General features: G+C 36.5%; 7 protein-coding genes across 14 annotated transcripts; 2 read left to right on the forward strand and 5 right to left on the reverse strand.

Annotated features, from left to right (window-relative positions):
* The first annotated feature begins 4836 nt into the window (after positions 1–4836).
* LOC145088431 (Ubiquitin-like superfamily protein) lies at positions 4837–10849 on the forward strand. Of its 2 annotated transcripts, none has more exons than XM_079026791.1 (14): positions 4837–4994; positions 5882–6036; positions 6122–6239; positions 6350–6430; positions 8163–8293; positions 8382–8453; positions 8578–8727; positions 8810–8879; positions 8971–9143; positions 9234–9398; positions 9472–9691; positions 9763–10307; positions 10382–10456; positions 10550–10849. In XM_079026791.1, exons 2-14 carry the CDS (start codon positions 5905–5907, stop codon positions 10556–10558), a joined length of 1941 nt encoding a protein of 646 aa, XP_078882917.1. In that variant the 5' UTR covers positions 4837–4994; positions 5882–5904; the 3' UTR covers positions 10559–10849. The 2 variants fall into 2 exon arrangements, with proteins under 2 accessions (XP_078882917.1, XP_078882915.1); XM_079026789.1 differs by having other exon boundaries at positions 4838–4994; positions 9757–10307.
* A 4398-nt stretch (positions 10850–15247) lies between these two features.
* LOC145088442 (uncharacterized) lies at positions 15248–23080 on the forward strand. 4 transcript variants are annotated; one of them, XM_079026802.1, is made up of 16 exons: positions 15248–15539; positions 16488–17028; positions 17123–17211; positions 17299–17397; positions 17628–18249; positions 18338–18863; positions 19009–20489; positions 20577–20676; positions 20775–20895; positions 20979–21371; positions 21445–21540; positions 21633–21785; positions 21864–22040; positions 22120–22233; positions 22311–22493; positions 22614–23080. In XM_079026802.1, exons 1-16 carry the CDS (start codon positions 15420–15422, stop codon positions 22791–22793), a joined length of 4995 nt encoding a protein of 1664 aa, XP_078882928.1. In that variant the 5' UTR covers positions 15248–15419; the 3' UTR covers positions 22794–23080. The 4 variants fall into 4 exon arrangements, with proteins under 4 accessions (XP_078882928.1, XP_078882942.1, XP_078882935.1 ...); XM_079026816.1 differs by having other exon boundaries at positions 20577–20670; XM_079026809.1 differs by having other exon boundaries at positions 18341–18863.
* A 314-nt stretch (positions 23081–23394) lies between these two features.
* LOC145054956 (uncharacterized) lies at positions 23395–24102 on the reverse strand. Its single transcript, XM_079003228.1, has 2 exons — positions 23630–24102; positions 23395–23539 (listed from the first exon to the last, which is right to left on the reverse strand). The coding sequence occupies exons 1-2, from the start codon at positions 24100–24102 to the stop codon at positions 23395–23397; spliced, it is 618 nt and encodes a 205-aa protein (XP_078859354.1).
* A 1373-nt stretch (positions 24103–25475) lies between these two features.
* Positions 25476–25880, reverse strand: LOC145054966 (uncharacterized). Its single transcript, XM_079003241.1, has one exon. The coding sequence runs from the start codon at positions 25878–25880 to the stop codon at positions 25476–25478; it is 405 nt and encodes a 134-aa protein (XP_078859367.1).
* A 988-nt stretch (positions 25881–26868) lies between these two features.
* LOC145088472 (neurochondrin family protein) lies at positions 26869–31052 on the reverse strand. Its single transcript, XM_079026834.1, has 18 exons — positions 30910–31052; positions 30650–30827; positions 30214–30376; positions 29981–30117; positions 29805–29908; positions 29632–29727; positions 29448–29541; positions 29163–29283; positions 28878–29074; positions 28689–28780; positions 28526–28581; positions 28356–28445; positions 28176–28275; positions 27974–28078; positions 27828–27900; positions 27591–27754; positions 27433–27475; positions 26869–27307 (listed from the first exon to the last, which is right to left on the reverse strand). Exons 1-18 carry the CDS (start codon positions 30910–30912, stop codon positions 27249–27251), a joined length of 1875 nt encoding a protein of 624 aa, XP_078882960.1. The 5' UTR covers positions 30913–31052; the 3' UTR covers positions 26869–27248.
* A 7235-nt stretch (positions 31053–38287) lies between these two features.
* Positions 38288–42758, reverse strand: LOC145088480 (trafficking protein particle complex II-specific subunit 120 homolog). 4 transcript variants are annotated; one of them, XM_079026863.1, is made up of 8 exons: positions 42252–42758; positions 41879–42085; positions 41570–41752; positions 41385–41494; positions 40977–41310; positions 40583–40875; positions 38857–40508; positions 38288–38743 (listed from the first exon to the last, which is right to left on the reverse strand). In XM_079026863.1, the coding sequence occupies exons 1-8, from the start codon at positions 42660–42662 to the stop codon at positions 38523–38525; spliced, it is 3411 nt and encodes a 1136-aa protein (XP_078882989.1). In that variant the 5' UTR covers positions 42663–42758; the 3' UTR covers positions 38288–38522. The 4 variants fall into 4 exon arrangements, with proteins under 4 accessions (XP_078882989.1, XP_078882983.1, XP_078882979.1 ...); XM_079026857.1 differs by having other exon boundaries at positions 41570–41764; XM_079026853.1 differs by having other exon boundaries at positions 41385–41752.
* Positions 42759–44751: 1993 nt separating this feature from the next.
* On the reverse strand, positions 44752–46044 carry LOC145088501 (large ribosomal subunit protein uL6-like). Its single transcript, XM_079026872.1, has 3 exons — positions 45594–46044; positions 45143–45265; positions 44752–45030 (listed from the first exon to the last, which is right to left on the reverse strand). Exons 1-3 carry the CDS (start codon positions 45966–45968, stop codon positions 44941–44943), a joined length of 588 nt encoding a protein of 195 aa, XP_078882998.1. The 5' UTR covers positions 45969–46044; the 3' UTR covers positions 44752–44940.
* Positions 46045–70602: the final 24558 nt, after the last annotated feature.

Genomic DNA, 70602 nt, shown 5'->3' on the forward strand with positions numbered 1-70602 from the left:
TATTAGTACGTATGTTGGATAAGAGTCTTATTAGGGATCGCGATGATGTGATTATATTGTATTTTTGATAAATAAGAGAAAGAACCTTGTGATTGGTTTATTTAAGGGTAAATATTTTTTTGTACCCATTCATAGAAGTAGTTGGGCCCTATTAGACGTTGAATTTAAATCTTTGTTTTTCTCGTGGGCCTTACTGGAATGAACTGTGGTTTTAACATTCGTTATGTCCACAGGTGATTATTTTTTATGGATAAATATTTTTGAACTTATTTGTGGAAGCAACTGGCCCTATCTAACGTGGATTTTAATTGTTTGATTTTTCTTGTAAGCCTTATTGAAAGGAAGTGTGGTTTTAATATTCAATATGTATGCATGTCGTTTTTTTTTTACTTTATTTTGGTCTGATCTGCGGTAATTTTTCTGTCAAAGATGAGGCCTGACTTTATGATCGAAGTAACAAATGAACCTTATATAGGTATGAATTATTATCTCAAAATTTTTTTGGGAGGACTAAAAATTCAATGATGAATAGAAATATGTTTTTTACTTACTTTCTGTTATTCTAAAAGGGAACAATTTATGTAATATAAGTTGTATGAAATGTGATCTAAAAGGGAACAATTTATGTAATATAAGTTGTATGAAATGTGAGCATGAACCTACTAAAATGTCATTTTTTTAGTCACGTTAACTTCCATAACATAATGTATAGAGCCGGAGGATTTACTTGTTATAGTTCGGATACATGGATATTTGATATAAAAAAGCTATTAGAGTTTTGAAGTCATAGTAAGTATTAAGAAAGACAAAAGGTGACATAAAGGAGCAACTTATTAATATGTTGCTCTTGTTATGGATGACATTGACATTTTGGTTGCGACATCGACTCTTCTGCATCTATAATTCAAGAAAAAAAGAATTAGTTGTTTTGTGGATGTACGTGTAATGTGAGTAATGTGGTTTACATGTCTCACTAAATGTTAAAGCCCTTCTAACTTTGGAAGGTTCAGGTTTCGATGATGATGTGCTTGTCTTGTCCACTAGGTCCAAGGGTAATGAAATATCTGTGGGGTGTTGTCAGAGTCGGAGGTTGTTGAACCACATCATCTTCGACGTCAGTTATCATGAAGCGAATGTTGTTATGCGTGGATGTTTTCGTCATACACATTGTCATTCTGATTGGTAAACCTTTACTTTTCTCATATAGCAATGACAATGTTTTCTAATGATCAGGATCATCTTCTGTTATCAATTCATCCGATTGTACTCCTAATAGCTTCCGTGCAGCATCGTCGGATAGTATGACATTCATAGAGTCGGTCTGGTAAGCTATTGTTGCCACAAGTTTGAATATATAGATATGAATAATTTTAGGTTGTATAAAATTTATAATCATAATAATTGTGTTATGCAGATACAATAACTTACATTGAACTTGGAGATTTAAGTATTCCATCTGATGGATAAAACCAATTATTTCCTTGTTTGAAAGTTGGTGTTTGCAATCAGGACAGATTACCTGTACCAATTGTCCATAAACGTGAAGTCCATCACATATGTGTTCACAGTGAATGTCTTTTCCTACAACATGTTATTTGTGTTATGTTGGTTGCTTAGACGGTGATTGCATGATGTGTTAAATAAATCCGATAAATGAAGGTTTGAGTAGGTAGTGTTAGAATGGGACCATACCAGAAGTTCAGAATGGGTTTTTCAATTCATGTCGTGCAATGATATAGTTGGTCCAAATATGGTTTTTGAAATTGGATTTGTTCTGTGTCTATAAGCAAGTTATTCATTTGAGCTAATGCAAATAACGTTCTTATGTATTAACTTTTATGTATCAGCTTTCGATAAGTGTGGTTGTCCTTCTGATAGGTGGATTGATGTACACATGACTCGCACTTGTTGTTCCTTGTCTCGATGTACCTTTGTCTCAGTGTACCTGAAAATAAGATTATTGTAATTGTTTTAGATTTTATTTCTCTACTTATAATTGTTTTGAGTGTCTATGCATGAAGGTGTTTTTGTGGGATCGTACCGGGAACATGTGTAACGCATTTGTTAGAGCAAGCACATCTAGACTGGTGCATTTTCAATGGCAGAACGATTGAACCTTTCAGGTACCTGAAAATAAGATTATTGTAATCATCATGTTCCAACCATAGTACTAAACGTTGATATGTGCGTTGAAAATACTACATAAGCGCATATTGTATAGAACAACGTACCGATTGTCAATTTCAATTCCATTTTGAAAGTGTATGCAAAGCTATAAGACTTCTTTTGTAATGTGCACATCCTTTCTTGTCAAACACCGTTGAATCATGGAACGCCTTTGGGTAAAAAATTTGCACCTATCGTCTTTTATGCATGGAGCTTTAACATTAATCAAATCGCACGGTCCATGAATCATGCAAGAAGTAATAGTATGGTACAAAAGTGGTTCAGAAATTGGGTTTGACATCTCTTCGGTGATGAATCTGTCGATGGAAGCAGCATCATGTATTTTGTATGAATCGGCTACCCATAAAAGCGTGTGACAGCGAGACAAACCATGCTTTTGGAATTCGATCGTACATAAATATGAAGAAATACAAAAAGTAATGCTTGACTCGTTGAAAATATATGTAGCAGACACTATAACAGTAAAAATATGATTATAGTCAAAGGTACTTACAGGCTATAACGTCCCCAAAAGTTTTGTCCTCCTTCAGAAATGTAATCAACGCTTTCACCTTAACATGAAAAATGTGAGATATGATTTTCATCCCTACTGTGTGTGTCAGTTTGATTGTGACAGGCCATGTACTGTCTAATTTCAGGTCGGTTGACATTGCATGTGAAAGTTATAAAGTATTGTGGATTCTCATGCTCTCTGCAGATGGATAACACGTCTTGATAATGGCTATACATGAAACAGGGCCCACCAACAAAGAAGGGTGGTAAGAGAACTCGTTTCCCAAAAGAACAACTTTCGTTGTCCCATCTGGAAAGTGCATCATAAATCCCACTGATGTATTATGACCTGAGGTGATCCTGGTTCTTTTGGAAACAATAAAGATGTCCCTATTCAATATAGGTATAAGCATCAACAATATACTGTTGAAATAGCCTACATGAGTTTAATATGAGGGATTGGACACCATTACACACGTGGATCTGATAACTATGATACATATTTACCGTGAGATTTTTGGCCTTGGAGCCAGTTTCATTATAAATGTCCTTGATCAAGGAAATAACAAGGTAAACAAGATCAATACAAATAACAACTATGTTGACATGATGACAAAGTCGGTTTCAATATCTAAATTTGAACTTTGTTTATGTTTGGTTTGCATTCAAGTTTAGTCCAAAGTGACTTTTGAAGCTACTAGTATTTTCAATTTTATGAAGGTTTGAACTCTTTACCATTGAAGACGAAATTCTTCTAAAAAGGGAAAGTTTGTTGCATAGTGTGAGCCAAGATTTACTATTCTTTAGGATAGTTTTTTGTTAGTATGTTAGCATTTAGAGTTTAGGCCCGAAGCGTATAGGATTTAAGTAGGCTAATGCCCCTTATGTATCCATCTTTATATGTGGTTTAACCCTCTCAATCAATAAAGCAACTCATCATGTTTACATGGTATCAGAGTTAAACACTCTCAATCCTCTCTTATTCTGACCAACCCATCGTTGGAACCCTAGACAACACAGATACTACCGGTGCCGAAGCTCTTATATACTATCTTCCATTTTAAACTATCATCCTCCTTCTTTTCTTTCCAATGAGACTATCTTGTTGTCACCATCGCTGCCTCATCTCCTAGCTCTATCTCTCTCCTTCTCTAGCGAGCCACCATTGTCTCTGGTTAGCCCGTGTCACATATTTTTCTATCAGATCTAATCATCGCCACATCCAAAATCTAGTCGTCGTTGCTGACTCATATTCTTGATCTCCATCGAACTTCTTATCTTCATCTATGTGTTTTGTTTTTTTTTTATTTTTTTTTATCTGGTTTAAACGTCCCCGATAAAACTGCACCGGGGGGGGGGGGGTGGAGCGCTTAGGGTTTAAGTAGACCAGGGCCCTTATGTATCCTTTTTTTATGAGTCAATCAAACAACTCATAATATTTTTCAATCCTAAGTGTTTTGGGTTTAAACCATAAATACTAGCATACTAACATTTTTCCTTTTAATCATATGTTTTAGAGGTTATTTGAGTTTTTTGGGATCCATGTTACTGACTTATAAATAAAACCTTCTGACCATTAATTTTTAATTATTCAAAATCATCTCCGATCTTAACATCGAATTTGTCATAACCATGTAATACCTTATTCAGAGTAGATGCTTGTGGTTTTTCCCCGCAAGGGTTTCCACCCAATATCTATGTTCTTGGCGTTGGTGTTTTTATTGCTTAACATCACTTTTATAACAACCAACTATATATCCACACAGACTTCTAGCTTTGTTGAAGCTACAAAACTCAATTTCAAAAATAATAACACGAAAAAAGAGTATCGAATGGAAATCTTTCTTTTGCAACATGATCATCCTTGAGGCATGTTGGCATTGTTGGCATTAGTGGAAGGTGAGTCGCCAGTGGGAGTCCACAAGATGAAGGTGTCGTTGATTGGGGTTAAAAAGGTCATTTTTTAACTCATTTTTATTAAAAATTCAAAAGTAAAATAGTTATTTTATATAATTTTGATGGGCTTTCGCCTTTCACTTAAATCATTTCAAATGACCGATTTTCAGAATGTGTAGCATATGTTTGCATTTTCTTTATACAAATTGAATAAATTAATTTTAATTTTTAAATTCACGTGGTAATTACATGATGAACATACAATTTATACAATGTGAAAGTATTGAAGAGTGGTGATTACTGATTGCATATATAATTTACCGAGCGCCCACTCGGTGTCCAGCCCAGATCGCTAGGAATCTGACAGATAGAAGAAGAGAGGGCGCGGTTGAGCGGTGCTCTCTCCCAGCGAAGATCAGGTAACGAAATTCTGTCTTCCGATTCTTTCTTCATCATCAGTCGATGCTTTCGATGCCTTTAAACGCATGTCTTATTTTGTCTAGCATTTTAGGGTTTTAGAATCGGACGACTTTATTGGCTTTCTTATTTGCATTAACTACGAGTTTGAAAGTTTACTTCCTGCGATTTCCTTCTCTTAGTTTGTCCGTCAATTTAATCATGCAAAAGTTTTTTTTGCGTATCAAGATTCACGACTGGAATTTTGATGTTTTTGTAACGTGTAATTTGAGTTCAGACTTGTTTTTATCGGCTGGTTGATATACAAATTTAATTGATTGAGACATTGAGTGTGTGCCCTCTTCAAGTTTCCATGTTGATGAAAAAACCCTGCAATAATCGGCAGTTATAAATTGTATGACATTTTATTGATTCGTAACAGGGGTAGAGGAATGCTCGACTCTCAACAATATAGTGTTTTATTTTTATTTTTTTCATTTGCATATAGGAGATAGTCGGTGGTATTGTGTATGCAAATTGAACACGAATTAGTCTCCTTTGGCCAATGTAACATAAATATGCAATCTTTTGAAGAGTAGTAGATTATTCTGCATCTGGAATTTATTGTGTGGCTGGTTGCTGATGAACTCGACAGAGAATACTTAAAGAGTATTGATGTACATGTCAATTGATATGTTGGATGAATTGTGCAGATATTTGCCAATTGGTTAGCTGGATGAATTGTACATATATATTTTCCAATTGATTAGTTGCATAATTATGCTCAACTTTAATATTCATGTACTTCTGAATCATTACTGCCTCTTTATGTCAGATTTAGGCTATGTAATCTAAAGTAAAATCTGAAACCATTTGTAATTCTTGAATTCATGCATGTCATGCTTTACAGGCCTTGAGGGGGACATTGAGACTATGGCAAGCAATCATGGTGGCAAGGATGTTATGGATTCTGGGAGCAGTGAGGGCAACACTTCTGAAGCCACTGTTGAAATAAAGATAAAGACTTTGGATTCTCAAACATACACTCTACGAGTAGACAAACGTGTAAACACTATTCTCTTTCTTTGTTTTTGTTCCTTCAAAGTTGCTGCCTTGTTTCTGTTTTCTTACTTTGTATATGTTGTTATAGGTACCTGTTCCTGCACTAAAGGAGCAGATTGCTTCTGTTACTGGTGTATTATCTGAACAGCAACGTTTAATCTGTCGTGGAAAAGTTCTGAAAGATGATCAACTCCTTTCAGCTTATCGTATCCTTTTCCATATCTTACATTTTTTTGTTTGCTTGAAAGGGTTTTCTTCTAGTTTCATTATTGAATATTGATGGATGCTGAAGCTCCTTAATGAGTATGAATCATAGATGTGGAAGATGGTCATACATTGCACCTGGTTGCTAGGCAGCCGATTAACCCATCTTTAGCAAGCTTTTCTGATCATACAGGTTTGCTGAGTTCTATATCTTTCTAATCTTTCTATTGAAGTTCAGTTTGCATGAGAGGATACTCTGTTTTGTTTGCACAAATTTTACCTTAGATCATATCCCTATTCCCTCGTAAACTAGGTGAAGGTCTAATTCCTGAACCATGAATCTAGTATCAGGTACATGCCTTCTATGCTCATATGCTGCTTTCTCTTTCTATAGTGCTATGAAGCCCTAGTGCGTGACTATTGAAATTGGCAAGAGTGCTTTTCCGGGAACGAGTAGTGAGTACTTTTGTAAATAATCTATATTGGTCAAAATTTGGTGATGCCTAGTGGTGATCTATCAGAAAAGCTAAAGAATTTGTGTTCTTTTTGTTATTGTTATTGTTAGAAGATTGGATTATGAATACTTTCAACAAATGAGTCACTATCAACAAAATGGACCACTTCTGCAAAATCTGTTGGAGCGATCTACAATTTCTACCCAACAAGATTGCAATCCAACTATCCAAGTATCCAACTGTGTGTTTTTCTTTCAAACCCAAAGTAATCACAGGATTTATAAAGCTCTTTATACAGCCTTAAATAAATCACCCAACTCTGTTACACTTCCTAGTAGTGTTAAGGGCAGGAAATAAGTAGAAGTACAGTAGCTGTAATAAAGAATTAATGAGGGGTATTTTGGTCATTCTCATAGTTAGGTCGGTTTAAGTAAGTATCAATAGGAGTTTGTTAGTGAGTTGGTATCTTTGAACAATCAGCGAGTATTCACTTTGGGAGAGACCTTGACTCTCAAAATCTTCTGATCTTGCTTTTTGATTCTTTCACAGCAATTAGTCTATCAATTCTTGCAATTCAACCCTAGTCTATACCACATTCTACTTTATGCTTATAAAATGCAATCCCATGATCTCATAACATTTTATTTTGAAACCCTGAATTTGTGTTTTAGGCTTCCGATATTACTTCACCGACATATTTCTGTATATATTTCATACAAATATTTCTCAAAATACGTTATAAAGGTTATTTTTTGCACTTGAGCCAATGTTTATCACCATAAATAATCTGGTTTTAACATCCAAATAACCCAACATAAATTAAATCCTTAAAATAAGTTTCTACACATTTAATATATGGCTACTAGTCATTTGTTGCATCAAAATACCACCGAAACCCCTTAAATATCAATAGTAATAGTTTAACACATAATTGAGATTAATGGGTTGAATTTTACACTAGGGAGTTGAGGCTTGGGAATAGAAGTTGGGAATGAGTTATCAAAGAGAAAATCTCTTCTTACTTATCACCACTTTATTAGCGGAGCACTAAAAAATAAGTAACAATTAACAAATTAGTTATGGATATTTTAATACCTATTTTTCCAACAGTGAACATGTGTTGAAACATGAGAAAATTCTGTATATGATGAAAAGCTGTGAGCTTGATAGTTTGTTGATGATCATTCTTTTTGTGAGGTTACATCTTTTGTGCTTCTACATGCATCATCTGGTTAAATGAAGATCAGCCCTTATCGATTGCTCTAAATATTTCCATATTCAAACACATCTCATTTAGATAGGAAGAAAAAAGTAGTAGTACATTCTAATTGTTCAGCAACTTTTTATGGCAAAAGATGTCATGCTATTGTCAACTAGGTGTCTGACATGGCCATATGTAAAAAAGCTAATTGGTGTTAAGATTGCCTTCCAGATATGATCTTGATCCCAGTGTACTCTCTGTATTTGCAGCTAGTGATCCAGCATCAAATAGCAGGCATTCAATGGGCAACCAACATCAACATGGGCATGGGCCTAGTGTAGTGGTGGGAACATTCAACATATCTGATCAAGGTGATGGTGGAATTCCAGATTTTAGTCGGGTAAGACACTAAAGACTATAACAAAGTATAAATCATTATAATAAACAATGGCTTAGGCTTAACTGCTGAAGTAATTCTTTCATGGTAGATTGTTTCTGCTGTTCTTGGTTCCTTTGGAATAGCCAATGCCGGAAGTGGTGGTGAAGCAGTAGATCTGCAAGTAAGTGTTCACCCACCTTTGTAATTTTTAATCCTATAGTAAGATTATACTTAGTTTTTTTGTTTTTTTATTCAACATTAATGAATAATATTATTTTGTGCAACTCCAACTCCAACTCCAACAGCAACACATCTCTGAAAGGCTTTCACGGATACCTGGTCTTAACGAAATAAGAAGTTCCAACGGACAGCAACCACCTGAAGATGGTTCTGGAAGGGGTGCCGCTACCTTCACACTTCCAAGTGATGTTTCCATGGAATCTCTGCAGCTCCCTGTAAGTAGAAAGAATACTTTTGATTTTATGCTTTTGTGAAATAATTGATTACAACATACATATGTTTACATGAGTGAGACAGGTTATTCCTGATTCTTTGAGTACACTGTCCCAGTATCTAAGGCGTTTGAGGCAAGAATTTAGCGACAATGGTGGGTGTGTTTTGTCTATTGGGATGAAGTGAATCTCTAAGAGGCAATTGATTTGATTTGATTCTGAATTTTGATTATTTGGTGTTGGCAGTTAGACTCCAGGGGAACAATAATAGAGGAGAGTCAAATGGTACAAGGACACCACCACATGTAGGTGTAGGTGTAGGTGTTGGTCAGGGAGGGTTACCAACACCAGCAGCCCTGGGAGAAGTGACACAGTCTGCAAGACAGTTGCTGATTGAAGAAGCTGGAGAATGCTTGATGGTATCTTACTTATTCTTATCTACTAAACTAAACTTTCTAAATTTTTACTCTATCTAGATTCTAGGTTATGTTGATGTTTTGTGGTTGCAGCAATTGACAAGACAATTAGGGGATCAGAACAATGTAAGTGATCCTGTGACAAGGTTAAGGATGCAGTCAAATGCTTTGAGGTCAGGTGCTCTGTTGCAGAATTTGGGTGCTTTTCTGCTGGAGCTTGGGCGAACAACCATGACACTGCGTTTGGGACAGTCACCTGTGTGTTTTTAAACTTTGTTTTTTACATTTTATATTGTTATATAATTTTTTTTTAATAAAATGTTTGTTATAGAGTGATGCAGTGGTGAATGCTGGACCTGCTGTTTTCATATCAACATCTGGACCAAATCCAATAATGGTGCAGCCTCTTCCTTTTCAACCTGGCACCAGTTTTGGAACAACCACACATCCACCTCCACCTCCACCTGTGGTTGTGACAGGGTCAGCCTCTGGCACTAGTAGTTTTGGTTCTGCTTTACGTCCGAGGAATATTGATATCAGAATACGTACAGGTATGTATTACTATTCTCATATTCTGATTTTAATCCATTTACTTCTTATATGCCCTTTTGTTTAGGTTCAGTGATGAGGGAAACAAATGGTGGTGGAGCTGATGGTGGAGTTACAAATCAGGAAAATGGCCTTAGGCAAAGCAGGGGATCGGAGGTGCGGGTAGTCCCCATTAGGATTTCAGTGCCACCTTCTGAATCTTCCCGAAGCTCTATGGGTGTGCTATTACCAGTGCTAGCAAGAGCTCAAAATGTTGTTGATTCTGGAAATGGCAACAATGGTTATGGTGGTGAAAACATAGATTCTACTACTACTACTACTACTACTACTACAGAGGTTCCCAGTGGACTTGATCAACTGTTGAGAAATTTGTTTCCTGGTGAACACCACAACCATGGTGTTGGTAACAGCTTCATCTTTCAGGGTCAGGGTCAGGGTGAGGGCGGTGCCAATGTTGTTGAATCTGTTCAGACAGCCCAGGAAGAAGCAGCATCAGCATCAACAGTGGCCACTGATGAAGGAACTTTTTTGTCCAATTTGTTGCACCAGATTATGCCTATTGTCTCTCAGCATTTAAATAATGCTATGGAAGATACAGCTGCACAACCTTCTTCAACTGTAAGTGCTTTGTTTTGCTTTGCTTTTTGGACTGAATGTGAGTGAGTGAGTAAATGACCATTTTACCCTTTTAGGTTGAGGAGAACCAAGATAGAGGAGGTGCATCTTCACGGCAATCGGATGATCCTCCATCCTCAAAAAGGCAAAAGGTAGGTACTCTCTCATCTTTTTTGACTTAAATAATAGGTATTTACTATTCATGAATCATCATGACATATATGATGTGTTGGAAATTGATGCAGACAGAGTAATAAGGTGAAGCATGAGAGAAGATATAAAAATGGGAGAGAGATATCAAGTGAAGTGATCTGAAGCCGGTTTGGGTTTTAGATAGATGCAGCTCATACGCATGCATGCAGCAGCCATGGATGAGAATCCAAGTACAATGCATATAAATATATATATGTGCTTCTTTTTATTTTCATCATCATTAATCTTTTTGTTTGTCTGCTTTTTCTAAACAAATTGCATAGCAAAACGTTGTTGAGTTTGAATATCGCCTATTCCTTCTTATAGTATATGTTCAAACAAATTTTATTCTACTAGGCTTCCTGGTAACAACATTTTGAAACCAATTCCAAACTTTTATCTTCTTTTTTTTTTTATTAGTAATAGGTGGCATATTTCTGTTAAGCCCCAACTAATCCTAAAGTGCTTTTAATTGATTTGCTTTATTAGAGTTTGTGTCATCTTTTTGGCTTTAGGGGTAGTATGGTCTTTTTAGGAGTTATGGTTGTTATTGGTTGCTTTGTTTGTGGGAGCACTGACCTTGTCCCAGGTCTGTTTTTGGGACCACTCCCCTGAGCCTTGTTTTCTAATATATTTGCTTCTTGAAGTTTTTGTTTAGCAGCTAAGAATATTTGATTTGTAAAGAACTTTGTTCTTTTGGAGAGTCCATTCCTCTCGAATGAATGGGAATTCTATCCTAATTTTCTGGTATTATTGAGTGTTTTGTTGCTTGGAATCTGTTAGCATGCCTGGGGTATATGATAGATTCAACAAGGATCTATCAGTTTCATATAATAATCGAAGAGATAATGGAATTGTGAATTACGGAGGAATGTAGAAAGTATTGTGTGGTTGCCATAAGGAATGGAATAGAGCATTTCTTACAAAATGCAAATTCTGGGTTCATTTTCATTCTATGAAGGAGATTTTTTTTTTCATTACATCCGGGAATGGAATGATATATATTTATAATTATAAATTATTTTAATTCATATAGTTTACGATAGTATTAATCTTTTAAAAAGAAATTAATACTTCAATTATTATTTTTTATATTTTTTTTTAAAATAAAAATAATCTATTTATAGTTAAATTTCAAGATTTCATTACATCTAGGGTTTTATTTTATAAACTTTTTAGATCATATATAATTCTTTATCTTTTAAAAAAAATTAGTACTTCAATTATTATTTTCTATTTTTTTTAAAATAAAAATAATTTATTTGTAATTAAATTTCAAGATTTCATTACATACAAGGTTTTATTTTTGTAAATTGTTTAGATCATATATAAATCTTTTTAAACTACTTGTAAAGCATATAACATGTATTTTGAACCAAATAAAATATGTTTACATACAATTTATTTAACTATGTATCTTATTTTAATTAAAGTTTATTATAATAAAATAATATAATTTTTTCCATTTATTTATCAATTTTACACAACTTAGATTTATATTTATTGATAAAAACAATATATTTGAACCAAATGACTTCTAACCCAACAATATCTAGTGGTACCCTTCCTCTTTGAGGTTAATGTTTCAAGTCTCATTGTAGACATAGATGAAATTAAATGTTAGTTTAAGAGTAGATTATATATCTATATTTGCCGGCTCAAATAAGTGCAAATAAATAAATAACATATTTGAATGACTTATTTTATTCTTTCAAGTCAACCAAACATGACAATGATATGTAATGATCTATTTCATTACATTGATTATTCCATTACGTTGTTCATTCCATTATTTTGTCGTTCCATTCCACTATACTAATCATACCCTTAAAGAATTTACCAAATATATTTATATTTTTAGTTAATGCTTTACTCTAATGATCTAAGTTTAGTATAATTTACTTTACTTAGTCATCTTAGTCTTAGTATTGTAATATATTTATATTTTTAGTCTAGATATGTTTACCTTCACTTTTAAGTTTACATGCACCGAATGAGCTTTTTTAGGGGTGAAGGGGTTGTGTCCCCTTTTCCCCCTTTTATTTTTTTTGGTTAGAAATATAAATAATTATTAAACATTATAAATATTAGGCCTAAGAATATTAATTTGGTCAGTAACCTTTCCTCTCCAAATTAATATTTCAAGCTCTGCCACTGTTTATATGCATTCTCTATTATGTATAATATTTAATTAAAAAAACAAATTAAGTCTAGCACTTGTTATTGTCATGATTAAATGTAAATAAGATATCCTAGTTAATAAACTCCTTCAAAGTTATCATTTGTTATGAATCTATTGTAAAATATTTTAAACTTTTTGGATAATATTTTTAATATTTAATATATTATGTGAAATAATCAAAAACTGACAACCGTATAAATGAAAGTTAAAAGCAATGTTGTTAAGATAGCATTACATGATCTCAAAACCCCAAACATCCAATTTCAATTTTGATCTCAATAAGATCGATCTTGAAGTAAGATCTATTGAAGATCTTAGGACTCAAGATTCTAGGATTTTATTATGATTGGATCCCACCATGTAACTTTGATACATTAGTGTGTTCTATTTAAACCTTAAAACCTAAAAATCATATAAAAAATCAAAGCATAGCACGAAGCCAAGAAAATAATCTTAGTCATGAGAAAAATGACAGGCAAAATGTATTACTCGGAACATGTACATAGAAATCATATTCGAGAATTCAAAATAGAACATCACATGAAGTCATGAAAAAACTCTGAGTAATAAGAAAACATAAAATGAAAATTGTCAAAAAAATCTCAATATTTTTGGAGAAGTTTCACTTTAGTTCCCAAAAAAACTGAACAGAAAAGTCCCGATTATTTGATTTTACACGATAATATGTCATTTCCTGTTAAAAGAAAAAAAAAAAATTTTTGTAAACTTGAGCCAAAATGAAATAATCGGTATTTTTATGTTCAATTTTTTTTGAAACTAAAGTGAAATTTTTTCGAAAATATTGAGACTTTTCTCACAATTTCCTAAAATAAAAAGCAAAATGTATTACTTGTAACATTTCATGTGTCGTATTTAGAGAATGATTGACACGTGTTATTAATTGTAAGAACTTCTTCCATATGTTTTCCTTTGCAACTATAGTATCTAAATGGTTGGTGATTCTTCCGTATGTTTTCCTTTGCAACTATAGTATCTAAATGGTTGGTGATTTGTTATTGTTGGTCTAAGTTCATTATGGCTGTAGAGATGATAGATTTTCTTGAAAAGAGATAAAAGATATCAACTTTATAAGTTATTGTTCCTTCATCATGGTTTTTCGATCATTGACCTCAAAAATTGTTTTATGCGATTTATATTTTACTTTCATTGCATGTAATTTAAAGATTTCAGAAAAAAATACGATTTAATTTTAGAAGATTTAAATGACACAAATGCACAATTTGTTACGCTGGATTAGATTATATATTTACATTTAATTTATGTTTAAGAAAAATATGATTTGAACTTTAGAAACATTCGTTTGTACACGAGTTAGGAATTTCCAAATTTAATTCTAGTATCATGTTTTTCTTTTATTCAAATACAAAGTTCTTTTTAAAGTTCAAATCAAACAAGTTTTGATTTGCTTCTTGTTAATTTTTTTTCTTAATTTTTTTTCAAGCATCTTATTATACTTTTAATATAAGCATCGCCTTTTAAAAATAATCAAATAAGTTTAGGGTGTCACATAATTTGTTGTATTAAAGTTTGATTTTTTTACTTTCTTTTACTACAAAAATAAACTATATTTTTATTTTCTATTTTCATTTGCAGTATCCATTGTTTGGCATATCACTAAGAAATCTATATATTAGTTTGTAATTAATAATTAATGTTATCTCTGTTGTTTTTTAAAATAATTAAATAATAATTATATTGACATTTCCAACAACTCAATTTATAACATAAAGACAAGCAAGTCGACAACCGTGTCATATATTTGTATGGCCTTAACCAGCACATCAAGTTTTATATTATTATTCTTAAACGTAAGAATTTATACTCCGTAATTCTGATTTATTTTTTTAAATATTGATTATGGCATTTACCTTTTCTAGACAAAATATTTTATTTTATACGAACTTTATGTTTTTCAACCATTAAAATAATATCACTTTTTTTTTTCTTAACAACACCTTCCAAGTTAATCATTTTATAATCATGTTTCTTGACTTTAACCAAACTTGTGTCATGCTTAATTTATTGAGACATTATATACAAAAGATCGTTTGTAGTTATGATTGAGTAAGACTCAATCTTTTATTTTTATTTAATCTGATAAGAAGCATATTAGAGACCATAAAATAAATTATGTGATTTTACTTATGATATAAAGAGTCTGAATTTGATTAAATTAGAATCAACGTTTTACCAAACCCAATTAAAATAACCCTAAGATTGCTAATAAATAAAAATGATCTAAGAAGATTCATGTGATCTGTTTTATTTTAATGTATGTTATAACTTTAGTCGTTGCTATAAAAACACGTAACGAAACCATTTTGACATTAAATAGTCAAAATTGCAGAAAGTCAAAAACTTTTGTTATCAATCGACCACTGGAGCCCACCTGTGTCCCGTGCTACAGTTGATCCCACACATTATCAGTCCTAGCTGTTGTTCACAATCAACGGCTAGAAACCATCTGATGATAAATCAACGGTGGATACTGCTCCGTAGTATTATATGGGTCAAGGGACCGGTCTTAGGTCAGCCCCTCTTCTCGAACTCCTACCAACACTTGTCTTCTTCCCCCTTTTTTCATCATTTCACACACACTCGCCATTGCTACTGTGTGTGAACAAAAAAGCGCCTGCTATGAAATTTCTTCATGTTTTAAATGCTGGCTAGTGTACAATTATCGTCTTCGATGATTTGAGCTGGTTTGGAGCTACTACAGAATGGATAATCAGTGGCAGCCGACCAAATGTGGTTCGACGTGCCAATCATCAGCGGACCCCGCTGTGGTGGCTCCGTCTCCGGTCTCTCAAGTTCAGTCACATGATTCTTCTAGGAATTCGGTAATCTAAGTCGCCTTTACTTTTTTTTTTTTTTCTTTTGTGTTTTTAAAGTTGCTGGCGATCATGGTCGCTTGTTTTTATGTGGTACTTCTAACGACTGAAAGTTGCATATGTCGTACAGCTCGTGTGCCACATTTAATTTTCTGTTTGTCAATTCCATTGTTCAAAGTGAAGTTTGTCATAATTCTGCACGATTTCCTTTTCCAATATCTTCCCCATAATTTTCCCCAAAATCTAGTTAACTTATCCTAAAGCGAATGTGTGTAGTGTAAATCAAATGTGTTATTCCTTTGTTATGCACATAAATCAACAAATTTCAGAAATTTACTTAAACACAGCCTTTACAAGGACTATTGACAAAGTGAACTGAGATCTTGTAAACTATTTGCACCATGAAACGACATGGTTCTACTTATTTATACCATTCCTGTTTCTTCATTTAATGGGTTTCGTCAACTGATAAATGTTTTTTTGGACTCATAAGTTAAGTAGCAAGACTTATTGAACTTAAAAGTGCTTTGTTGTTTACAGTTTGATCAGCAGGTTCATTTGTATTGAATTTGAGATGGAGGGTAGAATATTTTCTAGGGCATACAATTGTATCTGAACAGAGTCAACAGACTATTTGATTTATTGAGGCTATATTCTGTACAGTAGACATTGCATCAACATTTACATGAATCTAGTGTACTATAAGACCTGGACATATTTTAAAGCAAGGGTGTTTACATAAAAATGATACAGCTTGTGCGAATGATGTAACATGATCTGTACAAGAAAAGCTACAATCTTTTCCTGTCAAACCTAATACTTTTTATATGTAAATTTATTGAAATATAACATAAACAATTTTAAAACTGTTACTATCTGTTATGAAGTCCAATGTAGTTGGCCAGTAACCAGTTTCATGTTGACATACAAGCTTGAATAACTTCATATTTGTTGTAGATGATGAATCCAAGTCATTACTATTATCCACATATTGTTCAAGAACCATGTTCATCAACCCGTAAAACGATGGCTGATCCCTTGTTCCAAGCTACCAATATCAATTTATACAACTCAAGCCTCTCAGTGATGGGCTCTTCATTTTTTACCCTCCTTTCTGGACCACCTGCATCTTTCTCCAAATATGATTCTCAACATGTATTGAGCTCAAAGCCATCCAATACATCAATTAAAGTTCAAGTCCACAATAACAGCTCTATTGTTGGTCCCACAGAATGTGAACCTTCATTTGATAACCGCTACCTGAAGTCCAAAGTTGATGCCTCTCCAGTTATTCCAGTCAGAGCTTTAGCAAGTGATGGTGGAAACACTGCTTGTTTGCATGATATGGTGCAGGTTAGAAAAGCAAGTGATCCAAACTTAGAGCCTGCAAAGGTAGCTAATTATCACACATCTCATGGCATTGAACAATTGAATGGCTTTTCTTCTCTGAAAGCTCCACCAACTTGTGGTTTACCACGTGTGTTTTGTCTGTATGCAAGTGAGTGTTATGCCATTATTGTTGCTTGAATAGTGGACAGTTGTTGTAGGTTGTGGTGATAAAGCTCTAACCTTGGGTTTTTACATATTGAAAGGTGGTGATCTGTTTCTCAGTAGTAGCGGACTCCTAGGAGTTGTTTGCTCATGCCATGGCATTCGTATGTCAATCTCCAAGTTTTCAGAGGTAATCTATGAGCATTTTTTTTTTTGTGGATTCCATCCTCCTTGAATCATATAAAGATGAAAAATTTATGATTGCTTCTGACTGCAGCATTCAGGTTTGCAAGATGTTAATCCTGGAGATGCTGTCCATACAGACAGTGGTGAGACCATAGCTCAGTGGCGAAAGGTCTACTTCAGTAAATTTGGGGTAAGCTGTCCTCAGAATTCTATCTGTGTTTTGTGATCTGGCTGACTGTTTCCTTTGAAATTTTATACGATCCTTCATTTTTTCATATTTGTAGCATTGAATACTTGATTTGCATGCATGTATTGGTGTAAATTTTTACTTTTATTGCTATCATTAAACATTGTATTTGTTATTGGCATGTTATTGAAGCACCAAGAACTCTGGTTGGTGATGTTTTTATGGTGCTTTAGATTAGGATACCTGAAGACCCCCATGGATGGCACTGGCCTCAAGGATTCTCTGCAGCTCCTGAATTGTTAAAGAAGAGTGAGAGGGCACCCAACATGTCAAGAACTTCTGATCTCTCCAAATCACCTAGACCATTGAACAACATGGTATTCCCAGATAAACATCATTCAACCCAGAATTTGGTTAATGAGATACTATGTCATGAAGTTCAGAGGGACACCCATGATAATCATGATGGCTTCACCAAAACATCTCAGAGCAATGTACAGAGTGGGGCAGCTAACAAGATTATGGAGCAGCTTGTGTCCGGTTGTTTGTCAATGTCAAAGTTTGCAGGTGGCCTAGATAATGCATTTCAATCCAGTCCAACATACATTGATCCAATCTATAAGACCAAAAATTCATTCACCTCCCAAAATAAAAGAAGCCTTGGTAAAGATTCTGATAAATTCAACAGTTTAAGAGATGTGGATAAACCTGTAAAAGCTACAGTTTCTTCAAATATTGAGTTAAGACTAGGACAGCCATCTCAACAATCAAATGCACCTGGTTTTCATGCTTCCCATGTTAGCAGAGTTAGCCATCCCTTGGAGCTAGTTTCCTCTCAGCCAAAACTTTATAATGGTGTGTTTTGTTTAAACTTATTTCCTATTTTGCCCTGCTGTTCTATTTCATGGAGTACTATGAACAATACTTTTTTTATATTGTGTAGCAGGGAGTAACAGAATTACTGAAGAAAGCAAGCAAGTTGTTGATTGTGCTGCTCAAGCAGCTAAATCCAGTTTAACTGAAGGACAAAATCGGATGAAGTTTTCAAATCTCGGGTTTGGAGCCTTTAGCACAAGAATGACTCTTCAACCTGAGCAAGAGGCTACTAGAGTAATGAATCCACATACACCTTTATCGAGGCAAAAAAGTTTGAAATATATGAACCATGGTGATGTTTCATCTTCCTATGGATTTGGGAAGGACCAAATTGTACCAGGTAACTCTTTAAATGGAAATTTAAGGAATTCAATGACTCTTCCATCAAAATTAACTGGAAGAGATGGATACAAACAAGCAAGTAAATATAATCTTCCTGAACATGCAATGAAATCTGTTCATTATGGAACTACTTCATGGACTGCTGATAAATCAGCTGTGATTTCATCATTTCAAATAAGAGACAGAGACACTGGAGTGCATAATAGCAACCACCTTTGCAATCCTGATCAAACTGGGCCTTCAATGCCAAGGTACTTACATGACTGCAGACTTATCTAGAAATAGCAATTCAATATCTATCATTTCCTTTGTCTTTCTTCATTGGTTAGATTTGTACTTCATGATTTCTTTTACCTATCTGCAATCATCATTTTTTATGAAATGAAATGATTTCAGGATTGGTATAAGTGAAAATATCCGTTCATCATCTGGGCATGGAAACTGCTGTCAGGGTACACCATGTGCATATGTTCCAGACAAGTGCAGCTGTTGCATACAAAGAAACACCATGATTGAAAATTCCAATCTTCAACTTCAAGGAAGAAATTCTATCAGTGCTTTTGGAGAACCATCACAAATCGGAACTTCTATACTATCTGCTTCTAACTTAAACCCTTCAGGTAAAATTGGGGAAACGATGAAGCCAAACTTAAAGAAAGTTGAATTTAATGCTTTTCAATGGAAAGATGTTCCAAGTAAAATGTCAGGAAGGTGCCATGTGCCATGTAAAGACCAGAAGGCAAAGTTTTTAGAGGACAGGATCGAGGTAAATGACCAAACTTCTGGTGTAGCTGATCAACCTCTTCAGAAGGGTGATTGCATGAAGGAGCAGGTTATGTCTAATATATCATCCAAATGTTCTACCCCTGCTCTTACACAAGCATCTGTGAAAATCAGCAATGGAGATTCATGTACTGATGATGCACACAACACTGGTTGTGCAAAGAACTTTGCTGTAGATGAAGGTTCAGGGATTCAAAAGAGCTCTGATGATGATGATGATGATGCACTTGACAGTGGTGGCAACACTGGTTTTGATGATTCTGCTTGTAAAATCAGTTTGAAAAATGGAACTCGTAGTCTCATTGATGAGCTTAGGGTCATAGACTCTTTAAGAGTGAAGAAAGTACATAATGGCCTCTCTATGCATGAAAGCACCAGTTCAATGAAGACATTTGAGAAAGATTTTGAAGCTGGAAAGAGAAAAAGAGAAACGAAATTCAAAATTCTTGGCACATCTTTTCCTGCTTCACCTGTTTCTTCACTTTCTACTGGAAGTTCTGGGCAGTCCTCCCAATCTCTGGAAGATGTACATAAAAGTACAGAGGAGCTTCTTCCATGTAAGAAGCCAAAAAGGATTTATGATGATTGCCTTGAAATTCGTGAAGGAAAGAAGACAAGGTTGGATTTTGATTTTGCAAAAAGAAAGCCTTGTAAAAGAATTATCAGGCCAGTAGTATGTGGGAGGTATGGTCTTATCTCAAATGGTGACACATCTAAACCAGCTAAGATTTTTTCTCTTGGAAAGATTCTTAAAACTTCCAAAAGATGCAACCACCCTCCTGGAAACAAAATTATAAAGAAATCACCAGAAAAGGTGTTGAAGAAATCTAGAATTAGAGAAGGCTACAGGCGATCAGGGAGAATTTCTAGTTTCAAGGAGGATAAATACAACATAGGTCAAGGAGCTGCAGTAGTCAGTGATGAAGATTCTATGGAAACCTCAAAAGACACTGATACATCATATGTGTTGAAGAAGGAAAAGGAGAGTATAAATGAAAGAAGCCATGGTATTCCAGACAGTGATTTGAGCACCAAAACAAGGAGGAAAGTTAAGGAGGTTCGCAAACGCAGCATATATGAGTTAATTACAAATGGTATATGTAATTTATTTTTATCTAAAGTCATATTATCTTTACCAAATATAAACTTATTCTTATGCTCTCTATTCCTCTAATCGACAGGAAAGGATGCTACAATCTCAAAGGACATAGCTTCTGTACCTCAAGATAACTTGAAGTGTGACAACAGTAATAATCTCCATGGAGTAGACAATATGTACATGTAATTATATCTTTATATTTCGATGTTGAGTGTTTGATGAATGAGTAATAGTATTGGTGTCTATGGAGTATGTAACAAGATTATGGCTTTTGGTTTAGATCCCATGAGGAGCCAACACACAAGTCAACTCCAGATGTGAATAAATTCTGCAACGTTTGTGGAGGTCTAAACAATGATGAAATCAATAGCTTGTTGGAGTGCAACCGATGCTTGATTAAAGTACTTATATCTTACCTCGATAAGTTAATAAAAAAAATATTACTTTTCAAGATTTTGAGAACTAATTATATGGTATTATGCAGGTGCATCAGGCTTGTTATGGGGTCTCAAAAGTTCCCAAAAGTTATTGGTGTTGCAGACCATGCAGGGAGAATGTCAATAATATGGTTTGTGTTCTATGTGGTTATGAAGGTGGAGTCATGACTCGAGCTATCCATACCACCAACATTGTGAAAACTCTTCTGAATGCATGGAATGTCAATGTGAATGTGATTCCAGAATCTCAGAAAAAAACAATTATGCCCTCCTCAATGCTACTGAATAGTGTAACAGCAGGGGTTTTTGACTCTTCTGTTAAGCAATGGGTACATATGGTTTGTGGGCTTTGGACACCTGGCACACGATGCCCAAATGTTGACACCATGAGCACTTTTGATGTATCTGGTGCTTCCCATCCCCAAGGAAATGACAATGTGGTAATTAAAAAATATATATATTATTTTGATAAAACTATTTTCATATATATCTGAATGTGTATTTTACTTCCAGGTTTGTTCAATGTGTAAACGTGGTGGTGGTTGTTGCATAAGGTGCAGAGTTGTTGACTGTGTGGTTGACTTCCATCCCTGGTGTGCCCATCAAAAGGTGAGATCTAAAATTTGAACCTCATTTATATATATAGTAAATTAGTAATGTTGTGCCAATATAATTGATTTTTTTTTTTTTTTTGGAAATAGGGTTTACTGCAAAGTGAGGTTGAAGGAGTGGACAATGAGAAGGTTGGTTTCTATGGGAGATGTGAAGTTCATGCAGCAAACAAGTACAAGACAAATTCTGAGAGCATAGAGTTTGTGAGAGGTGATGGAAATGAAACATGTGCTCGAACTGAGGTGGGTGAAAGTAGAATGGTATAATGAATGATGATTTGAATTAAATTGAATTGGTTATGGTTTGTTGATCTGGATTAGGGTTATAAAGGACGTAAACGAGAAGGGTTTAGGCATGATAGTAAAGAGAAGGCTAGATGTGTGGTTGGGCAAGAACAGGTAGATGCATGGAATCATATGAATCAACAACTTTCATTAAAAAAACAGATTCAAAGAGCAACACAAGCAGTTCAAGAGGTTGTAGAGTCTGATCCCCGGGTATGTTGCTTTCATTAAATCATTAATAGCCTCTAAAAGTTTATACATATTACATAGTGTGTGTTTATTATTATTGCAGAAAGAATATGGTCGATATAAACAGTCAAAGGGTTGGAAGCATTTGGTCGTATACAAATCTGGTATCCATGCTCTTGGTCTTTACACATCAATGTTCATTTCACAGAGCGAAATGGTATGTATGATTTATATTCATTAAAAGTTACTAATATTACAAAAACTGGTGGATTTATTTTATATCTGAATGAATAGGTTGTTGAGTATGTTGGTGAGATAGTGGGGCTACGTGTGGCTGACAGAAGAGAAAGAGAGTATGAATCTGGAAAACAGCTGCAATATAAAAGTGCTTGCTACTTTTTCAGGATTGATAAAGAACATATAATCGATGCAACCCGTAAAGGGGGGATTGCTCGCTTTGTAAACCATTCCTGCCAGGTATAAATATATAAAATAGATATCATATTACAAAGTAGAATGCTGTAATAGAAAGAAATGAAAGTAGGATGTTATAATAAACAAATAAATATGATGAGGGGTGTGTGTGTGTGTGTGCAGCCAAATTGTGTGGCGAAAGTGATAACGGTGCGGGGTGAAAAGAAGGTAGTGTTCTTTGCAGAGAGGGATATATATCCAGGAGAAGAGATAACATATGATTATCATTTTAACAATGAAGATGAAGCTAAAAAAATTTTGTGCTCTTGCAATTCAAATAACTGCAGGCGTTATCTCAACTGAAAGGAATAGTATATTATTGTTACTGTTGTGCCATTTGTACAAATTTCTCATTCTTGTGCCGGGCCCGCCCCAGTCAAATGTAGTCTGTGTATGTACAGTTTTTGGTGGCTGCTCTTCTGTTGTTACTTTTGTAGTAGGATTGACTACCTTTGAGGATGTTCATGTTGTACTTGTAGGAAAGAGAAAACCAGAATCTCTCTTTTTAATTTTTTATGTATATAACCAATGCCTGCAGTGTACCTTGCTGTTTTTTGGTTTGAATTTCAAATCGTTTCATGTTATTGCAATTTTTATCCTATATTGACTTCGGTTTCAGTCCAATAAATGACAAATTTTAATACAACCTATCATGTGATTTGTTGCAAACCCCCAAGGAAGTGTTTGTTAACTGGAATAGTCTCTTTACATGTTTTTCAATTGCAACTTCATTCCTAGTTTTCAAGGATTTGTTATGGATGTTCAATTATAACTTTACAAATTCCTGCCATTCTGAAAATAGAATGTGTTAGTATCCAACCTCCAGGTATTCGTTTCCTAAGCAGACTTACTTTGTTGTACTCTAGGGCTACAATTATGTACATTCCATGATACAAATAGGGGGTTAGATAGTCAAAGATTTTTCATGATCGCATAAAAGTTGACTCCCCATATTGATATTTCTTCTATATGCTTGAATTTCAAGATATTCAATGTGGGATAATCCATAAGGGAGGAGGGAGTCATTCTCTTCCAATCCACTCAACTTACTGCCACAAATAAAACACGATAATTAAAAAAAAATACACTTAAAAAAAAGACAACATAATTTAAATCTTAAAACGACAATTGAAATTAACTAGTTGTTATCTAAAGTTTGAATGTAGACATGTTCAATGTGATTAGTAAGATTGGATCGAAGTTGGTGGTGGGTTTTAGCATTACGCAATTCATGTATTATTTTTTGGTCATCAACTTCGTTGGTGGGGAGGTCGGGCTGATACACAGGAAATATTGCAGCACCCTCATCTTTCAATATCATATTGTGTAGTATAATACAAGCGTACATTATATTTTTTGTTTTCTTCACCGTTATAGCTCGTGCAGACATTTTTAATATGTCCCAACGTCCTTTAAGGACCCCAAAAGCACGTTCTACGCCCTTTTTTGCTGATTCTTGTGCCGCCTTGAACCGTATCTTTTTGTCGGTTACTAGATATGGATATGTCTTCACAAATACAGCCTGTGATGAAGATATTTCATCCGCAAGATAGTAATCATGTTTGTAGTGTTCATCATTCAGATAAAATGAATATTCGGGGTCCTGTTCCATGATATTTCTCATCAAACAATGGTGATTGGTAGAGGACGTTTAAATCATTGTTAGAACCGGCTACACCATAGAATGCATGTCAAAATCATAAATCTTGTGGCGTCACCGCTTCTAGTATCATTGATGGATACTGATGGTCACCACTCATGTATGGGCCTCTCAATTCCGTTAGAAAATTCCTCTAATTCCGATGTGTGCGGTCAATGCTACCAAACATTCCAGGGAATCTATGTCTAGCTTCATGTGTTTCATACAAAAGTTGAATATCAGTGGATGTCGGACGGCGTAAATATTCAGCCTTATACATTTGGACAACACTGTAGCAAAAATTTTCAAGAGCTTCATGAGAAGTTCTTTCTTACATATTCAGATACTCATCTAACGAGTCTGGGTTATAACCCTTCGCTTATTGATGTATTGCCGATGTGCATTTTTGTAGCGCACTAAAACTTCTTTGATTTGTTGCATCCCATGTTGTTTGAAAATAAGGATAATTCGTCTCCAGGTCACCAACAAGTCACATAAACAAACCTTTGCTCATATGAAACCTTCTGCGGAATTGCACGTAACCATAGGTTGAATCATCTGAAAAATAATGTCGGGTCAGCAGTCGTTTAACCTCTAAACAATCTCTATGGATTGTGTGTCTCCTTTGAATGTTGCTTGAACTAGCATTATTTTGAAGAAGAATTTGTGCAGTACGAGACAATACAAGTAACAAATTATCGTTGATAAGTTCATCCTTAGATGATGAACTATCATCGTTAACTTCCATTACTATTTTTTGAATGTTTGGACTCATTTTAACAAAAGAGAAAAGATAGAGAGAAAATGAAACAAACATATATATATATATATATATATATATATATATATATATATATATATATATAATGAAACAAGGACACATATAGAGAATCTAAATAAAGAGAAAATTTTAATTAAAATTAAAATTAAAATAAAAAACATAATAATAAAGAGAAAGATTCTCCAGTCAAATGATGTCGACATTTTGAACTTCACGGGTTCTCCAAGTCCCAACCATACTTAGTTGCAATTTGTCATTTCCTTTCAAGCACGATGCGCAAAATACCTCCAGTCAAATGATCATGCGGTCGGAGAAAATACTTCATATCTTGGTTCTCTATCTCCCGATCCAACAGTTGAGCTTTTCGTTCTTAATTAGCTTCGAGAATGCGCAATTTTTGTTCCCGGTACCGTTGTCTCTATTCCGCCTCTGTTTCAGTTGCAGTCTTGATGTCGGCAATTTGTTTGACGAGATCAAACATTTCATTTTCTATTGATGTTGTCAATGTCGCTTTCTTTCCTTTTCTTTTTCTATGAGGCGGTGAGTCTTCGACACTAAATGACTGTTATTGTTGGGGGGAGAATCCAGGAGGATATTGTGGATCAGATGATGGTGTGTAGGCGTTGGATGAAGATGTTTTGGTTCGTTTTAAAGGAGGTAGGGAGTCTTCACCCGCTTTTGTAACAAATGCCCATTTCACGTTGTCTTTCAACCACTCCCAAACTTGTTGATGAGGAAAACCTTTCTGGTTAATAGTCCTCCGATACTCACTTAGTGAAGATTGTAAAACATCAGCCTCAGATCTCCTGCTAGCCATACTGTTCATCTTACGGTTATAGATGTCGTTGAAAGCATTACATTTCTTTTGGAGGTATTTCCATTTTGAGTTTACTTGGTGTCGTGACTGATCCAAACCTCCCATTTGAACATTAAAATGCTCTAGAACCTTCTCCCAAAATGCATCGAACATTTGTTGATTTCCGCATTGTTTATCTTTAGAAACATCGACATATGCCCTAGTCAAAGCCAACTCTTCGCATTCCACCCAGTTCTTTCGCTTCTGGCGGTGTGTATAGTTGTGTTTTTTTTCTCAACAACGGGTTACAGCTCCTCGTTGGTTTCTTCTTCGTTTCTTTCAGGGGAGTCAGGTCGTCACTAGAACTATCAGATTCTTCATTCTGAGTATCACGGAATTGGAAATTCTCGGGTTGAGAAGATTGAAATTGCGTTTCTGGAACCTTTTGAGAAAACTGATTCCATGGATTATAACTTTGATTTTCCTCTAGAAACCTAAATATGTTGTTAGATTGTCGCATCGGGAAATATTGTTGTTGGTAGTTTTAGTATTGCTGATAGTTTGGATTTTGAAAATCTTGAGAAAAAGATAGAATATCTTGACTTGAAGCGTCTTGTGTGGATTTACGTTTTTGGCTAGAACCGATTTGTTTAGCTTTAACTCGGGAATCCATTGAATGTAACTAAAGGAATCGAATGAAATATAAAATTTTCTAGAATAGAAACACTACAAATGAATGAAATATGTATTATATATTTATAAATTTCTAAAACAAAATAAACAAATATATAAATAAAAAGAATCGATGAATATAGTCAAAAGTGTATATAGTCAAAGTGATAGTGACATTTAATTGAATTGAAGTTAATGGTATAGGGAATCTCTTGTGCTTCTGAAAAGTTTTTCACATTCATTCAAAAAAAACAAAATAATAGTCTTTCATATATTAACGGGTTCACCAACCCAATTTAACACATTAAAACCACCGAACCCGCTCAACCCAAATGGAAGGAATTGTTTCCCAGCGGTACCCCCCGTACCGGCTAGCGAAACCACAATGACTCCATCTTCCCTGAGGACACTATGTTTTAACCACAAAACAAAAAAACATGTACTCGAAAACATGGGATTGTCCAAATTGAGTACAAACTGAAGTATATGATTGTTCAAGGTTTTCCAGGTTCCAAGATTAGCAAATTATGTACATATATGTGACACTATACACATAGACTAAATCTCCATTGGATTAACACCACCTACCTTGTGTTAGATCATAGATTATATCTCCATCGGCACTATTGTTGATTCTAATTAAACTAAATGGCTGGTGACACTAAAATAACCAACATTCCACAGAATTAAACATATAGAAAACCATTCTTGAATTTGTTTTTTTTTTTTTGTCCGTGTTCCTAAATTCGTATAAATTACCATAAAAAAATATATTTTACATCAAAAAGCGTACAATGGACAACAACCAGAACTCTAATAATCTCTTGAAAGTCTGGTTTGTCCAAGATAACTTTTCCCTTTTTTTTCCTATTACCTTCCCTCAACAGCTGCTTTGACACGAGGATACCTATCAACCCACCTTGAGTATCCTATATAATGGAAAAAAAATAAAATAAATAAAGAACCTTCACCTTTTTCTAAGGAAACCTGTTAACAGAAATACATACAACTATTTTTTTTACATAACATTAAAATAACAAATTGAAATACATACCCGAGACAACTATTTGAACAAGATCCGCCTCGGCTTCACTATCCTGAAGGAAAATACAAATACCAATCACCGATTAAGTTAATGTTTCATCAAATACTAATGTACCTTACTTAAATAAAGAATAATCCTCAATCTGAATGAGCTTTTTGATAACTTACTTTACCATATGATGTCATACTTTTCCTGATGAGGTGGCATACACTTGTTAGATTATTACACGTAAAATGTGGATGGCATTCGAGAACTGCTTCAGATGTTGAATCTAATATCAGAGAGCAGATGCTTGCAGCCATCATGGTACTAGACAAGTCGACAGCATCCTCTGACAAAAACCACAAATTAAAATTAGCATCAAAATTCCCAAAATAAATAAAATGTTACATTATATTTTATACCTGCCCATGATGACAGCACCCCCAATAGCCTGATAAAATAAGAATCATCCATGTGGACCCCAATCTCTTCTCTCTAATACCAAAAAGAAAAATTTTAAAAATTAGAATGTTACATATAATGATAATAAATAATCAATATAACATACCTTCAAAAGAAGATTTAAGATGGTATCACATGCCAAGAAAATGGGACCATTCTCCTCAACTGTCCCACCATCTTCCTCAACCAACCTAATCAGACACTCTACCACCTTCAAATTAAAAAATCAACTCATTTATTTACTTTTATTTCCATTCGTTATACAAATTGAGGAACATTATTTAAAAAAAAAAATAGTAATAACTTACTGCTTTATATGCTCCAGAAGAGGCTATTAACCGACATCCATCAATCTCCATTGTTATCTGGCACAGCATCGGAAGCAAGAAGCAAACTGAAGAGAAGGAGCTATAAACAAACATTATGACATTTAGTTTACAATTAATTTTTCAACTTAGTAATAAATGACAAATAAAAAAGAGACAAACCTTTGTTCATCTTCACCTTCAACTAAAACCATATACCCTAAAAGCTCCTTCACTTTGTCATTGCATGCACCTGGAGTCTCTGCAAGGTAACTACAACAAATATGTTTTATAAATTTTAAATTGGATAAATGTGAGTTCGGGTTAATTAAATACCACTAATTATAAAATACCTCCCAACTATTCTCACAGAAGCAAGAAGATCATTCCCTTTATGTTGTCCATGATCCTGAAAAATATTTCAATCATGAATATTGAATATATCAAAGTAATCTGTTCTAGATTAAAAAACTTTATTAAATGTAGTAGCTTAATTAATTAATAAAATAACTATACCTTGGCATCTCGAAGATACTCCAGTATCAAACCAACAGTCTCATTAAGTCCAGTTATGATCTTTGTGAACATCGTGTCACTGATGATATTACCTATACATGAAAAATGGATACAAGGAATCAAAATCTATACTGTAAAATAACCTCTTGAATGATATAAACAATCAGGGATAGTTAAGTAAATGCATACCTTCATCTTCAGCAACACTTGATATCAATTTGATCGTCTTCTCCACTAATGAAAACGCAATGCCAAGATTTCTCTGCTTTAAAAGAACCGATTCAGCATCTAATGAGTCTTTAATCTTTTCATATTTCAAATATGCTAAATCATTCAGAAGAACAGCAATTTCCACTCTAGATGACTCTAAAACAAGCAATGTACACCTGGACAATGTTCAAAATCCAAGATTAGGAAAACCACTCGCTGACCTGGCAAGAAATATAAATTATAACATCATGATGGATTGCTTACCTGTCAGCTGGAATTGGATCCTGTGTGTCAGGTGAGTTTGTTTGCCCAATAAGCCACCTTTCACCAGCAATACACATCACAGATTCAGCCAAAATAAGAGCCTCAAGCCTTTGATCAGGTGCTGAATGAATATCAAATTCAATTCAATCAGATGCTGTTTGTTTATATTTGACTTTATAGACTTAATGGGAAGAAATGGAAGTAGGATTCTATAACAATTAACAAACAAATCAATGGAAGTCTGTTTCTATAACTTATATCAAACACATAAAAACTTCAACTCACCAACACGATTTTGCAAAACTGCTACAACACCAACACGTAAATAAGTTGACCAAGTCAAGTTGCTCATTGCACGTAGAGTTTCATGCACAGGTGCCTGATAGTATCAAGAAACCAGTTACTTACTTTATAATCTAATACTAAGTTTAAAAACCTAGTGAAATCATGTTGAAAAAAGCATACATACAGCATATATTGAGGAGAGGATCATTGATAGAAGATGAAGTGCCTCAAACTTTAGGGCATTATGCAATAAAGCAAACTGCTTTGCTAACACTATGACCTGCAACAAGAAACATTGCTTATGAGCTCCATTGATGATGTGGCATATATGAAGAGCTCCATATGATATGAGCTTACCACTGATGACAATTCTGAACAGTACTCCTTTGTAATTGTGTCAAGGGAAAGTTTACTTGTGGTCAACTGAAGGAGTTTCATTGCTAGCTCCATTGTATGAGAACCTACACAGGTTTTATGAATGTTAATGCCAAAAAAATTGAAATGTTAATGACATTATTTAGTAAATCATATACCATCTGGTAAATTAGGCATCTGAGAAGCTAACACAGTCATGCCTCCAGACTCATAGAGGATTCTAGAACCATCTGTGTGGGCTGCTGACACTAAGTATAAAAATTCAAAGCATTCTTCAACAAGTGATGCTCCTAATCTGTAATTTCAGACAATAAACATGTGAAATCCTTTGCCTAATGATGCACGATTAAAGCTAAAAGAATCAATCTAGGCATATTATAAGAATCCTTACTCTTTAGAAAGAACTTCCAGTATGAGTGGAATCTTCTTCACCATATCATCTGAAGAAGCAATATTAGAAACCCTACAGAATGCAGCTAAAATTGTGACAGATAGATGTAGATAAGCATCTTGATTATCTTGGCGACTCTTGCTTGTGCTTCCTTTCCCCATCCCTACCAGGGAGACAAAAAGATCATAGGGTCAATATCGTCATTTGGCACCTTTTTCTTAACAAGAATATAGATATCGGTCAACTTTACATATCTTAGAGTTGAAACATATGTAATCTAGTGGTGTTTATGTTTAGACGTTTCAATTTCAACTCTAAGATGTGTAAAATTGAACTTTGTGATGACATTGGGCTTTGAAGTTTATTGGAGATTCATCCAACTATATAATAGCAACGGCTAAAGAAGATGGAAAAATAAATTGAGTCGATTGAGTACCGGTTCGGAGAAGGCGGTCCAAGAATGTGTTGCCGAGGGCATTGTAAACCCTTAAAATGGAGTCGACATCATCGTTCTTGCAGAACTTGGTGGCGAGAAGGAGACCTGCGAGGCGTTGTTCGTCTCTCTCTCCCTTTAACAGCTTCAAGCAGTCATCAAGTGAGGGACCTTGATTTTCCTGCAAACCCAACAATCATTAAGCTTTTAATGTGTAAATATTGCGAAAAGTTTAGGGTTATGAGAGAGTTGATCTTACTAACCATGGTTGGAACCGAAGGTGGGAGATTTTTGTCGATGAAGACTGAAGAGCAAGCTTTCCTGTTGCGGGAGAGCAGAGGCTTCCAGGGAGACGGAGGTCTTTCTTAGTTTCTTACACTCGATAGTCGATACGACGCCGTCACCTTAACGCCTTGTTCCCGACTTATTTTTTTTCTTTTTTAAATTCAATAAATAAATGACACGGAAGGAAAATATTGACTCGAAGAAAATGAGGTAATTTTTTTTTTTTATAACCCGTGTTGCCGAAAGAAATGAAAGAAAAATTTAAGTTTTTGTGTCCGGAGTTAAAGACGAAAAAAAAACTTAAAGATGTTCATTCCCTTCGGTTTCTTTTCAAATCCGTCCAATTTGAATGGAAATTTTGGAAGTAGAATATGTCTTCAAAATCATTTTCTTCCTCTCATTTTTCTTCCATTAATGAAACTCGGAAACATGATTTTTCAACGACATCTCTCACTTTCCCTTCATATCCATCTATATCTCTCCTTAAGTAGAACTCATGAACAGACGTAAATTCAATTTTCATTGTCCAGCTGATAAATTTCCCTCGTCGAGACTTCAACGTTGTTTTCTTTCTTAAGTCAAAACTCAAAAACCTTCATGTAATCACGTATTTGAGATCATTTAATTATTGAGTAAATTACAAAAATAACTAAAAAATATTAAATATTAATGAATTAGCAAAAAAAAGAAAAATATATATTAAAAATACAATTGCATGTGATTAAGACCTACAATTTGAACTATGTTAGCTACATTTTTACATGAATGGGCTATGAAACTTGAACTCGACTTATTTATCAAACGAACATTACTTGTTGTCTGAAAGAGAAATCGACATATAAGGGAAAAATAGTTGTACATGTACATACAAAATGAGTGCGCTTTTAATGAGTTTCTTGAAGCTGCTAATGAAAATAATAGGTTGAATGTGTTTGTCAACCACATACATTAACCTTTGTTTAATTGGATTTAGGAAAATAATATGTTGAATGTGTTTGTCAACCACATACATTAACCTTTGTTTAATTGGATTTAGGAGGAAGAACTAGAGCCTGGAGATGATATGATTTATATTGAAGATGTAGATTCAAATTTTGTAGATGATGTGAAAGGTGAAAATGAAGAAGTTATATCTCTTAAAATAAAATTTAATGATCACTTCCTGAATATTTTTTTACAATAAAGAATGAAGACCTTATTCAAGAAGATGGGGATATGCAAGAACCTATCTACCATAATCATGATCATTTTCATGAATGGAATAAAATGAAACATCTATTAGGTTTAATGCCTTTTGTCAACTACTTTTGTTTTTATTTACATCTATCTATCTACAAAATAATATTTCCGGCAATTTGTCTTGGTTCTATACAGAGTCAACTGTAACGCCCGTAGATCTGGGCTAGTCAATTTAGAAACGATAAGCGTCAAAAATGAATTTTTGATGAAATATTAATTAGAATAAATAATCTTAACTAAGTTATAGTATATGTTACAAGGTTTCCGTGCGTACAAAGAACGCCGAAATCCGAGTTATAACGAAGAAGTTATGACCTGTCGAAATTTCGCGACAGAACCGGCACGGCGCTGAATAACGTAAAAAGTGATTTTACGTTAGAGTGATATTTAGCCTTAGCAATCTAAACGAAAGTTGTAGAGTTCGTTAAACCATGAGCGTGCATAAAAAGAACGTCCAAATCTAACTTCGTATGAGGAGGTTATGATTTTTCTAAGTTTCGACTTAGCGGTATGCAGCCCGAATACTCGATTTGAGATCGAGCAGTTTTTAGCCGAAACAATCTAAACGAGAATCGAATATCTCGTCAATTGTAGTGAAACGATAAAAAGATAGGCGAAAACGGACGTCGGATGAAGAAGTTATGAATTTATAACGGAGTTTTTCTATCCCGGCCTACTAACATAATATAATAAAAATAAAGTCAAAATTAGCCAACGGAGTCTAAACGAAAGTTGTAGAGCGTAGTCTCACCTACGTGGGGATATAAAGAACGTAGAAAACGGAGTTCGTATGAGGAAGACATGAATTTTTGAAATTTATTAAATATTTTCGATATTTAATTTAAATATAAAATAACCGATATTATCCATGGGGGGAGTCAGCGAGCTGATCCACATTACGCCCAGTGTACTCTATGTACGCCCATCGTACTCATTACGCCAGCGTAATTTCAATTTACGCCCAACGTAAATCGAAGTTCCAGCCCCCTATAAAAGGATGTCGAGGGCAGCCGATTCTTTTGCTCATTTCTTCCCTTTCTCTCGCGTTTTTGCATCGTTTTTCGTGCAAGAATTATCGCGAAGCCCCGGTATCATTCCCGAGACCCGAAGCAAGTCATGAAGCCCCGAAGATCCCGAGAAGTGAAATTCCCGAGCCGAAGCTCTGCCCGCGAGGAGCCCGGTTTTTGTGAAGATCTTCCAGATCTACCGAAGAATACTACTTCTACAAGCCGTAGTGTTGTCCGATCATCTTCTAATCAAGTGAGTATGTGGTTACTTTCTTCTAACACATAAATATGAAGTATTTGTTATAAAATGCGTGCTATGTGTTTATATATTGTTGTGTTTTATTTGAGATGAGTGTGGAATGGATGTTTTATATAGTTTTTTAAATGAGTTAAATTGTATATGTATTTTATATCTACAAATATATTTGGTAGAACATGAGTAGATGAGATAGTTGGTGTGTGATAAAAGGATGAGTTGGATAATGAGATCAAGAGGCTAGTTTTAGATCCGTGAGTATGGATTAGACCAAGAGGTTAGTTTTAGATCCGAGAGTATGGATCAGGTAAAGAGATAAAACTTGTTATTAGTCCGGGAGTATGGATTAAGGCTAAGTTAATTGTCCTTAGTCCGGGAGTATGGATTGGGCACAGTTATTGATCCGGGAGTATGGATCAGATCAGGATTAAGGTATAGTTAATTGTCCCTATTCCGGGAGTATGGATTGGGTACAATTATTGATCCAAGAGCTTGGATCAGATCAGGAGGTTAGTTTTAGATCCGTGAGTATGGATCAAGGGAAAAGGTTAGTTTTAGATCCGTGAGTATGGATCGGGTGAAGATAATAGTTTTAGATCCGTGAGTAGGGATCGGGTAAACAGGAAAATTTTAGATATGAGAATTTAGATCGTGTCGTTGTGAGGAGCGATGGGTGGGATAAGAGTTGCCTTTATATGGTGAAATTGTACAAGTTTGAATGTTCTATATTTATAAATATATGATATAACATTGTGGGATGAAAACCCTATATGCTCACCAGGCTCCCAAGCCTGACCCACTCAGTTTTCTTTGTATCACAGGTATTAATACGAAGACATATTTCACAGAGAGATTTAAAGGAGATATAAATCAATTGTGTAATTAAATGTAAGTTCTGTTTATGCTTATATGTATGTATCGGAACATGACATTCCGAGGTTTTATTATTAAATGAAAATACATTCTCTTCGAGAAATGTTTTGATAAGTTATTATCATATCTTGTTTTGGGAACAAATTCCGCGACTGTTTTCTTTAAAAGAGTACTCTGATTTTAAAAACAAGCATAAACAAATCAGTCTTTTCTGGCCGTGAAATTGGGGATGTCACATCAACCCATGCCATATATCATGGTTTTAAAATAAAAGAATCAATATGATTCATACAATAGCAATGTACTTTCATTACTTGGTCCCTTATTGTTTGGTACTCATATTCTAGTTGTTTACCATTTTTAAAACCAATGAAGTTCTTTTTATCTTAATTATGAGTTAATTTGATGCATATAATAGCAATGTAGTTTCTACCATTACATAAACATCCATTACATGAACATCCATACATAATAACAATGTAGTTTCTACCATTACATAATCATCAATACATAAGCGTCATAATGAACACAGACTTTAATTCTTTCACCTATTTCCTAGAAACTGCCATGGTCTCTATAAGTTCTAAAATCATATCTTCTACATTGGGCTTCATATACACAAGTTCATCAACCCACTCCCAAACTTTACACTTTTTTCCTAATTTCATTAGTAATAAAACGAAATGTAAGAATGTGAAATTGAATAAAAAATGATGCATTGTTACAAATAAAATCAAAATCGGTAATTACCATTGAGTTAGGGCACACTTTAAATTTCTTTCCAGAGTTTATCTTTAGTCTTGGAGGTACGAATTCGTCTTGGGAGTAAACAATCACAAAGGATTTCATTATCTACTATGTAATTGATTACCAATCGACATCCACCTCATTATTCTAGGGTAAAATCGATTCCTCCTGATTTCTTATGTAAAGATTCGGTTACAAGCATTGCCTAGGCCACGTAAGATGCCATTTAATTGTTATTTATGTCACATATGCTTCCACACCAACAAACCTATAGAATCCGGTCTAAATTACTTAATGTGTACAAAAACAAAAAGTATAAGGGCATATTTAACCCGAAAAAATTTTTAATGACTACATATAATAAGAGCTATCTTACCGTTTTAGGTCGTTTTCTCTATTTGAAAAGAAAATGTGTAAAACAAACATGCATCCTCTTTAAAACATTAAACAACGAAATCAACTATTTGTTTCTAGATTTTATTCCAAAAACATTAAAAAAATTTATATTTAGCACCTATAATAAGTTAGCTTAACATTTGAGTTCTTTTTAGACTGTCATGTTTAGCGCACCACAACTAGTTGATAAGTTGTTTATTTTTCGAACGCTTTTGAGTATTAATGTTTGACAAGCTAAAAAATAGTTTATAAACTTGTTTTAAAAAAAAAAAAAAACTAATTAGACTAACTTTTGATTAGTTTTATTTCAAATATATCATTAATAATTATAAAAACATATTTTTCTAAATGTCCTTTATATCATTATATATCTATCAGTTAGCTTATAAATTAATTTGTATCAAACGTTATTTTTTTTTTTATCAAAATGGTTAAAAACTAGAAACTAATTTTTCAGTTATCATCTACCTTTTCAATATCAGCTAACAATAAGTTTTTTGTCAGTATATCAAACATAACCAAGACTAGCATTTCAACAAGGTTATTGAACTTTTTTTTTTTTAAATCTCTCAAACATATTCATTATCAATTAAATAAATTCATTATCAATTATAAAAAAGAAAAATTTTCTACATATTATTTTACTTATTTCAGCTGGTCTATAAAATGACATTTTTACTAAATAACTAGTAACTAGTTTATATAGCCTAATTTGCTTTTTTTATATATAGCAGTAAATGTTGATGTTTTTTTTTTCTTTTATAAACATAGAAATAGCTTTTGTTTTCTTTGTCCAACGATGTGGGACCAATTTTAATTGCGTTTATTTCACTTTAAAAGCATGAAGCATACCTAATATATTAATCTGAAGTGTAAATGCCTTTGATTATTTTATTTTTTTAAAAAACTTTGTTATTATTATATCTGTGGGTTATAATTTCTTAAAAATATGGCTAACAAGAATCAACATTGTTTTGTTCATTTAAGTGAATGAAATGCACGTCTTTACCTACATAACTTGTGTTTTGTTTTTTAAATGAAAACTATACACAAAATATCTAACAAAATTAAGTTTGGGGCCAATTGTCTTAAGGCCCATAACCGTTGGCCCAACTTGCCATCCCGACCCTTTATGTAAAATAGCAAAATATACAAAGGTAAAAAGGTAAAGACCAATTTTGGTTGGTGTGGTATGCATTTTTTTTTGGAGATTTAGTTTAAATCACGATTTTTTTGGATTTGTGATCCTTTTGGACTAGTTTGTATGTAAAAATGGTCCCTCTAAAAACTGAAATGACTAAATTGTCCTCTTAATATATTTTTTATATTTTTTTTCTATTTAATTTAATGTTTTATTGATAATAAAGTGGGCCCACACCCCATTCATTCTCTCTCTCTCTCTCTCTCTCTCTCTCTCTCTTGTTCTTCAAAATACACAAGTCGATAAGGGCCACCGAACCCCCTTCCATGTGTATTTCGCTAACAAATCAGTCAAGAGGTGGCCGGAAATAGCTCATTGCCACCGACTGTCTTCACCCTCCTTTTATCCATTCCGTCGACTGAATCACCCAAACACCCCCTTTTCCTTTCTTGGTTGTTGCTCGTCTATTACACCAGCCCAAGCACCCTTTCTCGCCATCTTCTGAACCACCGGCTACAACGATCGTCTCCGTCTTCCTCCCTTTGCAAATCATCGCTGGAGGACTGCTTCCTTCCACCCATTGACCACCATTACTGCTGTTGAGAATCTCCGGTCCACCACCAGCTGTTGCTGTTATTGGTAAGCTATCGCCGTCTCGGTCTCTTTAACTTCACCAATCACCAGCGCGATTTCAGTTGCGTGCTTCATTTCGTCGATCGAAGCCAGTTGATAACGAATCGCAAAATTGCCTCTTCCATTGACCTACAACTCACGATGGACTAATAGAAGGTGAAGTGTTCAAATAGGATAGGATTATTGATGATTCATTAAAGAATACAAAAGGAGACGATGAAGAAGGTGCTTGCTCGACGAAAGGAAGAGACAGGGTAGAGGTGGCAGTTGGTGTCTCCGACGAGCCTTTTGTGGCTCGTTCTTTATCTTTGGCAGCTTTCGGAGCGACGGAGAAAGTATCCATGTAGAAGAGAGTGTTGGGGTTATTACTTGACAAGAGAAAGAGGTGGAGGAGGGTTGTGGAGGGCTACTGCACTTTTCCGGCGGCCGGTTTCTACCTCTGGTGGAGGTTCAACGAGAGAGAGAGAGTTTTCTTAATTTTTTAAGTATAAAAATAGATAAAAAAAAAAATAAAGAAAACTGAAAAAGAAATACCTCAAGTATTTTAGTCTTTTCAGTTTTTCGAGGGACCAAAACTATAAGCAAACCAGCTCATAAGGACCACGAATCCAAAAAAGTCAATGTTTGGACTAAAACCCTAAAAAAATGCATATCACAAGGACATTTTTGCAATTTTGTCAAAGGTAAATTGCTATCTTGGCGTTGAACAAAGAAAAATGATGTTGTGATCCATATGGTGTTTAAGGATTAAAAGTGTGGTAAATGTTAATTGGTTTCCATAATTCCATCTATAATAAACATTTTCAAATATAAGTTATAAGCAAAATTGGATTGTGAGCTTGAGTACAAATTTGGTTATTTCGTGGGTTTAGACACATAAGTTATTGTACATAGCTGGTCAAAGAATTCAATTACCCACACAAAACTTATCATCTCCATTTAATGGATAAAACCTATGTCATTGGAAATTCCCAAGCACATATCGCCATAATATAGCCTAATAAATTACGAGGTTTGCTTTAAAAATAGCCTTGAACAAAGTTTTTCACAACTGATATGATCCATTACAAGCAATATACGATCTTTTCCTCTTAGAACTTCAATTACAAGTCTATCGTATATATAGCAGTAAGAACATGTTTATTTGCATTACAATTTTCGGACTTAAAAAACAATAACTATGATGCCCGAAATTGGCTAAAGTAAAAAATAATAATGAAGCATAAACAGTGAAAAAAATACAAAATTTTAAGTCAAGAATGATGTATGCAGACCGTAGTTATAAAAAGAGAAAAGACATCAAACAATTCCATGCACTCGAACATGATAAGGTGGGCCCCGACACACAATTGGTTCATCAAACGAAGTAGAACGTGCACGTGCCCTCAATATCTCATTAGGTTCATCTATTACTGCAGCAGCTAACAACGTGTATTCACCAGGTATCATAAAATAAAGAGAAAATGTATGTTTAATTTCTTTCAACGGAGGAATCTCCACCTTCACACCAATCAAAGTACCTAAAAAATTAATGTATAGTGTAAGATATATGTCGAGTTTTTTATATTAACTCTTCAAAAGAGTCTGTTTCACAGAGAATGGAAGACTCCAACATATACAGACAGTTACCTACCTGCCCATAGTACGGTAGGATTATTATAGCCTTCAATACAATTCTCACCTGCAACATCTCGACACGTAATACTAAGACTCATCTTTATACAATCTTTTGTGTTATTCCTAACAATAACTGCCATCCGACTCATCTCATTTGCAACAACACAATCTTGTTTCTCCTTCCTTTCATCAACCCTAAAACCAAAAGTCAAAGGATCCGGTAACAAAACATCCATAACCGATGTCTGAAGAGCCGCTTGTGTAGCATCCTTAATATGCAACTCCCCCGCACTATTCCTCCCCGATTGCCACCTCACCTTAATCTTCGAAATCAAATCCTTTATCGAAGCATTCAGTTCAGCTTTCGTCTTCACTCCCCCACCCCCATTGTTAATCAAAACAGATCCATCAAGAACAGGCAGCTTAAAATGCTCTAATGGAATAAGCACTCGAGAAGTGTAATCCCTATCTATTCTCGTTTTCGGATAACTAAATTCATTATTATTATCTTTATTGTTGTTATTATTATTATTACTATTATTGGTATTTATTCCATCCACCACAGAGACAATAACTTCAAACACAACATCAGTTGGGTTATACAGTTCAAATTCAAGAAACCTCAAACCCCAACTTCCTCTAAAAGGATCAATCTTCACAATTGAATCGGTAGAACAGATATTCTCAGAAACGCCACCAACATGAGCGGGAATCTCCATTGACAACAACCGAGCTTTCATGAACGAAAGCCCTTGCAAAACACAGATATTTAGCGGGGCAACAAGGCGGCGTCCAGGTGGCATGGGGTCTCCGGTGGGTCCCGCGTAATGAATCAACAAAACCGGGCTGCTTCCATCCACCTGTCTCTTATTAGCTGTATCAGGGTCTAACCCTAGTTGCCATGCTTTTAATGTCACTGGTATAATCACTTCAGCTCCAGGTTTTAATGGTAATGCAGATTTCAAAATTTCATATCCGATTGACACAACAGAATCTTGATTTTTCCCTGATAATGAGATGTTCGCTTGCTCCACTGGAACTGTTCCAGCATTAGCTAAACTCATCCAGAGCTCACGAATTTCACCTTCGTATAAAATCATGGCGCTATCACCACCAACCACGTGTGAAACTAACAATGGAAGTCTGGGAACTACTGTAATGTTGGGAACAGTTATATTCCTCTGCTTTGCAGACCCACAGCAACGAAAAGGGTCGGAAAAAACGAGCCCTTGAGATGCTCCGAGGAGTAAATTGTCTACATCTTTGAAGAAATGTTCTGTAAGAACACCAAAACAATGGACGATGCATCCGGGGATACTCACTATCCCTTCTTTAGTTGGGACTCCTGATAAACTAAGAACTTTGGAAGAACTTGAAGGTAGGGTTACACTCACAGGAAACGCATCGAAATTTGCAGAGTGAACTGAGAGATAGATGCTATTCACTATCAAATCAAACCCGCAAGGGTTTGCCAATTCCACCAACACCTGAACTGGTTCCCCGATTACCCAAATTAGATCATGCTTACTGTTCGAAACTGCATCGCGTTTGCTAAATGGTGTGTAGATAAAAGGTCCCGAAGGAGCTGACCCCGCCCACCAATCTTCTCGTTTTGGATTGCGTTTTATTATGTCCATCTGTGAGAAATGGAGTGGAAACGAATGCAACCTGGGAATTGGAATCGGAATCGGAATTGTATTTAGTCGTTGATTTAGAGTGGTGATTTGTGTAATTGGGCGTACCTTATGAAGGGCAAAGCGGGATCGGAGCAATGAGTGCCGGAAGGAAGGCGGTCGGCGGAATTGATTAGGGCGTTTGCGAGGCGGTTTTGGCCGGGCGGCGTGATTAAAGGGTAGTAAGATCGTATTAAACGGGCGGCTGCACTCCATGCAGCAAGAGGATCGCCGGCGCGAACGGCGGATAAAAGTATCTCCTTTAGTACAACCATCTGCAATGTGCTCCATTGAGACTCGAATAAAGATACCACCAAATGATGATTCATCTTTCCACCATCAACAAGATATTGACCGGTTTCCTTGCATAATGTAAAGACAAAAAGTAAGAAGAGAAAATTGGGAGGGATTCAATTTGATGCATGAATGAAGAATCTGGATTGTTTTATGTTTACTAACACACATTGGAAATGGAAGCTCTGCTTTGAACACGATAAGCTTTTGTGGTGAGTGCCAATACTTGTAAAGCACTTGAAGCAGCTAAATTGCTTTCTTGTTGCATGTATAATTGAGCCACTTGTCTGGAGAAAAAGGCAGCTTTTCTATGGTACCCAAGAGTTCCAAATAAACGAGCTATTTCGATGTATAAAATTAGTCTATCACTTGTATCAATCAATGATTTGGCTCCATCTGTTGCAGTAGTCAACAGCTCCACCACCTCCTTCACTAGCTCTGGTCTACAGAGATATCTTGCCAGTTTCAAAGTAGCTTCAAGTTCAAAGCTCAGAGGAGAAACTCTGCAAAAATGTTACATGACATTAAAGCAGATACATATTTAAGAATGTTACAACAGTGAAGAATGAGAATTTACCTCTGAGCATTTTCTGATATAAATGACTTGCGATAATGAGTGATGACACCATTGTAGCGAAACTTGACCTCTTCCACTAAAGCTGCATCCTTCTCCCCTGTTTTACTCATCTTATAGCAAATAATGTATGAATCAACAAAAGGTTTTGTATGTTTGATTAATGATGATTGAATGTGGTTGCTTACCAGAAAGGCACAAACACCACCTTCCAATGCCCCAGCATACCAAAAATAATCCCCAATTGTTCTTGCAAGTTCTAGAGCATCAGAATAATGGGCATTGGCATCAACAGGTGATCCAGCTAGTAGACAGTAATCCCCTATGGTTTTATGGGCTCGGGCATCTCTCCTTTTTCTGGCTTTCATCGCCTGAAAAAATTGCTGATCAAGTTGGTTAAGTTGCAGGTCTAAAAGAGGTACTCAATTAGATTAATCAATGTAAGAAAGGTGGAGGAGGAAGGGGGAAATTATGACTATGACACCTAAAACATAAACCTCCTCTGCGCTGAGACTGGCTTGAGAATCTAAAGGAGTCTTGAGAAGGGTCCCGCTCGATTTTGCTGCAACCACCCACTTCTCAAATTCCATCAGAAGTGAAGCAGCCATGTCTTGCATCATTGTTTGCAGATGAAATTCCTGTGTTCGTTGATCAGCAGGAGGAAATAACACCAGCTTATTGCTTTTTTTACTTTCATCCTCTAACTGCAATAATAGATGATGATATGATAAAGGAAACCGGTTAGGTTGATATTCATGTTGCTCACATCCCTAGGTTTTGAAATTTGAATTCTACATTGTAATGATATATGATATTTCAATAAAATTGATCGACGCAAGTGCTCTAAAACTTTGAAAATAAGATTAAAACCTGAGAATCACAAGGAGAAAAAGCGAAACAGCGCTGAATAAGAGAAGAGGAGTATCCTTTACACGCCGCAAGGAATTGCGCGAGTACACTGCCCAGATCAGGAGAAGAGGGACAATGACAGATTCCAATAACACCATGAATTTTCCGATAGGGTTGGAAATCCTCCCACGGACTCGGCGGAGATCCACCGATGACGTATTTGAAACGGAGGTTGCCGGAATACCAGGGCTGTTGCGAGAAGGGTGATTTTTCGTGTACGGTGTAGAAGGAACTGATCGCGGAGAGTTCGATATTGTGGTGGCGACCGAGCATTGCAACGTAGTCTCGGAATTGGTGTGAGTGGATAGTTCCGATTGGGATGACAGCTATCCGGATCATGGAACTGGTTTCGATGCTGACGTCCGGCTCCATTGTTTCGCCGCCGACGAGAAGAACGACGATCAATGGAAAGGGTGACAAAGTTTGGTTAAAATCGAATTTACTACAGTTAGAAATTTGAGAAAAGTTTTTATGTGCAATTTACCCAATAATTAATGCCTAAAATGTTCTTAAATTCATATCGATAGTTTTTTTTTTTTTTTTAGAATTTTAAAACAAATAAAATATAGGGATTTTGGTTCATAATAAATTAATTAATGAAATGTGTTTTTATTCTATAAAATGGAAAAACTTATTTTAATCAATATCAATATAAATGTGGATTGGAGTTCTAACTAAGAATATTGCATTCTTGATTCTTTGACAATCCGCAATTACAAATGTTGCATAACTTTGAAGGAAAGCATCGTTTTACCAAGCATTGATATACCACCTTTTAAAGAGGTGCACAAAAAATCGAATTCATCTGATTTCGGTATTTTTTTTTTTTTTTAAATCCAGTTTTCAAATGATCGGATTTCGGATAATCTAGGTTGCATTTTGGGTGGGTACTACTAGATCCAGTGTAAGTGGATTCAAATCCGTTAAAAACCAGGTAATCATTAAAACAAACACATGCTTTCATATCGGTTAAAAAATGCATTTTCAACAACATACAAATAATCGTAAAAGCAATCACGTATTTTCGTTGATTCGGGAGTGAGTCTTGACTTTCATTTCGAAATAATCATGTCACTAAGAGAAAAAAATGAATTTTGAAGCTACAGTAGATGCTTTGACATTTGGGAAATCATAGGTCATAGTGTCTGGAATCGAAAATTATTGTTCATTTTTTTCGTCCAACCCAAAATATCTAGATTTTTTAATTCTTCAACAATAAAACAGGATAAAAAAATGATGTCACGTAATTTCCCTATTTCCTATTTGGGGCAGATCGTGTTTTAGTATATTTTAATAAAGTATTATAAAACTGGTAATTAGCATATTTGGTCACATCTATATGATTCCCCACCAGTCCCCTTCTCTTATGAGTTATGATCAATTGTTAGATTGCTTTGTTGAACACATTTGCTTAAATATATGGTTATACATGAATATTGGTAAATGGGAGCACAAGTAAAAAAACCAAAGATAACTTCATAAAACATTTTAAAATTTAGTATTTTGTTTGATTAATAATATTAAATTTTAATTTAATTTAATTTTTAAAAAAAATGTAGCAACTCAAATTCCTTTACTTTTTTCTGTCATTAAAAGTATGTGATTGAGAACTAAGGCCACTGGCATGGAGTAAACACCCTATAAATAAGCTGTTGCTTCTTTAAAATGATCAACATATTTCATAAAATCCTGATTACATTTCAGTCCTCATCAGGATTGCAATGGCTTTGTCTTCTACTAGCAAAATCATGAAAAGGTTTTAGCATGGTTTTTTATCATAACAGGGTTTCAAACATAAAATAAATGAAATTCTATCATAGAAGGGTTTTTTTATCTAGTCACCATGTAGTAGTTAGGCTCTCTTTTATGATCTAAAAAGAATACATATATAACACTACTCTACGAATAATGCATTTGTCTTCTTTTTTTGCCATAAAATAATCATTTATGTCTATTAAATTCGGTAAAAAGGGTAACAATAGTAATATAAGGAAAAAAAATCAAAACAATTACTTTATACTGGTTACCCAAATTGCTTGCATTTCAACATATCATGATTGTTTTTAACATCACTTTATTATTTTCGTTTTCTTTTTATTTATTTTATATTTGGCCTAATTATCTGTAGCTGAAAGGAAAAAAAAAATATCCAACTTTGTAACCAAATTGGATTCACCTCTTAAATCATATGATATTACATACCATCTGAAATCCAGATGTCTAACTTGAAATTTTGCTTTATGGACAAAACGATTTTTTACTATTGAACTTCTAAACAAAACCAACAAATTCAGATGTTTTAACTTTAAAGTATTCATGCTAGTATATCTGGCTAATCAAACAAGAACTCATTTATGACAAAATGTGCTCAGTATCATAAACATTTTAATTGACTCCTCCTGATCTCAACCCCCTTTACCAGTAAAGATAAAGAAATCCAATCATATTTGAACAAACAAAAAAACAAAAACGGTCGGGTTTTGATATAATTGATGCATAAACAAGACCAAAAGCACAGTACAATAGTAATTAAGGTTCAAGAAAACTTCAGAACTCAATGGTAACAAGAGTCTGACAAAAATGTTCAAAATATGGCTAAAGAAAAAAAGATAACACTCTGACTGAAAATGGTGCAGATAACAAAACAAACTCAATTGTCACCCTCCTCTATCTTTCCCTTGTCACTAACATAAATACCATCAAGAAACTTTCGGATATCCTTGTTCTTCACATGACATTTCTACATATACAACAAAATCACAAACACCAAACCATTATGAGATGATAAAAACAGATAAAAAACGGAGAAGATTGATTATTTGATATAAAAACTCCTATGTGAGAAAGAATACCTGGTTAATTAGGGCACATGATCGAGAAACAAGTTCAATGTCATTTCCATCAAGTATCAATTCATCCTTGACCTTCTCGGATCTGACCACAGTCACTCCATCAAGCATATCCACCTTCCTCACCTGTTTGTAAACAAAAAAGATATATTAACCAAACAAATTCGAAAAAACAGAGATAAACTAAGTTCGTAGTACTATGATAACCAAGACTTCTAGGTTATAAGATAGAAATCTAGCGCAAATGATATAACCAATGTCATATGATAACATACATAACAACGCAAATGCTTAGTATGTAAAGGTCAAAGAGAAAAATTAACTCAAAACGAGAAAATATGCATCTAAAATCAAATCGAACTGTGTGCAGAAGCTTATGCAAATAATCGATCATAATATGTAATGTCAAAAAAACAATAAACATGATAACAAACAAATAGAATGGAATACATACCTTCTTTTCACCAAGAAAGTTACGGATTTCAATCGCAGAGTTGGTGTTGCTAATGCTAGCGTTGATTGGAAAGTGAGCGTACACAAATCTCATCTTGTAACGGAACCCCTGAGTAACACCGGTGATTAGGTTGCCGACGTGACTAAGTGCAGTACGGATGGCGGCGGTGGTCTTGCGAGATCCGAACCACGCATCAACCTTCAGCTTCTTTTTCCCGGTCTCCTCATCAGTAATGAGCATGAAATCGAGATTGAGATGCTTGAAATTGCGAGTTAGGGTTCCTCGTGGTCCTTTCACTTCAATGATCTTAGCTTTTATTTTGATTTCGATGCCGTCAGGGATGTCCATCGTCTCTGATGATAAGATCGTCTTCATCCTGTACCTCTCGCTTGCTAGAACGCCGACGGCCTGCTGTGAAGAACTTAGGGTTTTGGGATCACAAGAAACCAAACCCTACCGAGAGATGTGTATATATACGTATGACCAAATATCAAGATGGGCTTGTAACATCTTAATAGGCCAGACCTAAAATGAAAACCCACTTATGTTGCCCTTTGAATAAATGTAAAAAGAGGTAGAGGACTAGAGGTACACAAACCATATCGGGCTTTCTCTTTTTATGAAAATAAAACCGAACTGTTTCTGACTTACATTTTGTTTCAATTCAAAAATTATAAATCTGTGGTAACTGCAAAACTTAAGCAATGTTTATTGTTTCTTGGTTTTTTATTCAACTGGACTCCATCTTTCGATTCTGATTGCACTATCACTCTCGTTTTTCAACTGTTGACTGAATTTAAACGAGTATTCCACTATTCCTGATTTTCGGATTTGATGGTCTCTCATTTTTATATTCTAATTGTTGTCGTTGATTAACGAACATAACACACTAACACATGTATTTTGATTCCGGACTTCATATTAGTGCATTATGAAATCCAATTTTTGTTTTAGTGATTTCTCTAATTTTTTCTATAATTATGTTCATGTATTTGTGGAATCTGCATAGTTAATTATAACAATGTGTTATGATGTTCACATTGTTGTTAATGTTATATCATATAATTTTTAGAAATTGACTCCTAAGCATCTATTAGGTTGTGAAAAACATTATATATATATATATATATATATATATATATATATATATATATATATACACACACACACACACACAAGAGATTTAAAAAAAAAAGTCTTAAAGTGGGGCTCATGATAGGCTTATCAAAAAAAGTCACAAGTATCTTTTTAGGATCAAAAGAACGGTGGTATTAATGTGGATGATGGGGTGTTGATATAGATAAAAATTGAAGTTGTAAAGTCATATTTACGTTCCACAATGTCACAAAATCCTATACAGGATCTTCTCATGGAAGAATCTCATAAAATCATGTACTCTATACACCCGGGCAGCATCAAGATGTATTTGGAACTAAAACCTTATTATTGGTGGCCAATAATGATGATTGGCGTCGCAACATACGTGTCTGAATGTGTGACTTGTTCAAGAGTGAAAGCACAACATCAGAAGCCATATGGGAACTTGGAGCCTATACCGGTATCCATGGGTAAGTGGGATGACATGATTTTATAACTAAGTTGCCAAAACAAGAAAAAGGTCACAACATGATTTGGGTTATTACTGTAGATCGGTTAACAAATAGTGCACACTCCTTAGTCGCACGAGAGACTTGGTCTATGAAAAAGTTGGTAGAAACCTACATAAATATATTGTCAAGATTCATTGTGTGTCATTGTAGATTGTATCAGACAAAGACAGTCGATTCACCTCTAGGTTTTAGAAGAGTGTACATGAAGAGATGCGTACTAAATCTTGTCAAGGCTATATCAGATATCCATTTTACTCACAAAAATTAGTCAAATTTGTAACAACCCATATTTTCTAACTTCTAATCAATGGGAAATATCATAGTTTTACTTACAATTGCAGAATTCTACTAAAATTAAAACACTTTAAATCTCAGGTTTAATCACGGGTTTATAATAAAAATCTATTATATAAAATAACAACAAGGTGAATACACCTAAATAAAATAGTCTCGATCCTTGTGCTCCCATCTTCTCTTCTAGTACCACGACTACTACTACCTGAACTTGCAAAACATAAATCCCTTCTTTCAACTTTTCTTATCTTTCTTTCCTTTCTATTTCTCATACATTATCATATACTATTTCTCTCATAGCATACACCGCTATTCTTTCTCTTCTCATTTATCTCTATATCTTTCTTCTCTAATCTTTATTTCTATTGTTTCTCATCTCATCGGTATCTTTCTTTTTCCTCTACTTTGTTTCTTATACTCTTCTCTTATCCTCCTTTCAAGTTCTTCTCATACTCTACTCATACTGTATCTATTATCTACTTTATCTTTTCTCTACTCTAATGTCCCAACATTCTTTTCCTATATAGACCTAATGGTCACATCTTATACCATACTCCGATCACATCTGTTTCTAATGGAAACAATATCCCACAAACTTTACCGGGTACACGCATCCGAACTTACTCCTCTTTCTTATGATCTTTCTTCTTCTCTTGAATCCCTCACGAATCCCTTACTCTTAATCCCTCACATATTGTCTCTAAGTTCTTGCAAAGAACTCTTTTATCTTATTCCTCTCAAAGAAGCTTTCTATGTCTTTTCCAATCGTACACAATATGGATTCCGGTAGGAACCAACTGTCTACATCCCCAAATGGATCATCATCTCTTTCCTCATAGGGATATAATCTTATTCCTAAAGGAATCATATAATCTTATCCCCGAAGGACCATCTATCTCTTGTTCCTAAAGGAACCATTTTCTCTACATCTCTAACTTTGTTATGTGAATCATCACATAACACTTGTCCGACATACTATCTATCTCTTTAACTCATAAAGAGATCTTTTAATACATATATAGTACTTAACTCATTAAGTGTAACGCCCTGTTCCGAATCGAATCCTAAATCAAGGATGTGGCCCAAATATCGGTCATCATAAGGCTTAGGACCTTTGGAAAGGTGAGATTTATAACCATTTGGGTGAGAGTAATGTAATTGAGGTGATTTGGGTGTTTGGTTTGTGTTTTGGAGCCTATAGGTATTTCGGTAAAGTGTTAGTTCGGGCTTTTATGAAAATTAGATTTTTGTTCGGAAGGTCTTAAGGACGGTATGAGTTGATAGAAGTGTAGAGCTTTTCGTTACAATTTTGTGGATATAAGGATCGTTGGAAACGAACTTGTACCTAATAAGTTATGGCCTTCGGAAGATTGGTGAAATTAGGGTTTCACCAGGTATGCGGGGCGTACACGAGTGTACGCATGGAATACCAGTAGGAGGGTCAGTACGTGACGCATACATCTTGAGTGCGCTGGGCGTACTAAGCCAAATGGTCATGATTATCCTTTGGAGTACGCATGGCGTACAAGAAGTACGTTGGGTGTACTCCAATCGGTCCTAAACCTTATTTTATGATCTTGGACCCTATTAAAAATCCTTATCTCATCACCTTGATGGGTTTTACACAAATAAACATCCTATGTGCTCATGCAAACCCTAATGCTTGGATCTAAGCTTCTCTATTGTACATGCAATGAATCCAAGGCTTGCAAACCCTAGATCTAATACCATGAATTCAAAATATAACATAACAAATCAGATCTAGATGATTACCTTTGTTGATTGCTTGATTCCTTCTTGATTCTTCTTGTCTTGGAGCTTAGAGTCATAAGTTTAACGCCTCTAATGGCTTACAAACACCAACTAGCAATAAGGCAATTATGAGAGAGAGGAGGGAATGCTAAAATCGGCTCTAGGGTTTCTCTTGAGATCAAGTGTAGCCGATTTCATAGCCCAGGGGTCCTATTTATATTGTAGGCTACTAGGGTTTCTACCAAAACCCTAATGGACAACTTAATCACCAAGCAGCCCATGGAACTTTCTGGAATATGACCTTGGATGAAAATATGATGATCCTTCATCATAATTTCGTTCCCCCTTAGTCCATTAGGTTTCCCAGCCCAAAACTCCACTATCACACATTTGACAGTTTATGCCCATTTATTTAATTAATCTCTTTTAGTCACCAAATTAATGATGGGTTTTGGCCATACGAACATTCCTATGTGCACATGCAAACCCTAATGCTTGGATCTAGGTTTCTCTAATTAAACATGCATTGGATCCAAGACTTCTAATAACTAATAGAGTATAAGAACAATACAAAATCAAAGTTAGAAGTATACCTTGAAACACTTGTTTGATCTTCTTGTTCTTGGAGTTTTAGAGTTACAAATGTCACTCCTCTAATGGCTTACAAACACCAACTAGCAAGAGGATGATTTGAGAGAGATGAGAGGGAATAGAAATCGGCCAGGGTTTCTTTGCTTTAGCAGAGGTGCCGATTTCCCTTGCCCCAAGGGTCTATTTATACTTGTAACGCTCCTAGGGTTTCACCCTTAAACCCTAGTTGGATAATCTTTACTCAAAGCAATCCAAATCCTTTCCAAGATAAGCTCTTGGATGATTTGTGGCTTATCCCAAGCCCTAGAAATCGTCCAACCCTATCCAAGAGGGATTTACAGCCCAAAGTGTAACTATCAAACAATTGACAGTTTATACCCTCTTATTTAATTAATCTCTTTAAGTCACCAAATTAATTCTAATTAATTTATGACTTATATTAATCAAATAACAATATTATTATTCCTTATATTATCCTCATAATATATTAATAATATTTATTCTCTCATAATAAATTATCCTGTCAAGTTGCTATGGTGAAGGCAACCCAAAAGGACCATGCACAATCGGATCAAATACTTGTCTAATATAGTTGTAGCCTTAGACACTATTCCAACAGTCTCCCACTTGGATAAGTCTAGTAACTATATGCACAAGTACATTACGATTTGCAATCGTAGCTCTCAAAGACGCTGTCAAACTCTGATCTAATCAATCTTGTCCTTTAGATAAGAGATCATTCCTCTGTTAGATATCATGCTGACAATTCTATGGAATAATTAGTCTAGCATTTTGGTTTCTCGATCTCCGATTCATTTGACATAGAAATTAATCGAACACATCAATTCAGTTCTGACCGGGCCCGACACATAAGTCAAATCAAATCATCGAGCGACCGAGATATCGCTTTTACCCTCTTGGAATAAAAGTTACAGATAAAATTCGACTTATATGCATTTACTTATTCATTAATCAACTATACACAACAATACGTTTTATAACACCGAGTTACTGATGCGTTTTCGCATTATCAATGTACAACCAATTAACAAATAACAAACCATATATCTAGGTCTTAAGACTATATGATATTATCGTCTTGCGATCACCTTTCTATATCATATTCCATAAGGTGATTCCAGCAAGCGCGGGTTTGTTCTAATGCTCAAAACCAGTTCATAAGCACTCACGAACGTTGCAGCAACCTTTTACTATGTATAAAACCATTTAGACAATCTACACACCGATTCATGACAATCTTCGTTCATATCTACTTCCAACATATGAACGATTGAGGACAATTTGAATAATTCGATTATTCTTAATAAACTCAATTATTCTAGAAGTCAAAACATGCAACAAAATGAAACAATAGTTAAACAATTAACACAAGACAATAACATTACTCATAACTAATACTCCTTTATTTAATCATCAAATGTCAATTACATTTATCTATTATACGTTTCTACTACTATCTAGTCTATGCTAATATCATCCTTCAGCCCAATACTCCTAGCATGCTGCAAGTGCTTAACCTTACTCAGTCCCTTCGTAAGCGGATCTGCTGGGTTATCTTCTGATGATATCCTCTTCACTACGGGTTGTCCTTCTTCTACACGATGTCTAATAAAGTGATATTTTCTGTCGATGTGTCGAGATCTACCATGATCCCTTGGTTCCTTGGTCAAGGCAACCGCTCCTTCATTATCACAGAAAATTTTCATGGGCTCCTTTATGGAAGGTACAACTCCAAGATCACCGATGAAGTTATTTAACCATATTGCCTCCTTCGACGCTTCGCTCGCTGCAATGTACTCTGATTCGCACGTTGAATCAGCTACGGTTTCCTGCTTGGAACTTTTCCAAGTTACCGCTCCTCCATTCAGGGTAAAGACCCAGCCCGACTGCGAAAGGTAGTTGTCACTGTCGGTCTGAAAGCTGGCGTCACTATACCCTCGCACCTTCAAGTCATCACTCCCTCCGAGGACTAAGAACCATTCCTTCATCCTCCAAAGGTGCTTAAGGATATTCTTAACCGCAATCCAATGGGCTCTGCCAGGATTCCCTTGATATCTGCTAACCATGCTCAAAGCAAAGGCTACATCAGTGTGAGTACAGGTCATAACATACATGATTGAGCCAACTGCGGAAGCGTATGGTACTCGGCTCATTTCTGCTATTTCAGCTTCGGTACTCGGACTTTGAGTCTTACTCAACCTGGCATTACTTTGTATCGGTAATTCTCCATTCTTTGAGTTCTCCATACTAAAACGTTTTAGTACCTTCTCTAAGTAAGTGTTCTGACTAAGTCCTATTAGTCTCTTACTTCTCTCTCTTACTATCCTTATTCCCAAAATATAAGAAGCCTCTCTGAGGTCCTTCATAGCGAAGCACTTCCTGAGCAAGGACTTAACCTCCTGCAGAGTCGGGACGTTGTTTCCTATGAGTAATATGTCATCGACATATAAAACGAGGAATCTTACTATACTCCCACTGGCTTTGACATATACACACGATTCATCTTCGCTTCATACAAATCCAAACTCTTTGACTTTCTCATCGAAGCAAAGATTCCATCTGCGAGATGCTTGCTTAAGTCCATAAATGGACTTCTCAAGCTTACACACTCTATTCGGATGCTTCGGATCCACAAACCCCTCTAGCTGAGCCATGTAAACATCCTCAGTCAACTTTCTGTTAAGTAAAGCGGTCTTGACATCCATTTGCCAAATCTCATAATCATGAAATGCGGCAATAGCTAGCATCACTCTAATAGACTTTATCTTCGCAACTAGTGAGAAGGTCTCATCATAGTCAACTCCTGGAGTTTGAGTAAAGCCCTTCGCAACCAATCGTGCCTTATACGTGTGTACTTTTCCATCCATGTCGATCTTCTTCTTGAAGATCCATTTGCACCCAACGGTCTTACGTCCGGGCACATTATCAACCAAATTCCAAACTTGGTTATCATATATGGATTGGATCTCGCTATCCATCGCCTCTTTCCATTTCGCAGACTCCGGGCCTGCCATGGCTTTCTTATAACTATTAGGTTCATCAAGGTTTATTAGTGTACCATCACTAATATACGTGTCCCCTTCGGTAGTAATATGAAAACCATAAAACTGGGGTTGAACTCTAACTCTTTTGGAACGTCTAAGAGGTAAGGATTCCTCAATCGGTTCAACCGGAGTTTCCTCCTCGGGTTGAGTGCCAGCGGTAGAGGTTCCTTCATCTATCGATTCTTGAATCTCTTCAAGCTCGATTTGCCTCCCACTGTCTCCTTGGCTTATGAGTTCTCGCTCTCGGAAAACTCCTCTCCTCGCAACAAAGACAACATTTTCCTTCGGTTTATAGAAGAGATATCCAAAGGATTTCTGCGGGTAGCCGACGAAAATACATCGCTCACTACGAGGTTCGAGCTTGTCGTGAGTATCTCGTCTTACGAAAGCCTCACAGCTAGCCCCAAACCTTGATATGTGCCAACGAGGGAGCCTTCCCTATCCACATCTCGTGAGGTGTTTTGGCAACCTTTTTAGTAGGGACTCGGTTAAGGATATGGGCGGCAGTCTCTAAGGCATACCCCCAAAAAGAGATTGATAGTGAAGCACGACTCATCATAGAGCGAACCATGTCCAACAACGTTCGATTACGCCTTTCTGCCACACCATTCAATTGTGGTGTCCTAGGTGGCGTCAATTATGAAACTATTCCACACTCCTTGAGATAATCGTGAAATTCAAGACTTAGGTACTCTCCTCCTCGATCGGATCGAAGCATCTTGATTTTCCTGCCCAATTGATTCTCCACTTCATTCTTGAACTCTTTGAACTTTTCAAAAGTTTCTGACTTTTGCTTGATTACGTAGATATACCCATATCTACTATAGTCAAGAGACCTTGGAGCTTGCTTAGGGTGACCTCTTCTTTGTTCATGTGGTAGGTCATCCTAAATTGATTGTAACTTGGAGGCAAAGAGTGAAGCACCATGTCGATCGCCAAGTCTTCCCCAAAGTCAACATTCAACTTGCGAAGACGGTCGACATACCTTTACATCTTTTGCAGGTGCACGGTAAGAGACTCTCCATGACCCATTTTAGCGGAAATCATGTTAGTGAAAATCTCATAACGCTCTTGTCTCGCGTTTTGGTGGTATCTCTCCAACAAGTCTTGGTGCATCTCGTACGGGTACATGTCCTCATAGGACTTTTGGAATTCGGAGTTCATAGTGGCTATCATGATGCAATGTACCTTCGTTGCGTCACGCTCGTGAGTTTCAAAAGCGGTCATTTCAGCCGGAGTAGCGATTTCAGGGTTGATTTTCTCGAGCTTCTCATCGAGGACATACTCCTTGTCCTCATAGCGAGCAATAGTGTGAATGTATCTTATCCATTCGCTAAAGTTCGTCCCATCGAAAGTGACCTTTTGACAAAGGCTCATCAATGTGAATGAACTAGCAGCAACGTTGTTTGCGTTTGACATCTACAAATAGAAAGGATAAAGATAGATTAGAATATGAATCCCTAATTATCACCCAATAAGAAAATTAGGGCTAGGATCCAACAACAATATTTACATATTAGAAAAGGGATGCCGTAATCTAACATGCAAACAATTTGAAGGTAAGTGAATGACGATTCACTAATTCTCCACCACCAAACATAACTTTAAGTTCTAAATGTATTGAGAATTCCTAGGTCTAGATGAGATTCATTGAAACTTTTCAATGGCATGTTTAAATCTCGATATGCCCCTCTTGTTTGTGACTGGGATACCGAGGATCACAAAGCGGGTGTGAATTACCATGCAAATTTACATGGTGCCTTCATTGTAACGATCACCTATTCGATGTGTCGGTAAACCACACACGCTCCATCGAACTATGATAAACAATGAATCACCCTTTGCCACCTTTGCTTAGAACCAATTAGTGTGCCGGTAAACCACACACGCTCCACTAACTTCTTAGCAAGGGTGCAAAGTGTAATTTCATGGGATTGCATCAATTCACTTTTCCTAAAGTAACTAAGATTGGGAAATTTTTGAAAAACATGTAGTTACTTTATATTTCATATTATACTTTTAATGAGAGGATGAGGTTGCCCTATCCTACCCGTTCGGCTAACGACCCTCCACCGATCAAGCAAGCGGTGGGTGTGAGTGTACACACATTAAGCGCCATTTTATAGGCCGTAACCTTATAACCACCTTATAGACCGACTTCGTGAATGAGGCCTACTAACGGTAAGACTAGCATTTTAGTTATACATATATATACATATTAATCTTGTAATATTATATTAGTATAGGGTTGGATTTTAAACTTGTAAAATTCTAGGGTTTGAAATTTAATTGTCTAAATTAAACTTTTAATCACAAAACATAAATTTCAAAACTTGAGGGCAAGTTTTAAACATTTAAAACATGGAGGATCAAATAACAAACAATCTTAATTAACAACTAATTCCATAATTATCCATATTTGATTTATTTAATGATTTCTTGCAAAATAATTTACCAATTTAATCAAAATAATTAATTAATTATCACATAAGGAAATTAAATATTTTATTAATTGATAAATATCTTTAATTAGATCAAGATTATAGTCATGTATATCAAGCAATCCAAATCCTTTCCAAGATAAGCCTTGGACGATTTTTGGCTTATCCCAAGCCCTAGAAATCGTCCAACCCTATCCAAGAGGGATTTACAGCCCAAAGTGTAACTATCAAACAATTGACAGTTTATACCCTCTTATTTAATTAATCTCTTTAAGTCACCAAATTAATTCTAATTAATTTATGACTTATATTAATCAAATAACAATATTATTATTCCTTATATTATCCTCATAATATATTAATAATATTTATTCTCTCATAATAAATCATCCTGTCAAGTTGCTATGGTGAAGGCAACCCAAAGGACCATGCACAATCGGATCAAATACTTGTCTAATATAGTTGTAGCCTTAGACACTATTACAACAATTAATTCCTAATTAATTTATGACCAATATTAATCAAATAATATGATTTCTCTTTTAATATATTATTCTTATAGTATATTAATAAATCATAATTTCTTCTCTCTCTCTCTATAAAATTACTCTGTCAAGTTGCTAAGGTGAAGACAACCCAAAAGGACCATGCACAACTGGGTCAAATACTTACCAAATATAGTTATGGGCTTAGACACTAATCCAACAGTCTCCCACTTGGATAAGTCTAGTAACTATAATGTAAGCATATATCGATTAGCAATCGTCGCTCTCAAAGACGTTGTCGAACTCTGATCTTATCAGCAACCTGTCCTTTAGATAAGGGATCGTATAGTCCTCTGTTCTAGATATCGTGCGGACAATCACATGGAACATAGTCATACTTATTGTCCATCAGTATGTTTCTCGATCTCAGATTCATTTGACATAGAACTTAATTGAACACATCAATTCAGTCCTGACCGGGCCCGACACATAAGTCAAATCAAATCATCGAGGGGCCCTGACATCGCTTTTACCCTCTTAGGATAAAAGGAGCAAATAAACTTTGACTTATATGCATTTATTATTCACTAATCAAATCATACACAACAATGCGTTTTATGACATCAAGTTACTGATGCGTTTTCGCATTATCAATGTACAACCAACCAACAAACAATAAACCATATATATAGGTTTTAAGACCATATGATATTATCGCCTTGCAATCACTCATGATAAATTCCATGAAGTGATTCCAGCAAGCGTGGGTTTATTCCAATGCTCAAAACTTGTTCATAAGCACTCATGAACGTTGTAGCAAACCTTTGCTATGTCTAATACCTTTTAGACAATCTACACACCTATTCATGACAATCGTCATTCATATCTACTTTCAACATATGAACAACTGTGTATCGTTCGAATAATTCGATTATTCTTAAATAATTCAATTATTCAGGAACTCAAAACATGCAAAAATGAAACAATAGTTAAACAATTAACATAAGATAGTAACTTTACTTATAAATAATACTCTTTTATTTAATCATCAAATGTCAATTACATTTATCTATTACACGTTTCTAAACTATCTAATCTAAACTAATATCGTCCTTCAGCCCAATGCTCCTAGCGTGCTGCAAGTGCTTAACCCTACTCAGTCCCTTCGTAAGCAGATCTGCTGGGTTATCTTCTGACGATACCCTCTTCACTACGAGGAGTCCTTCTTTTACCCGATGTCGAATAAAGTGATATTTTCTGTTGATATATTGAGATTTACCATGATCCATCGGTTCCTTGGTCAAGGCAACCGCTCCTTCATTATCACATAAATTTTCCATGGGATCCTTTATGGTAAGCACAACTCCAAGGTCTCCAATGAAGTTCTTCAACCATATTGTCTCCTTCGATGCTTCGCTCACTGTAATGTACTCTGATTCGCACATTGAATCAGCTACGGTTTCTTGCTTGGAACTTTTCCATGTCACTACTCCTCCATTAAGATTAAAGACCCAGCTCGACTGCGAACGATAGTTGTCTCTGTCGGTCTGAAAGCTGGAGTCACTATACCCTCGCACCTTTAAGTCATCACTCCCACCGAGGACTAGAAACCATTCCTTGGTCCTCCGAAGGTACTTAAGAATGTTCTTGACTGCGGTCCAATGCGCTCTGTCGGCTTTCCCTTGATATCTACTGACTGTAATGTCCCAATTTTCAAGACTAAAAAAACTTATTTTATAAAACATTACTTAAAACACATTTATCAATCCATAACATAATCTGAGTATTAATTCCAACACATATTTTCATTATCAGAGTAAAACATTCCCAGGTTGTCTACTCTATGGTGTGTGACATGCGATCAACCCGAGCTCTTCCCTCCGCTACTGGAAGTACCTGAAACCAAAACTGAAAATCGTAAGCACGAAGCTTAGTGAGTTCCCCAACCTACCACATACCAAACACATAATCGCAAATTGCAAGTACTAGGCCACGCCCTCTACCTCGGGCCTTGCCCTCTACCTCGGGCCTCGCCCGCTACAACAGGCCCCGCCTGGCTTCGAGCCTCGCTCGGATACAGATCTGTTTCACTTAGGCCTCGCCCGCTAACGTATACTAACGCATAAACATATCACAACACATAAGCTAAACAATACTACTGAATCCTATTCTAAGGCCTCGCCTATCTTTGGCCTCGCCCCTGTCCTACTATTGATGAGTCATGGAACCTCGTCCACGCTCCTACTGATAGTGAGATACGGGCCCGGCCCACACTCACTATTTTCCTAACTTGGGCCTCGCCCTTGCTCTGCTACCAATGAGATATGGAACCCTGTACACACTCTGTTGTTGGTGAGATACGAGACCTTGCCCGTACTCACCTCCCTACCAGGCTCATACAAGTATCACATAGACAACAAGTATACTCTATCATGCAAACCATTCCTGGGCACCCGCCCGTTATCAATGGACCTTGGTCCTAAATATTATACTAGCATATAGTGCCTAGGGCTAACCCTCGGGTCTTCCTACTCGTAACTACATGGGTCGACATTGTGGCCTTAGACCCATCCACATAAAGGGAAACTCACCTGGTACTGTTGAACTTGCTGGTAATCCCTGTGGCCGCTGTCTGACAACTCTCTCTGAACTGCTGCTCCACTAGCTCCCCGAGCTACGAATATCAATATAGCACTTAGTCTAACTGTCCTATGAAAGTCAACTAAGTCCACTCTGGTCAAAGTCAGAGTGATGGTCAAAGTCAACCTTCCAGGTCAACCCTACTCGCCGAGTCTGCCTACTGACTCTCCGAGTTCATACGCTCAGAATCCTTTCATTCGCGACTCGAATCACCGAGTCAGCCCCTGACTCACCGAGTCTACCGATTTCCGAGTCATGTCCTGTCCAACTCACTGAGTCCCCACTCAACTCACTGATCTGAGTCTTAACTCGAAGGGTTTGGGGTTTCGCGACTTGACTCGCCGAGTCCAAGAACAGACTCGCCGAGTCCAAGGCAATCTTCAACAGACTTGCCGAGTTGTTCATCCAACTCGTCGAGTTCATCTCCATCTTCATACTACTCGTCGAGTCCACTCGAAGGATTCGTCGAGTCTATTCAGTCCTTCAAATATTCAGAGGCTTTTGAGTCATGCATGGACTCCAAACTGCAGATCCACTCTTCTAAAGCCTATTCCTCACGTAAAGTGGCAAACTTTACGTGTAGATAAGGAGATCTAGGCTCAAAACATTATAAACTAGGGTTTAAGATAAGGAGGCTTTACAATCAACCCATAGACTGATGCTTTATGATTCTCTAGGCCAAGATACACTTAGATCTGAAGTAGCAACTTCAGATCTGGGCTTCTAACTCGAAATGGTTCTTAAACTTGCCCTTAAAGCCCCAAATATCATGTTAAAGGTTGATCTATATGCAAAAGAGTGAAGGTAGCGACTCATTACCTTCAAATGCTCTAAAAAACCCCACAAACTCCGGATCTACTGCCAATCCTTGGATCCCCAATGGTTCCCTTCTACCTTCTTCCTTCAAATCACCCAAAATGGCAAGAAAGCTTGAATGTGCAACAATGGAGGCTTAGGGGTTCGTATTCTGGATAAGAGAGGCTATAAGGAACCCTAAGGGAGAGAATGAGATGCTTAAATAGTGCACAAAGTCCTGGATTTAGGGTTCCCCTCTTCAGACCGGACTCGCTGAGTCCTCTTTGCCGACTCGCCGAGTCGGTTACTTAATCGATCCCCTGGATCCTGCTCCGACTCGTCGAGTTCCTCCCTGGACTCGAAGAGTTGACCCTTTGACTTAGGGTTTTCTTTCCTTTCTTGGCCTTTCTGATTTTGAGTGTTACACTGAACATGCTCAAAGCGAAGGCCACATCAGGGCGAGTACAAGTCATAGCATACATAATCGATCCAACTACGGAAGCGTATGGTACTCGGCTCATTTCTGCTATCTCGACTCCGGTACTCGGGCATGGAGTCTTACTCAACTTGGCATTACTTTGGATTGGTAACTCTCCCTTATTTGAGTTCTCCACACTATAACGTTTTAGTACCTTGTCCAAGTAAGTATCCTGACTAAGTCCTATTAGTCTTTTACTTCGGTCTCTTACTATCCTTATTCCCAAAATATAGGAAGCCTCTCCGAGGTCCTTCATAGCGAAGCACTTCCCGAGCCAGGACTAAACTTCCTGCAGTGTCGGGATGTCGTTTCCTATGAGTAGTATGTCATCGACATACAATACGAGGAAGATAACTATACTCCCACTAGCTTTGACATATACACATGATTCATTTGCACTTCATATAAACCCAAACTCTTTAACTTTCTCATCAAAGCAAAGATTCCATCTGCGAGACGCTTACTTAAGTCCATAAATGGACTTCTCAAGCTTGCACACTCTATTGGGATGCTTCGCATTGACAAAACCCTCTGGCTGAGCCATGTAAACATCCTCAGCCAACTTCCCATTAAGGAAAGCGGTTTTGACATCCATTTTCCATATTTCATAATCATGAAATGCAGCAATGGCCAGCATCACTCTAATAGACTTTATCTTAGCAACTGGCGAGAAAGTTTCATCATAGTCAACTCCGGGAGTTTGAGTGACACCCTTCGCAACCTATCGCGCCTTATATGTGTGCACATTCCCATCCACGTCGGTCTTCTTCTTGAAGATCCACTTGCACCCGACCGTCTTACGTCCGGGCACATGGTCAACCAAATTCCAAACTTGGTTGTCATACATGGACTGAATCTCGCTGTCCATTGCCTCTTTCCATTTTGCAGACTCCGGGCCTGCCATGGCTTCCTTATAGTTGTTAGGTTTGTCCAAATTCATTAGTGTACTATCGCTAATGAACGTATCCCCTTCCATAGTAATATGAAAACCATAAATTTGGGCTTGAACCCTAACTCTTTTAGAACGTCTAAGAGGTAAGGACTCGTCAATCAGTTCAACTGGAGTTTCCTCCTCAAGTTGAGCGCCAGCGTTTGAGGTTCCTTCATCGCTCGGCTCTTGAATCTCTTCAAGATTGATTTGCCTCCCACTGTCTCCTTGGATTATGAGTTCTCGCTCTCGGAAAACCCCTATCCTCACAACGAAGACAACATTGTCACTCGGTCTATAGAAGAGATATCCAAAGGATTTATGCGGGTAGCCGATGAAAATACACCGTTCACTACGAGGTTCGAGCTTTTCGTGAGTCTCTCGTCTTACGAAAGCTTCTCAACCCCAAAACTTGATATGTGCCAATGAGGGAGCTTTCCCTGTCCACATCTCGTGAGGTGTTTTGGCAACCTTCTTCGTAGGGACTAAGTTAAGGATACTGGCAACAATCTCTGAGACATACCCCCAAAATGAGATAGGTAGTGAAGCACGACTGATCATGGAACAAACCATGTCTAACAAGGTTCGATTACGCCTCTCAGCCACACCATTTAACTGTGGTGTCCTAGGTGGCGTCAATTGCGAAACTATTCCGCATTCCTTGAGGTAGTCGTGAAATTCAAGACTTAGGTACTCTCCTCCTCGATCGGATCAAAGCATCTTTATTTTCCTGCGCAATTGATTCTCCACTTCTTGTTTAAACCCTTTGAACTTTTCAAAGGTTTCTGACTTGTGTTTGATTAAGTAGATATACCCATATCTACTATAGTCATCGGTAAAAGTCACATAGAAGCGATTCGCATCCTTTGTGGTGGATCTAAAGGGCCCACACACATCGGTGTGTATGAGATCCAATAAACCCTCACCCCTTTCACAAGTGCCAGTAAAGGGTGACTTGGTCGTCTTTCCATTAAACAAGACTCGCACACGTCATCGTCCCTAAGGTCGAATGACTCCAACACTCCATCCTTTTGGAGTTGGGCTATGCGTTTCTTGTTGACATGTCCACGACGAAAATGCCACAAGCATGATTTATCCATACTATTGGAAGAACCCACACACAATACATCATTTACTAGGTTATCTACAACCATAAAAGTTTCATAAATTCCATTACAAGGCAATGCTTCAAAATATAAAACACCATTTAGATAAGCATAAATAGAGCATTTCTCATTATCAAACGAATATCTAAATCCTTGTCTAAACAAACCATGAAATGAAATGATGTTTCTTGTCATGTCTGGAGAATATAAACAATTGTTTAAATCTAAACCTAATCCATTACCAAGCCCTAGAGAATACACTCCAATCTTGGTGACAGGCGACGATCTTCTGTTCCCCATGATTAGATTTATTCTTCCACGCTCCACATCCCTATCTCTTCTTATTCCCTGCAAATCAGAACATATGTGAAAACCACATCTTGTATCAAGAACCCTAGAAATAGCATGTGATGAATCATTAGATTTAATTGTGTAAATACCTATGAAAGATGGCTTGATCTTCCCATCCTTGATGGCTTGCATATATTCCGGGCAGCTTCTCATCTAATGCCCTATTTTGTGGCAGTGGTGGTACTCTACCTCCGCTGGGTTAGAGTTGGGCTTAGCAGAACCAACTTTGGTTCCACTAGAAGAGGTACCATCTTGGGATTTTCCCTTGTGGTGGCTCTTTAAAGGAGCCTTCCTCTTCTTTTCCCTCCCTTTCCCAATGGCCAAAACAGGAGCAGCGGTTGGAGTGGGAGTTGATGCAACAGACTTGTCCTTGAGATTGCTCTCAGCAGTCCTAAGCAATCCTTGAAGCTTGCTCAAGGTGACCTCTTCTTTATTCATGTGATAGGTCATGCGGAACTGGTTGTAGCAGGGAGGCAAGGAATGAAGGATAATGTCGATTTCTAGCTCTTCATCGAAGTTAACATTCAACTTCAGCAGGCGGTCAACATATCTCTGCATCTTTTGCAGATGAGTGGTAAGGGACTCTCCACTGCCCATTTTGGCAGTAATCATTGAAGTGATGATCTCATACCTCTCTTGCCTCGCGCTTTGGTGGTAACGGTCCACCAAGTCTTGATGCATCTCATAGGGATAGTAGTCCTCGTAGTACTTCTGAAGTTCAGCAGTCATTGTCGCCAGCATGATGCAATGGAATTTCGTAGCATCACGCTCATGGGCCTCAAAGGTAGCGATATCTTCGGGAGTAGCAGTGTTGATGTTCACCTCCTTCAGCTCCTTGTCGAGGACATACTCTTTGTCCTCGTAATGAGTGACCATTCGGATGTTACGGATCCAATCACTGAAATTGGACTTGTCAAAGATCACTCTCCCACACAAATTCATGAGTGAGAACGAGCCAGAGGAGTTCGAGCCTGAAGCATTGTTGTTGTTAGAGTTCGACATCTGAAATAGAAAAGAACAAAGTTGATTAGAAATGAATCCCTAATTAAACACCCAAAATGATAAATTAGGGCTAGGATCCAACAACATTATTTACACATTATAAAAGGGATGTCGTAATCTAACATGCAAATAATTTGAAGGTAAGTGAACGACGATTCACTAATTCTTCACCATGAAAAACATAAAAGGATTAAGTTTTAAATGTATTAAAAAACTCCTGCATTCCTTTGAGATTCATTGAACTTTTCAATGACATGTTTAAATCTCGATATGCCCCTCTAGTTTGTGACTGGGATGCCGAGGATCACAAAGCGGGTGTGAATAACCATGGAAATGTACATGGTGCCCTCATTGTTACAGTCACCTATTCGATGTGCCGGTTAACCACACACGCTCCATCGAACTATGACAAACAATGAGTCACCCTTTGCCACCTTTGCTTAGAACCAATTAATGTGTCGGTTAACCACACATGCTCCACTAACTTCTTAGCAAGGGTACAAAGTGTAATTTCATGGGATTGCATCAATTTACTTTGCCTAAAGTAACTAAGATTGGGAATTTTGTAAAAAACGTTTAGTTACTTTATATGGATTCATTATACTTATTAAAGAGAAAGGGTTGCCCTATCCTACCCGTTCGGCTAACGACCCACCACCAATCAAGGAAGCGGTGGGTGAGAGTGGACACCCATTAAATGACCATTTTATAGGCCATAACCTTATACCCCCTTATAGATCAGCTTCGTGAATGAGGCCTACTAACGGTAAGACTAGCATTTAAGTTATATATATATATATATATATATATATATATATATATATATATATATATATATATATATATTAATCTTGTAATAATATAACTGTATAAGATGAATTTTAAACTTGTAAAATTCTAGGGTTTGAAATTTAAATAATTTAAATTAAAATTTTAAGGACAAAATTTAAATTTCAAAACTTGAGGACAAGTTTTGAACTTTTCAAAACATAAAGGATCAAATAGCAAATAATTCAAAACTAAACAATTAATTTAATGATTATCTATATTTGACCTAATCCATTTTATTTGCAAGATAATTTACCAAATAATTTAAATAATCATCTTTTATCATATAAGGAAAATATTATTCAAATAATTAGAAATTATCCTTTGTTTTGGTAAGGATAATCATAAATAAACAATAAAATTCGGATTTTATAAGTTAAAAACGATTTAGGCAATTATCCTTAAGCAAAAACAACATAAAATCTCGAAATATCCTTTGCCTGACTCCCGGACTCGCCGAGTTGGGCAGACTCGCCGAGTCCAGATACTGACTCGCCGAGTCGGGTCGGGCAGAGGCCAGAAAAACGATTTTCAGCAAATTAACAAGCATTGATCACATACAACAGAATCCAATCAAGGCTCTGATACCACTGATGGGTTTTACATAAATAAACATCCTATGTGCACATGCAAACCCTAATGCTTGGATCTAGGCTTCTCTATTGTACATGCAATGAATCCAAGACTTTCAAACCCTAGATCTAATAGCATGAATTCGAAATATAACATAACAAATCAGATCTAGATGATTACCTTTGTTGATTGCTTGATTCCTTCTTGATTCTTCTTGTCTTGGAGCTTAGAGTCACAAGTGTAACTCCTCTAATGGCCTACAAACACCAACTAGCAAGAAGGCAATTATGAGAGAGAGGAGGGAATGCTAAAATTGGCTTTAGGGTTTCTCTTGATATCAAGTGTAGCCGATTTTCATAGCCCAAGGGTCCTATTTATACTGTAGGCTACTAGGGTTTCTACCAAAACCCTAATGGATAACTTAATCACCAAGCAACCCATGGAACCTTCTGGAATAGGGCCTTGGACGAAAATATGATGATACTTCATCATAATTTCGTTCCCCCTTAGTCCATTAGGTTTCCCAGCCCAAAACTCAACTATCACATATTTGACAGTTTATGCCCCTTTATTTAATTAATCTCTTTTAGTCACCAAATTAATTTATGACCAATATTAATCAAATAATATGATTTCTCTTTTAATATATTACTCTTATAATATATTAATAAATCATAATTTTCTCTCTCTCCATAAAATTACCCTGTCAAGTTGCTAAGGTGAAGGCAACCCAAAAGGACTATGCACAACCGGGTCAAATACTTACCAAATATAGTTACGGCCTTAGACACTAATCCAACACACCTAACCCTAATATCTTCAGCCTTCATCCCTCTAAACCATAAAAATGAAACCATATCCCCCATTTAAGTGTTTTTTGAGTTTTTGGGTTTTATTTCATGCTTTTGGTGTTAATGGAAGAAGAAGGAGCTTCTTGGAGAAGTGTGGGATTGCTTGAGGCTTTTGAATCTAGGCTTATTGCATCTTGATCTACATCTTGACGGTATAAAGTTTCTACGTTGGTGTTCTTATATGTTAGATCTAGTTCATGGAGTATTTTGTGCATTTTGGAGTCTTCGTGTTAAATATGGGTTTTTGATATACTCTAGAAGCCAATGGGTGCTAGATCTTAGCTCCATTCAGTACCTAGGCTCATAAAAATGCAAGTTTTATAGTGTATTTTGGTCCATGCAAGCACTAAGAACTTTGTTAAGTTCCCATTGAGCTTTTGAGTCCCTTTTTGCCATGCAAGCACGTAAAGTTGCCCACTTTACATGATAAGTAGTGTTATAGAATAAAATATGATAGTTTGGTACTTTGTCTTAACCAATTAAGGGATTGTTGGAGTGAAAAAGGGGTCTGAGGAGTACGTTGGGCGTACGTAAGTGTACGCTCGGCGTAATGTTGAGTGTGTGCATAAATGACTTGTACTTTGTTCTTTGAGGTCGTGTATGTGGGGCGTACATCTTGAGTACGTGGGGGATAATACCCAATTCATCATTATTAGAGCTTTCTGAGTTTGGACCTTGTTTGGACATTGGGCTTCTGTTATTGGGTCATGGTTAGACTGGGGACTTTCTTGGTATTGGTCCCATGAGAATTTTAGGCCCAATTAGGAAGTTAGGCCATATTGGGCTTTTGTTGCTTTTTTCTTGGGCTTTAAATTGCCATTTTGGGTTTTGGGCTTTCTATGCGTGTTGGGCTAGGCTTTGGTTATGGAACAAGTAAGGAAATGGTAAAATGGTCTTTTACCCTTTAGGAAGTTAGTTTATGGAGTGGGCCTCAGATTTTGGGTTATCAGGTTAATTATTGATTAAGATTGTATTTATTGTTAGTTGGCGCGAGGTTATCCGGTTTGGCGGTGCGAGCAGTCATTTGAGTATCAACGGATTGAGGTGAGTTTTTCTCACTATACTTGGGGGTCGAAGGTACCAAGGCCGACCCTTTGGATTTGGTATCCTCTTATGTATGGTATTGTGTTGAGGTGATTTGTTAGATTGGTATCCTGGTATATAAGATGATGTTATGCTTAGTAAACAGTAGATCTGTCTAATTAGCTATAGAGTGTTATATGTGCACACATTTGGTCGGTGGCTGAGGTTTACTGGTTTGTGCATAAGCCAATAGGCCCGGGGGGATACCAACCCGATGGTTGAATAGGCCCGAGAGTATTCCATCCTGAGGATGACAGGACCTGTTGTAGATTAGCATTCCAACTCGATGGTTGAGGGGCCTAAGGTATTCTAACCAAATGGTTGATTGGACCTATAATGTATGGGCATTCCAACCTCGATAAGTTATGGGTCGGGGGTAATCCAATCTCGATAGGTTATGGACCCAGTATGTATGGGCATTCCAAACTCGATATGTTATGGGCCAAGGGTAATCCAACCTTGATAGTTTATGGACCCATTGTATATTGGCATCTTACCTGGGGTATTCCATCCTGAAGATGATCGGACCCGACATGCTGTTTGTTTGTTATTCCATCCTGAAGATGATCCTACTCGTAACTACATGGGTCGACATTGTGGCCTTAGACCCATCCACATAAAGGGAAACTCACCTGGTACTGTTGAACTTGCTGGTAATCCCTGTGGCCGCTGTCTGACAACTCTCTCTGAACTGCTGCTCCACTAGCTCCCCGAGCTACGAATATCAATATAGCACTTAGTCTAACTGTCCTATGAAAGTCAACTAAGTCCACTCTGGTCAAAGTCAGAGTGATGGTCAAAGTCAACCTTCCAGGTCAACCCTACTCGCCGAGTCTGCCTACTGACTCTCCGAGTTCATACGCTCAGAATCCTTTCATTCGCGACTCGAATCACCGAGTCAGCCCCTGACTCACCGAGTCTACCGATTTCCGAGTCATGTCCTGTCCAACTCACTGAGTCCCCACTCAACTCACTGATCTGAGTCTTAACTCGAAGGGTTTGGGGTTTCGCGACTTGACTCGCCGAGTCCAAGAACAGACTCGCCGAGTCCAAGGCAATCTTCAACAGACTTGCCGAGTTGTTCATCCAACTCGTCGAGTTCATCTCCATCTTCATACTACTCGTCGAGTCCACTCGAAGGATTCGTCGAGTCTATTCAGTCCTTCAAATATTCAGAGGCTTTTGAGTCATGCATGGACTCCAAACTGCAGATCCACTCTTCTAAAGCCTATTCCTCACGTAAAGTGGCAAACTTTACGTGTAGATAAGGAGATCTAGGCTCAAAACATTATAAACTAGGGTTTAAGATAAGGAGGCTTTACAATCAACCCATAGACTGATGCTTTATGATTCTCTAGGCCAAGATACACTTAGATCTGAAGTAGCAACTTCAGATCTGGGCTTCTAACTCGAAATGGTTCTTAAACTTGCCCTTAAAGCCCCAAATATCATGTTAAAGGTTGATCTATATGCAAAAGAGTGAAGGTAGCGACTCATTACCTTCAAATGCTCTAAAAAACCCCACAAACTCCGGATCTACTGCCAATCCTTGGATCCCCAATGGTTCCCTTCTACCTTCTTCCTTCAAATCACCCAAAATGGCAAGAAAGCTTGAATGTGCAACAATGGAGGCTTAGGGGTTCGTATTCTGGATAAGAGAGGCTATAAGGAACCCTAAGGGAGAGAATGAGATGCTTAAATAGTGCACAAAGTCCTGGATTTAGGGTTCCCCTCTTCAGACCGGACTCGCTGAGTCCTCTTTGCCGACTCGCCGAGTCGGTTACTTAATCGATCCCCTGGATCCTGCTCCGACTCGTCGAGTTCCTCCCTGGACTCGAAGAGTTGACCCTTTGACTTAGGGTTTTCTTTCCTTTCTTGGCCTTTCTGATTTTGAGTGTTACACTGAACATGCTCAAAGCGAAGGCCACATCAGGGCGAGTACAAGTCATAGCATACATAATCGATCCAACTACGGAAGCGTATGGTACTCGGCTCATTTCTGCTATCTCGACTCCGGTACTCGGGCATGGAGTCTTACTCAACTTGGCATTACTTTGGATTGGTAACTCTCCCTTATTTGAGTTCTCCACACTATAACGTTTTAGTACCTTGTCCAAGTAAGTATCCTGACTAAGTCCTATTAGTCTTTTACTTCGGTCTCTTACTATCCTTATTCCCAAAATATAGGAAGCCTCTCCGAGGTCCTTCATAGCGAAGCACTTCCCGAGCCAGGACTAAACTTCCTGCAGTGTCGGGATGTCGTTTCCTATGAGTAGTATGTCATCGACATACAATACGAGGAAGATAACTATACTCCCACTAGCTTTGACATATACACATGATTCATTTGCACTTCATATAAACCCAAACTCTTTAACTTTCTCATCAAAGCAAAGATTCCATCTGCGAGACGCTTACTTAAGTCCATAAATGGACTTCTCAAGCTTGCACACTCTATTGGGATGCTTCGCATTGACAAAACCCTCTGGCTGAGCCATGTAAACATCCTCAGCCAACTTCCCATTAAGGAAAGCGGTTTTGACATCCATTTTCCATATTTCATAATCATGAAATGCAGCAATGGCCAGCATCACTCTAATAGACTTTATCTTAGCAACTGGCGAGAAAGTTTCATCATAGTCAACTCCGGGAGTTTGAGTGACACCCTTCGCAACCTATCGCGCCTTATATGTGTGCACATTCCCATCCACGTCGGTCTTCTTCTTGAAGATCCACTTGCACCCGACCGTCTTACGTCCGGGCACATGGTCAACCAAATTCCAAACTTGGTTGTCATACATGGACTGAATCTCGCTGTCCATTGCCTCTTTCCATTTTGCAGACTCCGGGCCTGCCATGGCTTCCTTATAGTTGTTAGGTTTGTCCAAATTCATTAGTGTACTATCGCTAATGAACGTATCCCCTTCCATAGTAATATGAAAACCATAAATTTGGGCTTGAACCCTAACTCTTTTAGAACGTCTAAGAGGTAAGGACTCGTCAATCAGTTCAACTGGAGTTTCCTCCTCAAGTTGAGCGCCAGCGTTTGAGGTTCCTTCATCGCTCGGCTCTTGAATCTCTTCAAGATTGATTTGCCTCCCACTGTCTCCTTGGATTATGAGTTCTCGCTCTCGGAAAACCCCTATCCTCACAACGAAGACAACATTGTCACTCGGTCTATAGAAGAGATATCCAAAGGATTTATGCGGGTAGCCGATGAAAATACACCGTTCACTACGAGGTTCGAGCTTTTCGTGAGTCTCTCGTCTTACGAAAGCTTCTCAACCCCAAAACTTGATATGTGCCAATGAGGGAGCTTTCCCTGTCCACATCTCGTGAGGTGTTTTGGCAACCTTCTTCGTAGGGACTAAGTTAAGGATACTGGCAACAATCTCTGAGACATACCCCCAAAATGAGATAGGTAGTGAAGCACGACTGATCATGGAACAAACCATGTCTAACAAGGTTCGATTACGCCTCTCAGCCACACCATTTAACTGTGGTGTCCTAGGTGGCGTCAATTGCGAAACTATTCCGCATTCCTTGAGGTAGTCGTGAAATTCAAGACTTAGGTACTCTCCTCCTCGATCGGATCAAAGCATCTTTATTTTCCTGCGCAATTGATTCTCCACTTCTTGTTTAAACCCTTTGAACTTTTCAAAGGTTTCTGACTTGTGTTTGATTAAGTAGATATACCCATATCTACTATAGTCATCGGTAAAAGTCACATAGAAGCGATTCGCATCCTTTGTGGTGGATCTAAAGGGCCCACACACATCGGTGTGTATGAGATCCAATAAACCCTCACCCCTTTCACAAGTGCCAGTAAAGGGTGACTTGGTCGTCTTTCCATTAAACAAGACTCGCACACGTCATCGTCCCTAAGGTCGAATGACTCCAACACTCCATCCTTTTGGAGTTGGGCTATGCGTTTCTTGTTGACATGTCCACGACGAAAATGCCACAAGCATGATTTATCCATACTATTGGAAGAACCCACACACAATACATCATTTACTAGGTTATCTACAACCATAAAAGTTTCATAAATTCCATTACAAGGCAATGCTTCAAAATATAAAACACCATTTAGATAAGCATAAATAGAGCATTTCTCATTATCAAACGAATATCTA

This window comes from Lactuca serriola, chromosome 1, assembly GCF_051521515.1.
Source record: "Lactuca serriola cultivar US96UC23 chromosome 1, Lser_US96UC23_V15, whole genome shotgun sequence".
Taxonomy (NCBI): Eukaryota; Viridiplantae; Streptophyta; class Magnoliopsida; order Asterales; family Asteraceae; genus Lactuca; species Lactuca serriola.

What these genes read in the sequence shown, in the direction of transcription:
- LOC145088431 (XM_079026789.1), top strand. Translation starts at nt 5,905, where the DNA reads ATGGCAAGCAATCATGGTGGCAAGGATGTTATGGATTCTGGGAGCAGT. An exon ending in TGGAATCTCTGCAGCTCCCT is followed by an intron (nt 8,728 to 8,809) that starts GTAAGTAGAAAG and finishes TGAGTGAGACAG; the next exon opens with GTTATTCCTGATTCTTTGAG. An exon ending in AAGCTGGAGAATGCTTGATG is followed by an intron (nt 9,144 to 9,233) that starts GTATCTTACTTA and finishes TTGTGGTTGCAG; the next exon opens with CAATTGACAAGACAATTAGG.
- LOC145088442 (XM_079026802.1), top strand. Translation starts at nt 15,420, where the DNA reads ATGGATAATCAGTGGCAGCCGACCAAATGTGGTTCGACGTGCCAATCA. An exon ending in ATATGAGTTAATTACAAATG is followed by an intron (nt 20,490 to 20,576) that starts GTATATGTAATT and finishes TCTAATCGACAG; the next exon opens with GAAAGGATGCTACAATCTCA. An exon ending in CCTGGTGTGCCCATCAAAAG is followed by an intron (nt 21,541 to 21,632) that starts GTGAGATCTAAA and finishes TTTTGGAAATAG; the next exon opens with GGTTTACTGCAAAGTGAGGT.
- LOC145054956 (XM_079003228.1), bottom strand. Translation starts at nt 24,102, where the DNA reads ATGGAACAGGACCCCGAATATTCATTTTATCTGAATGATGAACACTAC. An exon ending in CAAACTTTAGATAACAACTA is followed by an intron (nt 23,540 to 23,629) that starts GTTAATTTCAAT and finishes TATTTGTGGCAG; the next exon opens with TAAGTTGAGTGGATTGGAAG.
- LOC145054966 (XM_079003241.1), bottom strand. Translation starts at nt 25,880, where the DNA reads ATGTTCGATGCATTTTGGGAGAAGGTTCTAGAGCATTTTAATGTTCAA.
- LOC145088472 (XM_079026834.1), bottom strand. An exon ending in AGTTTTGCAAAATCGTGTTG is followed by an intron (nt 29,284 to 29,447) that starts GTGAGTTGAAGT and finishes ATATTCATTCAG; the next exon opens with CACCTGATCAAAGGCTTGAG. An exon ending in GAAGGTGAAGATGAACAAAG is followed by an intron (nt 28,276 to 28,355) that starts GTTTGTCTCTTT and finishes GTTTGTTTATAG; the next exon opens with CTCCTTCTCTTCAGTTTGCT.
- LOC145088480 (XM_079026845.1), bottom strand. Translation starts at nt 42,662, where the DNA reads ATGGAGCCGGACGTCAGCATCGAAACCAGTTCCATGATCCGGATAGCT. An exon ending in TTTCTCCTTGTGATTCTCAG is followed by an intron (nt 42,086 to 42,251) that starts GTTTTAATCTTA and finishes CTATTATTGCAG; the next exon opens with TTAGAGGATGAAAGTAAAAA. An exon ending in ATATCAGAAAATGCTCAGAG is followed by an intron (nt 41,311 to 41,384) that starts GTAAATTCTCAT and finishes ACATTTTTGCAG; the next exon opens with AGTTTCTCCTCTGAGCTTTG.
- LOC145088501 (XM_079026872.1), bottom strand. Translation starts at nt 45,968, where the DNA reads ATGAAGACGATCTTATCATCAGAGACGATGGACATCCCTGACGGCATC. An exon ending in ACTTTCTTGGTGAAAAGAAG is followed by an intron (nt 45,266 to 45,593) that starts GTATGTATTCCA and finishes GTTTACAAACAG; the next exon opens with GTGAGGAAGGTGGATATGCT. An exon ending in CATGTGCCCTAATTAACCAG is followed by an intron (nt 45,031 to 45,142) that starts GTATTCTTTCTC and finishes TTGTATATGTAG; the next exon opens with AAATGTCATGTGAAGAACAA.